The sequence below is a fragment of the Arvicanthis niloticus genome, chromosome 9 (assembly GCF_011762505.2).
Source record: "Arvicanthis niloticus isolate mArvNil1 chromosome 9, mArvNil1.pat.X, whole genome shotgun sequence".
Lineage (NCBI taxonomy): Eukaryota > Metazoa > Chordata > Mammalia > Rodentia > Muridae > Arvicanthis > Arvicanthis niloticus.
Genome location: NC_047666.1, coordinates 55,852,316 through 55,923,522, shown reverse-complemented (window position 1 = coordinate 55,923,522; position 71,207 = coordinate 55,852,316). Strand labels below are relative to the sequence as shown.

Sequence of the window (71,207 nt, the reverse complement as noted above, 5' to 3'; positions counted from 1 at the left end):
CTGTGCATATATATGTAGGGGGGGGGCGGGGGGCGGTATTTGCATGTATGTATGTGTATCACATGTGTACCTAGTACCTTACCTAGCACCTGTGGAGGTAGGAAAAGGACATCAGATTCTCTGGAACTAGAGTTATGAATAGTTGTGTGCTACCATGTGAAGTGGAAACTTAAGGGTTCTTTGAAAAATCAGTTGGGTGGTGTTTTGCTGGGGCAAGCATGTGAAGGAACTTTTTGTTAAAGTGAACACGGGTATGACAGGCTGAGGAGAACTCATGAAGGACCGTTTCCACTGACGCAGAGACAGGAGAGAGGTTGTTCTGCTGAAGTAAACATGTGAAAGGACACGTGAAGAAGGAGTTTTTGCTGACAACACACATGTATTGGTCTGCTTTACACTGTGTAGTTGAGCTGCATTTGTCGGGACTCTGTGGACTCGGGCTGATTGGATACACGTGCTGAGGCAAGGACAAAATATTTGGAGGGTAGAAATAGGACTCCATGGAGTGATGGAAACTGGACTTGTCTTTCTGGTACAGCTAGCTGTGTAATGCTTTTAGGTCTTGAGTCTTTGCTGAACTTCGCTTCCTAGAAAGAGGCATTAGGTGAAAACTTCTCCTGGTGTTCCTGCTGGTTCCTCCCGCTGTCTCAAGCCGAGGCTGAGGCCTGGCTCTCTCTGCTAAGTCATGTGACCTCTATTGATAAACTGGACTGCTGGTGTATCCATGAAGTGTTTGCTAGTGGATGGAGCTGATGCTACTGACCTGTGAACTGAACTGATTTCCAGACAACACAGATGGCAGCTGATCCAAAGAACCTTTCTAAACAAGTCCACTTTTCCTATATCCTTTCTTTCCTACTACCTCTGGTGGGTTGTAGGCTACAAGGGAGGTTAAAGCATTTAAGAAACGTCATTAAAAATAAGTTTTGAAAAAAAATTAAAGTTACAACTATTGTGGGTGCTAGGAATTGTATTCAAGTGCTCTGCCTGGTTAAGTGCTCTTGTTTTGTTTGGTTGGTTTTTTTATTTTTTGTTTTTTGTTTTTTGTTTTTCAAGACAGGGTTTCTCTGTATAGCCATGGCTGTCCTGGAACTCACTCGAACTCAGAAATCCACCTGTCTCCGCCTCCCAAGTGCTGGGATTAAAGGCATGCGCCACCACTGCCCAGTCAGGAGCTACCTTTGATGACAGGAAAATTGGCTCAGTATGTTCCTGAAGCCAAAGCAAGCTACCTGCTCCGCCCCGGGTCAAGAGGGCAGGAATCGCACACCCTTTGCCCTGTGTGGTGGTTTGAATATGCTTGGCCCAAGGGAAGTGGCACTATTAGAAGGTATGACCTCGTTGGGCTAGATGAGGCCTTGGTGGAGGAAGTGTGTCACTGTGTAAGGGGGATTTGAGGACTCCTAATGTGCAAGCTCCACCCATTTTGGAAGAGAGCTTCCTCTGGGCTCCCTGGGGAAGCCACTCTCCTCCTGACTGCCTTCAGATCAAGATGTAGAACTCACAGCTCCTCCAGCACCATGCCTGCCTGCAGGCTGCCATGCTTCCCACCATGGTGATAATGGACTAAACCTCTGAAACTATAAGCCAGCCCCAATTAAATGTTTTCCTTTGTAAGCATTACCTTGGTCATGGTGTCTCTTTCACAGCAATGAAACCCCAAGACACCCTGATGCTGCCAGTGCCACGGAAGAGTGAAACATTTGCCGAAGTCATTCTGCCATCCCCATGAGAGGAATCTATTGCTTGCAAATCATTAGTAAGGCTCCCTTCCTGTGAAGTGTCTGTATAGGAACAACCAGAGATGGTGAAGGTTCTAAGGCAAGAATGGGCTTGTAACCTTTAGCATAAAGATCACTTCAGGCAGAGCAAAGAAGGAGATAAGATAGGGCAGGGTGGGGGGTGGGGAGGATTGTGTAGAGACAGGGTCACAATGACCATACTCAGAATGCTTTTAAAATGGGCAGAGTTAGCACCGCCGGGCAGTGATGGCGCACACCTTTAATCCCAGCACTTGGGAGGCAGAGGCAAAAAATCCTTGGCCTCCATACATTTATTTTAAAAGGACAAAAGGATTAAAAAGAAGAAAGTCTCAAAGGCTGGGCCGGGGCTGCTGTGTTCAAGATGGAGGTGAGGCTCAGGACATCCCATGGAGGACGGACGAATGAAAACCAGAGAATGTTGCCTCAAGCCAAGACGGGGAAGGTGGAGATGGCTGAGGAGCTGGAGGATGTGACGTCAGGTGGCTGACCTGATTGGCGGGTTCAGAAAGGTGGGACACAAGAAGGGGAAGGACCCCTCACCCCAGTGTCTGATGCAAGAGCCTCCCCCAACACAATCAGCAGCATTTGCTACAAAGGTTGCTGCCATAGCCAGTGCTGCTTTCATACATGGATATTTTATGTAAAAGTAACAGTGAACCAGGCTCATGACCTCATTCCTTTGCTGTGACATTGCCCAGACTCTTGAGCAAGGAATAAGGGTTATCAATGGAGATTCAGCCCTGTTTTACATAACCCAACCTCACCTGCCCGTAAGGAGTCTGTGTGAATCTCTCTGAGGCAAGGCAAAGGGGCATAGCTATGGCTGGCCAGATGTTCACCACACCACAGGAACAAGGCATCCAGAAGACCCTGGGTGCATCTGGGAGATGCCAGAGTGAGCTTCTTACTGACAGGGCAAGGGCAGGACTGATCCCACAAAGAGGAGAGGGAGGGGCTAAGAGACCTCTAGTGTGGGAAGAAAGACAATCACTTTAAACATTCTGCTTGCCTGTGTACAGATAATGTTACTGACAGCCCAAGATCTGAGCTCCTACATCCCCCAAGACACAATCTATAAAAAGAAAGAAAGGAAGGAATGAGAGAGAAAGAGAGAGAGAGAGAGAGAGAGAGAGAGAGAGAGAGAGACTGGAGAGATGGCTTAGTGGTTAAGAACACGAACTGCTCTTCCAGAGGTCTTGAGTTCTATTCCCAGCAACCACATGGTGGCTCACAACCATCTGTAAAGGAATCCAATGCCCTCTTCTGGTGTGTCTAAAAGATCCCAATGACTCAGGAGACTGAAGATTTTCTTCTGGGGCAGTTAATGGCTGAACCACAGATGAAACAAAAGATATTAAACAAAAACAAAGCCAAACTGTTATATATATATATATATATATGGCAGAAGACAGTAAAGGTCATGCCCAGCCACTGACCTGGAGTCTAGTCCATGCATCGAGACAGAAAGGCCCAGAGGGGCTCCAGCAGGATGGATGCTGCCCACCAGCCCACCAGGCACTTACTGGGCTCAAGCCTGGCCCTGCTCAGTTCTCTACACGATGTCACACAGGGCTTCAAGAAACCCTTCTGCCTGGAAGTCTGAAACTTGCCTCTGTTAGAATCTGGAATGTATTACTTTGGGGAGCCATTTTTTGGTTTTAAAATTAGTTGTTACTAGTTCTCTGGGATTTTATAGAGTATATTTTGATCTTATTCACTACCTTCCCCAAACTCTCCCCAGATCTGCACCCCCTCATCCCCCAACACCTTCTCCCTGACCCTCCAAACCACCCCCCTTCCCTACTCACCCATCTTTGTATCCTTTGAGGTTTTGGTTGGTTTTTTTTAACCCATTAAGTCCACTTTGTGCTGACCATATGCTGTCGGGTATGTGACCTTCCACTGGATCATGGGTGACCCACCAGGAACCCCACCCCTATTGGACTCAGTGGGTTAGAAAAAGAAAAGAGTTCAGAAATCTGGAAGTGAAATGTGTTGAGGTGGAGGGAGGGAGATGGATATGATTAGGATGCACTGAGTATATCTATAAAATGTTCTTTTTAATCTTTTATTACATTTACTTATTTGTAGTTAGCATGTGGGGAGGTCAGAGAACAGCTTGCGAGGGCCAGTTCTCTCCTTCTGCCATCTGGGGTACTGGGGATTGAACTCAGGTCCTCAGGCTTAAAGTCAAGTGCCTTAAAGAAAAAAAGAACTTTGCCTAACATGTAGAAGGTTCTGGGTTCAATCATTACACACACACACACACACACACACACACACACACACACACACACACACACTGTAGAGGTTTGAGCGAGAATGGCCCCTACAGGCTCATATATTTGAATGCTGGTTCCCAATTAGTGGACTGTGAACTATTTAGGAAGGATGAGGAGACAAGGCCTAGTGTCTTCCTTCCTCTATCTTTCATATAAAAGTGTAAGCTCTCAGCGACTGCTCCAGCACCATGCCTGCCTGCCTGCCTGCTGCCAGGCTCCCCACCATGGTAACAATGGACTCACCCTCTGAAGCTGTAACAAGCCCTCAATTAAATGCTCCTTTTTTGTTTGGTTGTTTTTGGGTTTTTTTGTTTGTTTTGTTTTTTTAGACAGGGTTTCTCTGTGTAGCCCTGGCTATGCTGGAACTCACTCTGTAGACCAGGCTGGCCTTGAACTCAGAAATCCCCCTGCCTCTGCCTCCCAAGTGCTGGGATTAAAGGCCTGCGCCACCACCGCCCAGCTAAATGCTCCTTTTTATAAGTTGCCTTGGTCATGGTGTCTCTTCACAGCACTACAACAATGATTAAAATATACTTTTCAAAACACATACATACCATAGACAAATTTAGTGTGTATAAAGATATTGAAAAAGCAGGTGAACAAATAAACAAGCCAGGCAGTGGTAGCCTTTAATTCCAGCACTTGGTAAGCAAAGGCAGGCAGATCTCTGACTTTGAGGCCAGCCTGGTCTACAAGGTGAGTTCCAGGACAGCCAGGGCTACACAGAGAAGGCCTGTCTCAAAAAACAAAAATGAAACAAAGAAAAGAAAAATTAAAAAAAAACAAAGAAAACTATACATTAGTGATTAAATTAATTCTAAGTGGAAAAATTATAGAAATATGGAAATATACACACAGTATAATTAGAAAACTTATACTTTTCCAGGAATATAATACATATACATATGTATATATATAATATTCACATATATGCTCATATACATATTCATCTTTTAAACACAATGCTCAGGATGGAACCTAAGGTCCAGTCCACACTAGGCAAGGTGTACTGGCTAATCTTATGTCAACTTGCCACAGTTAGAGTTATCTGACAGGAAGGAACCTCAGTTGAGAAAATGCCTCCCTAAGATCCTACTGTAAGGCATTTTCTTAATTAGTGATTGATGGAAGAGGGACCAGCCCATTATGGGTGGTACAATCCCTAGGCTAGTGGTCCTGGGTTCTATAAGAAAGCAGACTAAACAAAGAAGCAAGCCAGTGAGCAGCACCCCCCACTCCATGGCCTCTGCATCAGCTCCTGCCTCCAGGTTCCTGCCCTGCTTGAGTTCCTGTCTTGACATCATTCAATGATGAACAGAAATATGGAAGTATAAGTAAGTTACATAAACCCTTTACTTCCCAACTTGCTTTTTGGCCATGGTGTTGCAACAAAAGAAACCCTAAGACACAAGGTCTCGACCACTGAGCTACATCGGGCCTCACCCATTTCTTTATAGACTTATTTTATGTGTCTGAGTGTTTATGAGTGTTTCACCTGAATGTATGTTTGTGCACCACATGTGTACATGACCCATAGAAGCCAGAAGAGGGCATCAGATTCCTTGGCACTGGTGTTACGGATAGTTGTGAGCCACTGTGTGGGTGCTAGGTATTGAACTCAGGTCCTCTAAAAGAGCAACTAGGGCTCCTAACTGCTGAGCCATCTTTCCAGTCCTCACATTTTTTTTAATACGAATGATTCAATGAATATATAACAAGATACCTTGTATTTGGTTATATTTAGTGGTTAAGGCACCTGGAGAGTGTGAAAACATGCCTGACTCACTAAAGACTTCAGCTGGATCAAGCTGTGAATGAACCTGTCGAGTCCTTTGGGAAAGCCTAGCCCATGCCAGTCTTCAGACAAGGGGGAGCAGCAACCAGGGGCGGGGGTTCAGGGAGAGAATAGATGGGAAATGCAAAGATGCAGCAGGGGAGTCTAAGGCCAGAAGTAAAGAAACTTAAGTCCAGCACTCAGGAGGCTGAGACCAGAGGATTGCCATGACTGATGTTGAGGCCAACCTGGGCTAAAAAGTGAGATTCAGACCATCCAGAGTTACATAGACCCTGTTTTAAAACAACAGGCTAGTCCTGACTTTAGACAGACTTTCAATTAAAGATGTTCAATAGCCAGGAAGGGGGCAGGGAAACGAGACTATGGCACTTCCTATGGGCTTGAAGAAATTTGTAAACACTGAATTGACTCCCCACTAACCTGGGAGTGGGTATTTCAGCTGTGAGAGAGCAGCAGTGGCTGGAACAAAGCTGAGTCTGTTCACTGTCCCCATTCTGGTTATCAGAAGTGGAACCACTTTCCTCAGAGACCAGGACCCGCCCACAGAGGGCAGTCCTGCACTCATCTCCAGGTTGGTACATGATAGAACTGTGAGTGGCCAGACAGAGTGTAGCTAAAACTAGCTTAGAGGATCAGGACATCTGCAGTCAGAAATTTCAAAAAAAAAAAAAAAAAAAAAAAATACAGGCAGGCACCATAAAACCTGGATATTACAGAGATAGGACGAAGATGGAAGTCACAAAGAGGCAAGAGAGGAAGGCAGAGACAAAAAGCAGACACACAAAGAGAGGCAGAGGAGCAGAGTCCCAGACATGAAGGCAGAGAGAGACACAGGACTTCAGGACCATAAGCCCCATGCTTCATTCCTGAGGTGAGATCCTGGCAGGGAGAGCCCCATCAGCTTTTCTCATAGGTCTCCAGCTGATCCTCACCCCCATCTGAACAGCCAGCTCCAGGAGAGACAGGCTCTGATGACAGGTTGTTATGAATGGGCTTGCAGGACCATCCCCAGACTGAGCAAGGCTGTCTACCTGCATGCTAAGTCCAGACATACATTTTCCCAGAGTCTGCACCAAGCCTCTGCTCTCTCCTTGCTACCACCTTACCTCTTCTCTGTACAGGAAATACAGATGTGCACTGCTTTACCTCTTCTCCATATAAGAAATACAAATGTTCACCACGTTAGTTATATGCAGGAGAAAACAGAGCTATGGACCTGGAAGAGTAACCTGCTTATCCTGTGTTGACCCCTGGCCTACAACTGGTTTCTAGCAAAAAAAAAAAAAAAAAAAAATTAGAAAAAATTTTTAAGGAGCTGAGCTTGCCGGGTGTGGTAGAACATAATTTTTATTAGTACACCACTTAGGAGATGGGGGCAGTTGGATCTCTGTGATTTTGAGGCCAGCCTGGCCCACATAGTAAGATCCTATCTCAAATGAAGGAGGCTGACTTGGTGTTGAACACCTACAGTTCCAATACCTAGAAGACAGAAGCAGAAGGTTCAGGAGTTCAAGATCAGTTTAAGTTAAAAATGAGCTTGAGGCTAGCCTGGGCTCCATGAGTCTGAGAGACAGAAGAAGTTGGAGGTGAGCTAGCAGTCCTTCCTGGGCTTGACTAAAGATCTCTGCAGGTCTGACATCCTGTAGGTCCTGTTCCAGCCTTCCTGGAGAGAGAGCCCTGTGTCCCCGCAGGGTGGTGACCCATGAGTACTTTCATGCCCCGACGCACACCAGGCGTATAGGAGAAATGACTTGGGGGCAGTAGCAACTGCAACTCCATGTAATTTCATGGGAGAAATTCCTGCATGAACCCCATTTGCCTCACTCCCCTGGCCCACATTCAGGCTCCCTCCACAAAGACTGCCACTATCAGCTTCTGGAACTGGCTACCCACGTTCCAACTCTGTTGTGTGACGACTTAGCAACAGGTGACTTTGCCACTCTGCACTTCTATTTTTTTTTTTTATAGCACCTGCTCCACTGCCGAGAGTTGGGGTTGTGGAGATGGATGAGCCTCACAAAGTCTATCCTGTCCAAATGTTAGGTTCTGTTCCGTAAAAGAACACAGGGATTCTAAGCCTTTGGGGTACATGCAGCTAATCAAATGTACCGAGAGCCCCTGGAAGATGTGACGCAGGGAGGCGACTGTTGGAGGCTTTCCAGAGTCCTCCTCACCCCTCTCCACATAGCCAGCTCTTTATGGTCCCCTTGGTCCTCCCAGTGTCTCCAGCCTGCCCAGTCTCCCACCCCTCCCCCAACAACCCCTCTACTCCTCTTAACATGCAGGCTTCCCAGGCCACAGGTTCTGCCAGCATGGAGAACAAATCTCCAAACACCAGCACTTCCCCTCTTCCCAACTGGCTGCGCCACCCCATCAACCACCTGTGCTTTTCTCAAATTAGTCATGCTGTTGCTTCTTCAAATGGTGAGTAAGTTGGAAGACTCTAAACTATGCCAACAGTGTCTTGGTACTGTTTCTCCTACATCCTAACCTGCAGTTAGGCAAAGAAGCTGCAGCGGTAGAAGAAAGACCCGCTGTTGCAGGTACCTGGAGGCGTGTAACTCCCATCGTTCACTCTAGTTCTTGCAGCTTGAGGTAAACCCGGTTTCGATTGTGCACTCATTTCAAAAATTGTGTCTATTCAGTCCTTCATGTAGTTTTACTATAGACAGTCTTGACTCCACATAGGTGGTACCTTAGCACCCTGCTTCCCATCCATGCTCTGCTGCCTACATTAACATTAACCCTCATAGATACAGAAGAGTTCAGATCCATTCAGTTTGTAAGTATATAGGGAAACAACCCATTTGCTTCATAGCTAAATAAGCTTCTAACTAAGAAATATTATGACTTTCTTTCTCTGGTCAGTGCGGACACTCTTTTAATGCACATTTACATTGTTTTAAATTGTTGGGTTTTTTAAAAATTTGTTTGTTTGTCTTTTTTTCCTATTCAAAATACCCCTTAGTAGGAACATTCCTATACTGATGAAATTTCTGAAGTTTAAACAAAGTGTGCCCCCACACTTACACACACCCATGCCCCGACCCTCCTCCATACCCAAGCCCAAGTCCTTGTCCAACAACCAGACCCTAACGCTTGGCCACTTTACAAAGCTAGACTACACCCAGGGACTGTTACTGAGGAAGAGGTTTGGGAATCCCATTCCATGAACTGCTTTTAGTACAGATCCTAAGTCGCCTCTGATGTTAGGCAGCATGTCAGAGGAGAATCACAGCCTTTTCTAGTCACCTTCTCCCTTCAAGTTCCTAAAGACAAACTTAAATATGCCTTCCAGGCTTACCAGCTCTTAGCTGGCCTAAAGATGACTTATTTTGTAAGTCACATGCTTGGCAGAGAATAGCACCTCTGCAGGGTGTTATGATGGTTACCTAAATTACTTTTCATGGTCTTGAAGGTCACTTCTGTGAAATACAGTGATTCTTGTTGTTGTTGTTGTTTTAGAAATTGGCTGGTTAGCCGGGCGGTGGTGGCACACGACTGTAATCCCAGCACTTGGGAGGCAAAGGCAGGCGGATTTCTGAGTTCAAGGCCAGCCTGGTCTACAGAGTGAGTTCCAGGACAGCCAGGGCTACACAGAGAAACCCTGTCTCGGGGAAAAAGAAAAAAGATACTGGTTGGTTGTTTTTGTTTTGTTAATTTATTTTTCTTTTCTGTGTATTGCTGTTTTGCCTGCATGTATGTCTGTGTGAGGGTGTCAGAAGCCCTGGAACTGGAGTATAGGCAGGTGTGAGCCACCATGTGGGTGCTGGAAATTGAACTGGGGTCCTCTGGAAGAGTAGCCAGGGCTCTTAACCACTGAACCATCTCCTCAGCCTTTGGTTTTTTTGTTTGAAGACAGGGTTGCCATGACTGGCCTAGAACTCCTAGAACACCAGGTTGGCCAGACTCTGTTCCCAGAATGCTGGCATTAAAGGCATATGCCATCACATGGGGCTCGCACTGACTCTTCAGTGGCCTTGCAGATATCCAGTGGGTGCCTGGGACAAGATATGAAGGCTGAACATCTTTTGTTTTCATAGTCTGTCCTATTTGCTGCCTTAACCTTTTTTTAACTATGCCTATTTCTGTGTGGGAGGTATGTGCATGTGAGTGTAGTTGCTAACAGAGGCCAGAAGAGGGCATCAGATCGCCTGGAGTTGTAGATATAGATGGTTATGAGCATCCCAGTGTGGATGCTAAAAATTGAACTCTGGACTTCCAGAAGAGCAGGAGGTGCTGTTAACTCTGACACCTCTCTAGCACTCAAAAACAAACAAACAAAGCCAAACAAACAAACAAACAAAAAACAGGCAACAAACAAACAAAACCAAACAAACAAACAAACAAAAAGGCTAGAAAGATAGTTCAGTTTTTAAGAACACTGGCTGCTCTTCCAGAGGACTTGAGTTCAAATCCCAGCAGCCACATGGTGGCTCACACCTACCTGTAACTCCAGATCCAAGGGATCTGACACCCTCTTCTGGTTTCCATGGACACCAAGCACAAAAGTGTTTCACAGATATACATGCAGGCAAAATACCCATATACATAAAATAATAAAATAAAAATTTAAGAAAAAACAAAATATATGTTTGTTCCATGTTCTAAAGTCATTTTATTGATCAATTGACTGATTGAGTGAGTGAGTGTGTGGAGTGTGGAGGGTTTGCACACCAAGATGTGCCTGTGGAGGCCAGAGGACAACTTAGGGGAGTCAGTCCTCTCCTATGTGGGATCCAGGGATCCAACTCGGGTCATCAGGCTTGAAGGCAAGTGCCTTTATCCACTGAGCCCATCACCAGTCCTGCCTTAACCTTTAAGTCAGCTATTTGGCTCTTATGTAGACTCTGATCACTAAGAACTACCTGTCTCGAACTGTAATACAGGGTTAACTTAACCTGGATTTGCCTACTCTTTAAGTACTACTCTCTCTCCCCTTTAAGACTGCAGACACCTACCAGCCACCATGACTAAAAACAGACCATGAAAGGAAAAGAAACAACACCCAATTCCTAGAAGATATCCACCTGGTCCCGGAAAAGACAGGAATATTCTTCTCTCCAAGCCCATTTCGCTCCCTCATTATTTCTGCTCTGTGTATGGAGCCTCCTAAACTCCTGAAATGCAGAAGGTGAGCTGTGCATAAAGCCCCCTCCACTCCATTCTTTAGCCATGGCATAAAGTCCTTCTTCCCCCCCACCCCCACTTAACTCCAAAACATCGGTTTTCTGGGGCATGAGCTTCTGGGTCACCATCCAGAAAGCTCTGCTCTCATTATGGCCCTTCCCCAGATTTGCTCACCCCTCATGAAGAGTTTTTCCCCAAAGCCATCTCCCAACTTCATGACCTGATCCCTCTCTAACCCCACCCCAACCCCATGCCTAGGGCCTTCACTGCCAGTCTCCAATGTCCTACCCTGTCTTCTAGGTCCCTAAGCCTCCAACCCAAGCCATTTCCTCTGACATCTCAGCTCCCCAGATATGACTTTCCCACACTCTGGCCACTCTCCAAGCTCTAGACCTACCCCTCAGCTGCCCTTTCCCCAGCTCAGGCATTGTCCTGGCTAGTTTGTTTTGTCAAAGTGGCATGATCTAGTCATCAGGGATGCCAACTGGTGCATTGCTTTCATAAGACCAGCCTGTAGGCAAATCTGTGTGGTGTTTTCTTAATTAATGATAGTTGTGGGAAGCCCCAGCCTACTGTCAGTGATCTACCCCCGGGGCAGGCAGATGTGCCCCGGTTTTATAAGAAAGCAAACTGAACAAACCAGAGTGATCCAGTACTCAGTGTTCCTCCACATCCCCCGCCTCAGTCCTACCTCCAGGTTCCTGCTGGAGCTCCTTTTCTGTCTTCTCTCAGCGATGGATTTTGATGAGGATGCCTAAGCAGGAGACTGTCGTAGGCACAGAAGGCAAATCAGGGACAAGTCCCCACCCAAGCCTCCACCTCCTCTGCAGTCTGGACCAGGTTCAAACTCCAGGACTCTTCTAAGGCCATTGTAGGGTTGATATAAACAATATTCTTAAAGACCATCACCTGCCCAAAGTGTATTTAAGGCCAGGCACTGCACAGACAAGTGTGAAGTACCCTGGAATCTTGCTTCCTATATTTCTACAGTATTTGGGCAGTTTTTCCAAATTTGACAATATTCAAATGTTTTACATATTAGTAATCATAAATGATAATCCAAAAGCACGTCTCCTAATCCACCAATTAACTTTTAAAAGAATCACACCGGAAGACCTCTTTATTTAATAATTTCTTGTAGTAATGACTCTCATGTTCTAAGTCACTACCCCACGAAGCAGTGAGCATACAGTGTTGTCCACAAAGTTAATAATGTGACAGGCAATTAATTTTAAAGTTTTTTTTTGACTGACTTAAGTTCAGTTCCCACTTCTGGGTATCACTGTGTTACTGAGGGACCCAGGGGACAAGGGCACAATGTCTATACAAGTCAAGTTTTCAGATGCAGTGCTGTTTTTTTTCCTCCAAGGCAGGTGCACCAACTTAAAAGTGGACCTGAGAGCCGGGTGGTGGTGCCGCACACCTTTAATCCCAGCACTTGAGAGGCAGAGGCAGGCGGATTTCTGAGTTCGAGGCCAGCCTGGTGTACAGAGGGAGTTCCAGGACAGCCAGGGCTACACAGAGAAACCCTGTCTTGAAAAACCAGAAAAAAAAAAAAAAAAAAGTGGACCTGAGGCTCGTGGACCCCGTGCTCAAACCAAAGAGCACAGCAAAGAAACAGAAAAAGATGACCTCATCCCATGTCTCTAGGAGAAACGGTTCTCCAGTCCTCTACTGAAGCTTCAGACCCTCAGCATGGAAAAGCCCAATGCTACTCAAGTTAATATATTGTCTGAGGCTAGCCTGGTCTACAGAGTGAGTTCCAGGATAGCCTGGGATACACAGAGAAACCCTGTCTCAAAAAACAAAACAACAAAGTTAATATATTAACGTTTGATTCTTTTGTTATAAACAACTAGTAGCTCTCGAGAATTTACGTGGCCGCTGGATGAGGTGGTGCACATACAAGCTTAACTAATCAGAAGGCTGAGGTAGAAGGAGAGTGAGCACAGGGTCTCAAGAACAGTTGAAACATAAGGGCCTGCTGTTGAGGCCCACATTCTGCCTCAACACTTTGCTTCAACACTTTTGGGGCTAAGTGCTCTGATCAAGAGAGAGTGTGGCTCTTGGGGCAGGAGACGCAAAGAATGGAGACAAGACAGGGTGTGATTCAGTCTCTTCTATTTTCTCAAGTCTCCCCTATTGAAGGGAATTCTGAGGTATTTATATACACAAGCAGGAGAACACAGGTGAAAACACTTTACCACGTGCACCATACAGCTGAGGTCACTAAACAGCAAAACAAGCTATGTGGGATAAACAATATATTTATCAGAGTGTGCTTCAGCTGTTATAGGCTTTTGACAACCAAGTCTTTCATCAGGGTATATGGTTCCAGATGGCTGCAAAGTTGATCTAGCCGCTTTCTGCTTAAGTCAGCTCCCAACAGGTCCCCCTTTTTAAATTTTTTTCAAAAGGGAAGGCTGGGAAAACTTATGGAAACCGTGCCTGTCCTAGGTTGGAGCAAAGGACCCCAGCCTCACTTAAGATGATGAGGCCTCCCTTATTTTAGGGGCAAGGGTCTCTGATATGCTCTCTTACCCGTCATTGGCTAACCGGCTTAGCACGCAAGTTAGGGGTTAATCCTCATCAGTCTTGATGACAGAGTTTTCAGAGTCCCCTACTTCCAGCCTGTAATAGCGGACCTGTATGGGTTTCATTTGTTATCTGTTGCTGTACCAAAGCCATCAGTTTGAACAGCATGAACCCGAGAGACAAGAGACTTAATATCTAAACTGTTGATATAAAAGCAACACTCTTTAAGGCAACACACAACTTCCCCTGTTGGAGAAGTAAAAGGTCTAAGCCTTGTACCCACAAATTTATACCAATGAAATCCTTGAATTTTGCATCAGCTTAGTAACAATTATACAGATAAAGACAGCCTAATATTAACCACCTCAGTCCCCAAGTCCAGGGAATTGGGGCGCCGACTCTTCATTAACTTCTTCAAGCTGAACATGGGCGTTGACTTTTAGAAGAGGAATGAGGGGAAGGGTAAATTGATAAGCATCTGAAGTCTGTCTTAACTGCATCCAGCTGGAAGTCCAGGGCATCAGTGAACATACAGGTGATAAGATTCATTCACCAAGGCTGTGTATTCTGTAATATACAAATCTCAAAACAAGTTTTAGTATCTAAATAATTATTTTGATTGATTCTCTGGAATCTAGTGTTCTGGAGGCCTACCTCTGTCATGTCTGATCCATATAATTCTGGAAGACATAACTACTACCTTAATGACCTCATCAGAAAACACATAGAAAAACCTTTTTTTCCAAATTAGCCTTTCCTTAAGCCAGTAACCAGAAAAACCTTTACATTGAGTTTTGATTCAGAAAAATATTATACAACTCAGAATCACACTCATTTTGAAAGTTAAATCAATTAACATTATCATTCTGCTCAGCTCTCTGTCTAGAGCAGCCTTCTATTTATTCCTCGCGTCTTTAAAGCCTTTTTCATCTGTTTTTACTCACTTATTTCTTGCCCCATTTTCGTTACTATAACCTTTATCTATTTATCTGTTTGGCTCTCTTGACTCAGAGCAGCCTGCAATTTACTTCTTGCATCTTTAAAACTTTTTTCATCTGTTTCTGCTTATTTTTTTCTTGCCCCGTTTTTGTTACTATAACCTTTATCTATCTGTTTGGCTCTCTTGACTCAGAGCAGCCTGCAATTTACTCCTTGCATCTTTAAATCCTTTTTCATCTGTTTCTATTTACTTATTTCTTGCCCCGTTTTTGTTACTATGCAATCACCTTTGTTTCACTTCCGAATTCAGCCAGCTCCGTCAGTCGACTGGTTCTCCAGTGCAGGGTGTCTTCCACTGTATCCCGCTTACTGGAGTCCCTGTTCAGGCGCCACTAATGTTGAGGCCCACATTCTGCCTCAACACTTTGCTTCAACACTTTTAGGGCTAAGTGCTCTGATCAAGAGAGAGTGTGGCTCTTGGGGCAGGAGACGCAAAGAATGGAGACAAGACAGAGTGTGATTCAGTCTCTTCTATTTTCTCAAGTCTCCCCTATTGAAGGGAATTCTGAGGTATTTATATACACAAGTAGGAGAACACAGGTGAAAACATTTTACCACGTGCACCATACAGCTGAGGTCACTAAACAGCAAAACAAGCTATGTGGGATAAACAATATATTTATCAGAGTGTGCTTCAGCTGTTATAGGCTTTTGACAACCAAGTCTTTCATCAGGGTATATGGTTCCAGATGGCTGCAAAGTTGATCTAGCCGCTTTCTGCTTAAGTCAGCTCCCAACAGCCTGCCAGGCAGTGGTGGTGCACACCTTTAATCCCAGCACTTGAGAGGCAGAGGCAGGCACCTCTATGAGTTCTAGGCCAGCCTCGTCTACAGATTGAGTTTCAGGACAGCCAGGGCTACACAGAGAAACCCTGTCTCAAAAAGACAAAACAAAGCAAAAAAAAAAAAAATTATAACCATTTCTCAAAAAAGTGCCACATATATTAAAAAGTACAAAATTGGCCAGGCAGTGGTGGCACATGTCTTTAATCCCAGCACTTGGGAGGCAGAGGCAGGTGGATTTCTGAGTTCGAGGCCAGCCTGGTCTACAGAGTTCCAGGACAGCCAGGACTACACAGAGAAACCCTGTCTCGAAAAAACAAAACAAAACAAAAACAAACAAACAAAAACTACAAAATCTTTTTTTAATTATTTTATCTTTCTAAAAAAGAGAAGTGTGTCAGTGGGTAAACTGTTAGCTGTACAAGCACTGGTGGCCCTGAGTTCAGATCCACAATACCCATGTAAAAGCCAGTAACACTTGCACTGGAGCTCTGGGGATGCAGAGGCAGGCTGGTCCTGAGGCCTGACCTTGGACCATTCAGTCAGTCTAACAGAATGACAAGCTTCAGCTTCGGGTTCAGTGAAAAGACTCTGTCTCAAGATAAGGTGATGGGGCTAGAGGGCTGGTTCTGGGGTCAAGCACACATAGTACTCTTGTAGAAGACCCATGTTCAATTCCCAGCATCCTCAGTAGGAGGCTCTCAGCAAGCTGCCTGTGATGCAGCTCCAAAGGATCTAATGCCCCTGGCCTGGGAGTGCACCTGCACTCATGGACACACAGGCATGCACACACACACACACACACACACACACGCTTCACTAAATTTCAACTCTTCAACAGGTCTTTTTAGATGGTAACCACAGTTCTGAGAAGCCTGTGGTTCACTTCGGTGATCTAATTAGAGAACATAACACTGCTCTCTTTGTTTACTGTAAAGCAGAATACAAGTGACCAAATATTCTTGAGTTTTGTTTGGGGTTTTCTTTTGTGCTTAAGAAAAAATGTTTAAAACGTTTGTAAATCAGATGCTGCAGGTCTGGGGCAGCTCATACTCCATATGCACAAGGCTCTGGGATTAATTGCAAGCACCAGACACAAAACTAAAGAAAACAGAAACCAAAACTAAAGAAAGAGAAGGCAGAGGAGGGAAGTAGAGCTTGGCTGTAGCCTGGCTATGCCCTCTGTCCCTCCCAGGGTGAGACAGTGCTTATGTTAATCAGGCCATTCCCCAGAGACTCCGGTTTTACAAGCCCCACATGTGATTCCATTCTGAATGCAAAATTCAGAGGCCCAAAGATCTGGTTGTGCAGATTGAAACCACAACCTATCTAGTACCAACCATGAGGCACAGACTGATAAATGTCTTACATCTGCATGGGAGAGGTACCACAGGTATGTGGCAGGGTGGTTTGCAATACAAACCTTAACATAAAAAGCAGGCCCAACACACCAGGCCAGTGAAGAGTGTAGTGCCCTCACATGGACCCACAAAAGGAGGGTTACCAAACACCTGCCAACCTGTTACCTGCTACTTGATGTGTGGAGGGAGTGACAGACAGAAACTCACCATTGTCTCTGGAGCGTTAGCTCACAGGCTTGACATGGCCTGAAGTTACTCCTCCCCACCCACCTGGCCCCAGTTCTTGCTTCTGAGACTTGGTCTGCCTCTGCTGCTCCCGGCAGCTTTCCAGGTGAGTGATTGGTCCCTTATCTAACCACCCGAAGTCCTTAGCTAGTTAGCTGTCAGCAAGCTCGGAAACCATTGAGAATGGATTCCCTCCCACATAGTCAGTGGTGGGGCCCAGCCCTGGTATCCCTGGTAACACACTCATTTTTGAGGAAGGAGGAAGTATCATAAGCGCACTGTCTTAGAACTTGAAATTCCATGGTCATTCATCAGTGACCCCTTTTTCAAATGGCTTGCTCAATGATAAGATAAATTCCTTTTGATAAAAAAAAAACAAAAACCCAGCCAAGGTTTTCCTTGGCTAGGCAAGGCCCAGGATCACCTGTGTTAAAAAGAAAGTGGTATTTCACAACCTCAAAAGGACAGTCTGAAGCCAGGGGAAAGAAGAAGCAGGAGGCATGAAGGAGCCAGGACCCATGGCCATCCCCTTTTAAAAAGCTATGGACTTGTACACCCCAGAAGCCCCTCCCGAAACGCAAGGCTGACACTTCCCCTGCTAAACCCGCAACAGCTTTTTCTTTCTACCCTGCTCCCCCCCCCAGCCAATATCTGCCTAAACACCGCCTTTCTCATTAAGAAACCCTCCCAATAAACCCTCCCCACAACCACACACACACACACACACACACACACACACACACACAAAGACACACCAAGACTTCCATTGCTGAGGTAGCCGGCTTCTTGACTCCTAACTCGAAAGCCATGACTTTTCTTTCCTTCTCTCTTTTTAGTTTTTGAGACAAGGGCATGTGTAGCCCAGGCTGGCCTTACCGTCCTTGTGCAGTCGTGGACGACAGCCCTGAACTTCTGATCTTCCTGCCTCCACCTCCTGAGTACTTCGTCACAGGCTCGACCCACTCCTTACAGACTTGTACACTGTGTACCAAAAAAGCCATGTTTGGCCATCCATCCTTAAGAAGCCCAATTAACAGTAAAAAGCAGAAAGGGGAGATCTGCTTGGTGAGGACACACTGGGCAAAGGGACAGGGCTCCAGTGACCCATGCCAGTCAGTCTGTCCTAACATGAGATTACAGTTTAAACAGAGGGCCCGGGATAGTCACACCTCAGCAATCCAGCTCAAGTTGCACCCACCATTAACACTTCATTGTCTGGGCTCCAGTCTCATTCTGCAAGGTGGTTGGACAAGCAGTTAGAACTGTGTGAAATCTCTTTCCAGTAAGGGAAGTTTCCCCTCTGGCTGGCACCTTGTCCTTTTTCCAACATGAGATTCCTGGAGGAAGTAGCATTGCGTGGAATGTCCTGCACAGAGGAGCATTCTACCAGCCAAGCTGTGTCCCCACCCAGTCCGATTTATTAATTTCTAAAACAGGGTCTCACTGTGTTGTCCCGGCTGACCAAGCGAGTGCTGTGGAGCCCAGGCTGGCCTCAGACTTGCAGCAATCCTCCTGCTGCAGTCTCCCAAGGATAAATACATGGCACCACTCCAGGCTGGATTGTAGACTTTACATGAGTGAATGTTATGCTGAGAGAATCAGACCTCTTTTTTTGTTTCTTTGGGGGTGTTTTTTGTTGAGACAAGTCTTGCTATGCACCGTGTACTAGCCTAGCACCAGCTATATACCGTGTGCCAGCCTAGTGCTTGCTATGTAGGTCACACCTTGACCTTTGGCACTCTTGCCTAGGCCATCTCAGTATTACAGAATGTTCGACCACACCCAACTAGAATCATATCTCAATAAAACTGTCTTTATGTCACATTAAAAATAAACTGGGGACAGCACAGGTGAGGAGAAAAGTCCGAGTCCTGCCTGCTACCACCCAGCATGGGCAGGCCAGTAGACTCACAGAGGACCTCTGCCACCAGGCAACTTTGGACATGGAAGAAATCCATAGACCCATCCATCACCATGCCACACAGGCAGTTTGTAGACACCTAGAGGCCCCCTGCCACCATGCCATGCTGCAAGGGTGGAGGAAGTCACCCAGAGACCCACCAGCCACATAGCCCACCTGCGCAGGAGCCACTACAATGTATAAGTGTGTAGTGGACAGATGGGAGAGAGAGAGAGAGGTGGAGCAGGTTGAGCATTATAAAGAGAGATGGAATTGGAGACTTGAGGGTGGAAAGGACTAGCCTGTTTTGAGTGGCCAGCCCAGGCACCTGAGGCCTTGGAGAAGTTCCAGCCTGGGCTGCCACTGAGGGCCATGCAGCAGGAGGGGTTGGTGTCAATATTACCACTGGAGATCATGGGAACGGCACTGGTCGGAGCAGCCACCTGGGACCACATAAACGGCCAAGGCCCCATTGGCCCCGCCCCTTACTGGCTTCAGCAAGCTGGAGAACTGATCCCACTTGGCCCTGCACCTTGCCGGGGCAGCACAGTGGAGCTGCTGGCCCTGGTGGCAGAGGCACACATGAGTCAGCCACAGAGCATGAATGTGAGAGACCTGACCCCACCACCTGTCTGCTGTGAGGTGGTGCAGATGGGGAGGCGAGGCTCCCTTCCCCCTCACCCCTCTCCACCTGAAGCAGTCAGGAGAGCTGACCCTGGGGTCATGAGAGCAGATGAGCTGGTTCCACCACTCATCTGACATGAAGTGGCTTGGGCACGAGGGTGATGCCCTCAGTTGCCTGGCTCCTCATGAGAACCGGTGAGCTGGCCCTGCTCCTCACTGACTGTGGCACTCAGGAAAATGGCCCTGTACCTTCTCCTGGACAGCACAATAGAGCTGTCCCTGGTGGAAGAGGCATGGGTAAGCGGACTCCAAAGGAGTGAGAGGGAAAGTTGACCCATCTGCAGCACTTGGGAGAGTGGGCCCCATGCCTTGACTGGGCAGCGCAGTGAGACTAGCTGAGGAGGCATGGGTGGAAGTGAGCCTGCCCTGGAGGCATGAGAGTGAGAGAGCTGACCCTGCCTCCTGCTGATGGCGGCCCTGGGGGGCCTAGCCAGAGCAGTGCTGGAGAGCTCACCCTGGTGGTGGGAAGGCAGGCGATCCAGCAGGCTGACCAGCTCAGCTACCACCCAGACCCAGATCCAGATCCAGAGCTTTGTGTTGGCCCACCCCAAAATCTACAACATCTGTGAACTGTTGGACAGAGTAAAAGGTCAGTCCTGCTGACCCAAAGCCGAAGGCTCTCCATGACACAGGGCAACAACAGGATAACCAAGAGTCCCGGTGAGGACCCAATATCGACAGTGTGACAGAAGCCAGAGACCTCAAACCGGTTCAATGATTCACGGCAATGAACATTTGCAAATGAAGATGTGTGGACAGAGGGGTCTACTGTGGGACACTGTGACACACTACGGTTTCCACGGTGAGATGTTTTCTATGCTTTGCTTTGTTGTGTTTATTTTTTTTGTTTGTTTGTGTGTTTCTACTTTCTTTGGGTGGGGTGGTTGTAAGGGCAGAAGGCAGATATGTGGGAACAGGAAGATGAGTGGGACTGGGGTGCATGATGTGAAACTCACAAGGAACCAATACAGAGTTTAAAAATAAATAAATAGTTAAACTGGGGACAAGGCTATTAGAGAGACTCTGTCTCAAAAAGATAAAATAAATTAAATTAGAGACAGTGAGATGGTTCAGCATGTTAAAGTACTTGTCATCAATCCTAATGACCTGAGTTCAATTCCTAGGACCCATATTGTAGACTCTCACAGGTTATCTTTCTGACCACCACACAAAAACCAACATACTCGAATGCATGCATGCACACACATGTAATAAATAAATGAATCAATAAATATTTTTAAAAGAGGAGCTGGAGAGATGATTCAGCATGAATAGTGTGGATTCGCTGGGCATAGTATTGCACACCTTTAATCCCAGAACTCGGGAGGCAGAGGCAGGCAGGTCTCTGAGTTCAAGACCAGCCTGGTCTACAGAGTGAGGTACAGGGCAGCTAGAGCTACACAATGAGACTCTGTCTCAAAAACAAACCAAAAGAAGCAAACAAAGGAGTGTGTGCTGCCCTTGTGGAGGACCCAAGTTCCAATGTCCACATCACGTAATTAATAACAACCTAGCAACCTGTAAGTCCAGCTCCAGAAGAATCTGATAACCTCAGGATGTGTACACACACACACACTCTTAAAATGAAATCTTTTTAAAGGAATAAAAACAAACTACATGCCGGGTGGTGGTGGCGCACGCCTTTAATCCCAATACTTGGGAGGCAGAGGCAGGCGGATTTCTGAGTTCGAGGCCAGCCTGGTCTACAGAGTGAGTTCCAGGACAGCCAGGGCTACACAGAGAAACCCTGTCTCGAAAAAACCAAAAAACAAAACAAACTACATGTGTAATTGTACAGGTACAATTGTGAAGCCACCTCTGGGGACAGGCAGTTATGTGACTTGGGCACAGCCACCTTTCCAACACATTTTCTTACCCTAAAATTGGGGTGATGGGTCTCTTTTTAGAAAGTTGTCTAAAATCTGGAAGCTGCCTTCACTTGCCCCTTCCTCTGGCCCAGCATTCTAAATTCTACAGGGAATGACTGCTCGCCCAAATGGTTAAGATGTACCAAAATGGTTAAGATGCTCGGCCTGGAGAGTTGGCCAGATGCTATGAGCACCTGTCTGCTCTTCGAAGAGGACCTGGATTCTATTCCCAGCACTCACATGGTGGCTCACAAGACATCTGTAACTCCAGTCCAGGTGTCTTCTGCCCTCTACTGGCTTCCTTAGGCAATGCACACATGTGGCCAAAACACCCCGACCCAGAAAATAAAAACAGATCTTTAAAAAAACAGAAGAGATGCATCTGCCAATTAATCTTTCTTTAAATGTAGCAATACAAACCCAGCACGGATAATGACTTTTGTAACACTATTTTAGCCTTTACTTCTTCTGTCTGAAGAGAACTATGGGAGGAGGCTAAAGAGGTCTGAGTTCCATTGCAAGGCCATTTCCTGACCCAATAAAGGGAAAAAACCACATGGCAGGATGACCGATAAAATGCTCACAGTAGCCTTCTCTCTTCTCTTTCCCTATGAAAATCTCTTGTGCCCCTAGGCCTCCAAGATGGAGTCTTGAGGGAGGAAAACCCTTCTCAAGATTGGCAGCATTGAAATAAACCCAGTTCCTTCCACACAACTCCCATCTCTCAGATGTTGGCCTTTGAGAGGTGGGCTGCCCTGAATTATAGTATCAGCTGTAAAGATGACATGCGATCACTCATGGAAAGTGCTGGAAATAGCCAACAGAGATAAACAGGAGAATATCCTCCTGTGCTAAGAGACACACAGATGCTGTGATGATTATGACTGGTGTCAGGTGGTGGTGCACGCCTTTAACCCCAGCACTATGGAGGCAGAGGCAGGTGGATCTCTATGTGTTGGGGGCCAGCCTGGGCATATCCAGTTCCAGGGCAGCCAAGGCTACAATATAAGAGAAACTGTTTGAGAGTGGAGAGAGGCAGAAGAGGGAAGGAGGAAGAGAGAAGAAAGGACAGAGAATTATGAGTGGTAGCTAATAAGAGACTTTCAAGAATAAAAAAACCAAAATAACTGGGCATGGCGATAAACACCTGCCACCGTACATCTCAGAGCCTAAGTACAAAAATGGAGAATCTGGAACCAGCTTGGAATACACAGTAAGTCTCTATGTAGGGAAGGGGAGAAAGGAAAAGCAAATCAGGAAGCTGGAGAGATGGCTCAGTGGTTAAGAGCAATTGTTGCTTTGGCAGAGGAGCAGAGTTCAGTTCCCAGCATCCGTATACTGCCTCTCAGCTGTCTGTAGGATCAGTTCCAGAGGCTCTAATACCCTCTTCTGGCCCCTGCGGCCACTGCAGGTTTGTGGTGCATAGACATCCAGGAAGGGGAAACATTAATATACATTAAAGTAAAGATAAATATTATTCTAAAAAGAAAAGAAAACTGTTAAGCACAGCATATGCCTGTAATTCCTGCACTCAGGAAGCTGTAACAAACAAGATTTCTGTGAGTTCAAAGCCAGTCTGTGCTACACAGTGAATTCCAGGATTGTTGGAGGTTGGTCTTGTGCCCTGTATATTCAGTTGCTGACTTCTCTGCCCAGAGATCTGGTTACAGTCTGCATACTAGCATTGTTGTGATTATGAACCATCTCCTGGATCAGAGTAGTGTAAGGAATGCTCCCTGATTGTCTCTGATTGGATAATAAAGAGCTGACCAGCAGAGATGAGAGAAGACAGGACTTCTGATCCTGGGCCAAGAGGGAGAAAGAAGGGGGATGGAGAGAAGGACCACGAGAAAGAAGGTAGAGGTGGCCATGAGGAAGAGGGTCCAGGAGGAGTCTTAATGAGCAGGGTCCCAAGGGATTCGCCGTGAGTCCACACATGGAGCGGAGCAAGGCAAGGCGAGGCTCAGATTGAAGGTAAAGAACCATGTGGCTGGGAAGGAGGTAGCTTAGAGGGTTAGAATAGATGAATATCTGCCCAGTCATAGTGCTTGCAGCTTGTTAATCAAAATACCAGATCTCTGTGTCAGTTGTTAGGGAGAAAAAAAAAAAAAAAAAAAAAAAGGCTAGAGCAGGTATTCAGGTACAAAGGGGGCAGAGGAAAACCCCAAAGAATTAGTTACACAGCATAACCTGGGCTAAGTTTGAGAACCTGTCCCCTATTCCCCCCCAAAAGGGGTGTGTGTGTGTGTGTGTGTGTGTGTGTGCACTCTGTAGATAAATATATATAGTCTGAGACCCAAAAAACTATGAAACAAACTAATGTTGTTTTTGTAAACTTCAAATGGATTATATAGTACAAAATAGAATGGACATTCATATGATTTTATATATATATATATAATACATTCTATATATACATTCTATATATAATACATTCTTTACAGCCATTTAAGCTCATACTAAAAGTTTTAAATAGCAAAGTCAAGTACATTGGTATATACTTGTAATTGCAGCATTTGGGGGGTGAAGACAGACAGGTCAGGAGTTCAAAGGCATCCTAAGTTAAATAGCTGAGCCAGCCCAAGCTACATGAGACCCTACTTCAAACAAACAGAACAGAAACTTTAAATAGCAGCATAAAATAGGCAGAATGGTATCATTTTTCAAAAAAGAGCAAATACCTATTTTAGAATATATATGGGCAGCAGGAAGTGCCAGAGGAAACAGCACTTGCCAAAAAAAAAAAAAAAAAAAAAAAAAAAAAAAAAAAAAAGCGCTTGGTCTTTGGGACAGGGCTTCTGTGTAGCTCTGGCTGTCCTGGAATTCCCATGTAAATCAGGCTGGCCTTGAACTCAGAGATCCACCAGGCTCTGCCTCCAAAAAACTGGGATTAAAAGGCTGGGCTGGGAATGTAGTTCTGCTGCTATAAATGAATGAATTCCTGAATCCTGTTTCCTGTATCTCATTCACAGGGCATGTTGAGACTCCGGCTGTTGTAATCCCAGTACCCTGAAGGTGAATGTAGATGTATCCAAGACTCAAGGTCACTCCCAGTTACATAGGGTTACAGTAGCCTAGGACACTCGAGACCTTGTCATCCCCAGTTACATACAGAGTTACAGACAGCCTGGGATACTTGAGACCTTGTCATTTAAAAACAAACAAACAAACTTTTGGAAATCATCCTATAGCAATGCAGATGCATAGGATGGCTCGGTGGGCAGGAGCACCTGCTATACAAACGTGAGGACCTGAATTTGAATCTCCATGTAAAAGATCTGGAGCATGGTGGGTGCCTGCAACCCCTGGTGCTGGTGTAACCTGTGGTTGGGATCTGGGTCTGTGTATTTCCAGGTTCTTGGCTGTAGCTGCCTGCGGCCACGAATCAACTGGGTTCACCTGAAAGGGGGGCTGGGAATGAAAGGGGACAGAGGGCAAGAGATGAAGCCAAGACAAAGTTCTCTGATCAAGACTCAAAGCTTTAATGTTCAGGTCTCAATTTAAAGGGGAAGGCCCAACCCGAAACCCCTCCAGGTTTCAGCGGGAGATGGGTGGGATAATCCATAATCCGTTCTAGGTCATGGCCGGAGCTATCTCACGGCAAGTCCAGAGGCAATTCTGCCTTTGTGTTCTGTGCAGCTACAGTGGGTAACTCCACCTAGATCCTATCACTTGGTCTGTTGTGGTAAGCAAGGTCTCTCAGGCTGCTCATGGCTGGGGGAAGGGCACACTTGGCATCTGAGTCAAAGAATTAAATAGGAGCTCACAGAGATCCCAATGTAGCAAGCATCCTTTATTCAGAGCAAAGCAATAGAACAGTCAGATGGACTGTCGAGAGTGACGGATGACCGAACGACTGACCACACAAGTCAAGGTGCCTGATTATTGTCTGAGGCTTCTTTTTACAAGCTCAAGAAAAAGAAGACTTTGGTTAAACCAGGTAGTTTGGGTGGTTCTCTATTTTGATTGACAGATTCGGTTATCTAACCATTCTCTATTGTACAGGTCCCTTCTCATAATGCATTTGATTTTAATCATAATCACACCCAATTATGTAAGGACATAAGATGGTAAATACAGAATTTTCCCCGTAAAAGCCTACTCAAGGAAACAGTTTGCCTTATTGCACATACACCCCAAACTAGTTCAGGCCAAATCATCGGTCCTACCTTTGTATCTGGATATAACTGGAATATGACTGAGTAGAATCTAAGTTTGATGGTTGCCATGGAGAGGAGAAACATCCCACTGTTGGAGTAGGGTGTGCATGCAGCTTGGTGCAGGTGGGAGGTCCTAGGTCACTGGCAGGTTGGGAGGTGCATTGTTTAGATAGGACTGTGTGTTCATAATAGGTGCAAGAAAAGGCCTTGGATTGCCAACGGGCATTGTTAAGAGAGGCATGTGCTGTTCCCCAGGCTTGCCCAATAATATGAGTGTACAGGAGTTAGGGGGTAGGGTGGAAAAAAAGAGGACTTGCAAGCCAGCCAGCCCAGCCAAAACTTTTGTGCTCCATATGCAAAGAGACCCTTTGTCAAGGAAATAAGCCAGAAAGTAAGAGAGCAGATCCCCCATGAAAACACACACACACACCATGTAAAAAAAGGTCTCGAGGCTGGGCTAAGTAACATGCACCTGTAATTTCAACACTCAGGCAGTTGAAGCAGGAGGATCACTAGCCCCACCTGGGGAGATGGCTCAGCAGTTAGGAGCAGTGTCTGCTCTTCTAAAAGACCTGGTTTCCAGACTGGGCATGCACATGGCAAACCACAATTGTCTATCACTACAATTCCAAGGGATCTGACACACCCTCTTCTGGCCTCCACAGGCACTACATACATATAACACACAAACATGCAGGCAAAACATCCATAGGCATAAATTAAGTCTTTTTAAAAAATAAGACTAGCCCCATATTAAAAAAGAGAAAGCCTGGAGTTTCAAAGGTTTCTAAGGTTGTTAGGCAGAGCGAGCACAGAAAAGAGATGAGCAAATTCAGAGGTGTGGGGTCTCAGGAGCCAAACGATGTATCTGTGTGACTAGCAGAGCAAGGGGGATGACTTACAGATACAGGCGGCACTTGGGATCCTCTTGCTGTTGAATGAAGAGAACATGGTAACACAGGCCTTTAACACTAGCATTTGTGAGGCAGCAGCAGACAAGCCTTTGTTAGTTCAAGGCCAGCCTGGTCTACACAGTGAGCTTCAGGCCAATCAGGGCTACATAGTTGAAAGGACAACATAAACCCCATTTGTCTTCACTTAAGGACCAGGCCTGATTTCAAAAAGAAGGCCATAAAGGCACCAGCTCCAGGAACAAACTATAAGTCCAAGGAACTAGGCCATAAGGCATTAGCTCCAGGAACAGACCATAAAATCCAGAAACAAGGTCATAAAACCCCCTCCCAAAGAACAGCCTTAGGATAACCACAAAAATGGGGAAATATCTTATCTCAAGATGGGTCGACTGTGCTGGGCAGCTCTATCTCATCCTGTGGTTAAACGTTCAAGACACAGGAATGCAAACCACTGACCACCTGGCACAAGCCAATCAGAAGCCGAACCCTGTGACTCCCTAGCACCCACCAATGAAGTTTTAGATTACCTAATCCCTCTAGAGAATTCTCCTAATTCCCTTTAATAAGGGTCACCATTTCAAAGAATGGTTGACCCCTGCATGCTGGTGTTTCTGCAGAATAAATGGTCTTTTGTCTTTACATACTGAGTCTTTCTTCAGCAATTTTAGACCCTTACATAGTGAGTCCTGGTCCAAAGGAAGGAAGAGAGGGTGGAAGGAAGGAAGGAAGGAAGGAAGGAAGGAAGGAAGGAAGGAAAGAAGGAAGGAGAGAGAGAGAGAGAGAGAGAGAGAGAGAGAGAGAGAGAGAGAGACATTTAATGTATAGATTCAAGGACAGTAAAGACCTAGGATGACAGTCAGGTTTCCTGTTTTACCACTGTGTAGGTGACAGAGAGTAGGCAGGAGGGTTTAAGGAGAAAATCAAGCATTTGTTTTGAGAAGTGTTTATTTTAGCAGTTGTGGCCTGTAAGATGCTGGTAGGAAATGACAGCAGTATCCAGAGCTGAGAAGTCATGTGAGAAACATGCACAGTACACAGACACTGCCCAGACAGTGATCTAAGAAGAACACGCTTGTGAAGAGGATGGAGTCTCAGGACAACATTTGACTGTTTGCGGTGGTTCTGTGGATTCTTTCAGGGTCTCTCTTCTCTCAGTTGCCCAAAGACCCTCATAAAATACAAATCAGAGGCTGTGGGAGGGGTCAGTTGGTAAACTACTTGTGACCTTAGCTGACTCCTCTAGCATCCACATTAAAAAAAAAAAAAAAAAAAAAAAAAGCCGGTTGTGGCATGGTGGTGCATGCTCACAACCCCAGCACCATGGGAGAGGGAAAGGTAGAGACATAGAAAAAAGATCTCCGAGACTCACAGGCAGCCTAGACTACTCAGCAAGTTCCAGGTCAATGAAGAGACTGTCTGCAAAACAAGATGGATAGCATCTGAAGATCAACAGCTAAGGTGTATACATACACAGATGCATGCACACACACACACACACACACACACACACACACACACACACACTGCAAACCAATGTCTCTCCTTGAAAGACATTCTCCCTGATCCCACAGAGGTGGACCTTCTATAGCACCATAAGGCTCTGATCACCAAGTCCATTCACACAAGCAGGCAGGCAGGCAGGCAGGCAGGCAGGCGGGCGGGCAGGCGGGCGGGCAGAGTCAGCTGCTTTGCTCTCAGGCTTCTCAGGAGGGAGAGAACTCCATGTTTGTGCCTGGACAGCCATATAGAACTGAGAGAGAGGACACAAGGAGAGCTTCATCCCCTTGAGACAACCTAAAGAGTCTTCAGAGGGTGGGCACCCCTCTGACCTTCCTCTGTTCACATGGGAAAGAGTAATTTTTTTTTTCCTCTGTGAGATCTCCCAAATACATGCTCCCCGCTTTCTGCTGATAACTGACCATGTGCCAGGCATCTATGGTCAGCACTCAATAGATAATTTCAGAACGGACACCTTCTAAGCCAGAACAGGAAAAGCAAAGTTCCTTTACCTCTGGATTCAGAAGCACCACCATTATCACACACTCTGAACCCAAACCCAGGGCTGAGATAGTCGCTGTGCACTGTGCAGCAGCCAACATGTCTTCTTGCTGCCTGTTTGTGCATCCAGGAGTCGGGAGCCACGGCAAAAACTAATCTGAATGTTCACCGAGACAGCATTTGGGGACAGCAGGGGATCATGTTGCTAGTACGCTGTGCAGAGGACAGGCGGTGCAGAGCTGTTCTTGTAGTTGGCTCTAATACACCCATGGCAGATCTGCAATCTGCAACCTGGGAGAGTGACTGAAGAGGAACCTCCCAGGAAAACTGTCCATAGAAGAAAGGTCCGCCCCTCCCCTGCCCCCCTCCCCAGTCTCATCTTTTTTGTTCCAGTTTCTTGTAGCCCACACTTGTCTCAAGTTTGCTATGTAGAAAATGACCTAAGACTCCCAACTTCCTGCCCTAGACTCTGGCACTGCTCCAAGCTTAAAAAAAAAAAAAAAAAAAAAAAAAGTCCTCTAGAGGTTACATTGTTCTCCAGCAGCCAAGTAAGGCCTCAGCCCCAAATTCCTTCTCCTCAGATGAGTTCTATCCCCTAGGCTATAGAGGGTAATAACCACAACACAGCAGTTACCTGCAGGCAGGAAGACTTTCCTTAGAAGGTGTCCAGGAAGGTACCTTGGATCTATGCCAACAGAAGAACCTAGTGCTTTTGCAAAATTTCTGCCCTCCTCAAAGACCCAATCTAATTTCTACTTCCAAGATCTTTAATAAATAGAAAGAAAACCTGTCCCCACTGAAGGTGGAGGACCAGTGGGAACTGGACAGAAGCAGGAACTAGGAACCTAGTTCCCTGAGTGTAACTTTGCCAAGCACAAAGGTGAGAAACCACCTCATCAGTGTTATCACCATTCTTGGACACTGCGTGACTCCTCTCAGGGCGGCCCCTGACTGACCACATACTCAGTGGCCGACACTCAGGCCTTCTGTGTTCTACGCCAAGGCCAGCTCCTATGCTTATGTACCTATCTGGTTTAGATGTTATGCCTAGTGCTAGTCAGGTGTGGGGAGGCAGAGGGAGGCGGATCTCTACAAAGACTACAAAGTGAGTTCCAGGACAGCCAGGGCTACACACACACACACCAAAAAAAAAAAAAAAACCAACAAACAAACAAACAAACAAAAAAAAAAAAAAAAAAAAAAAAAAAAACATTCTTTAAAAAACAATGAAGTATTGGGAGTGGGACTGGAGAGATGGCTCAGTGGCTAGGAGTTATTGCTCTTCCAGAGGATCCAGGTCCAGCACTTACAATGGGTAGCTGACAACCGCCTACAACTTCACTTCTAGGAAATCCAGTGCCCTCTGACCTTGGACACCTTCACCTAGGTGATATACATAAACTCATGCTGGCATACACACATAATTTATTAATATGCACATAAACCCATTAAGGAACACATGCATTCACATAACTTATAAACATGCACATAAACTCACACGGGCACACATACATACACATAAAAATAATAAAATCTCTTTTTTAAGGAGCCGTTAAGGAAATACTGAGACGGCTCAGTGGGTATAAGTGGTATGTTAGGTGTCTCCCAGAGTCTGTGATATTGGAATACTTGGCCCTGGTTGGTGGCACTGCTTGGGTCTGGCTTTGTTAGAGGATGTCACTGGAGGTGGGCTTTGAGAGTTTGAGACTTGTGCCATTTCAGGTTGGCTCTCACTGTTGAAGATGTGAATGTTCAACTGTTCCTGCCATCATGGCTGCCTGATACCATGTTTCCCTGCTGGGATGGTGATGGACTCTCATCCCTATGGGCGGATTTCTGAGTTCTAGCCCAAACTGCCTTGTCCTGATGTCTTATCACAGCAACAGGAAAGTAGCTGATAAAGTGGGTGGAGGCACTTGCTGCACAAGCCTGACAAACTGAATTGGATTCCTGGAACCCATGTAATAAGATGGAGAGAACTCTGCCAAATTGTCCTTTGACTTCCACAGGTGTCTGTCTGTCTGTCTGTCTCCGTCTCTGTCTCTGTCTCTCTCTCTCTCTCTGACACACACACACATGATGATGATGGTGGTAATGATGAAGATTAGTCATTCATATAAAGTGCTGGGACTGAGGAGATGGCTCAGCTGGTGAAGTGTTTGTCAATCATGCATTAGGACCCGAGTCACAACCCCCAACACTCACATGAAAAAGCTTGGTATAGCAGTTTCCATCTGTAATCTTAGTGCTGACATTAGAGAGGTGGAGACTTGCTAGACAGTGGCACTTGCTAGACAGCCAAAACCAAGATGTTTGCCAGGCATGATGGCACACGCCTCCAGTCCTAATTCCCATTAGCAGAAACAGGTGGAATCTCTGTGAGTTCAGAACCAACCAGGGCTACAGAGAGATGCCATGTCGCATAGAAAAGATAAACCAGGATGGCTCAGTAGGAAAAGGTGCCTGCCCTCCAAGTCTGGCAACCTGAGTTCCATCATCTGGAACCACATACAGAAGGAAGGAGAAAATTAGCCCCCCGAAATGGTCCTCTGACTTCCATACACACATCATGGCACACACCATGCACCCATCCCACACACACGCACACCAGGCACATACACAAACATATACACTAGATATACACCAGAACTGCAGGACTGAAGAGGCGCTGGTAACATGGAAGGGCTCAAGGGGACCACCTTAAACCTCTTCCCCACAACACTCCAGAACCCCAAGAACACACAACACCACAGCTCCTCCTAGAGCCAGAGGGACCTGAGAGTTTCACCTTTATCTCAGCACAGATGTGCCAGTAATTAACTCAATGATAATAATCTCCCTCATCTGAGTCAGTGTGTGCGAGCGGGGGAGTAGAGAGCGCACTTCAAGATGTGGGCACAGGCAAGCACTTTCTGAAAAGGACTCTCATGATTCCTCAGAAATAAGGCCAATAATAAACAAATGGAATCTTGTAATATAAAAAGACATTTGTGCAACGAAGGAAACATTCAGTCAAATGAAGAAACTGCCTACTGAATGGGAGAAAATTTTAGGCAGTTATAAATCTCACAGAAAATCTAGAATATATAAAAAAATTTCAAAAAACTAAACATCAAGAAAATTAACGCCACCGGGCGGTGGTGGCGCATGCCTTTAATCCCAGCACTTGGGAGGCAGAGGCAGGTGGATTTCTGAGTTCGAGGCCAGCCTGGTCTACAGAATGAGTTCCAGGACAGCCAGGGCTACACAGAGAAACCCTGTCTCAAAAAAAATAAATAAAAGAAAGAAAGAAAGAGCCGGGCGGTGGTGGCACACGCCTTTAATCCCAGCACTTGGGAGGCAGAGGCAGGCGGATTTCTGAGTTCGAGGCCAGCCTGGTCTACAGAATGAGTTCCAGGACAGCCCGGGCTATACAGAGAAACCCTGTCTCGAAAAAAACAAAAAAAAAAAAAAAAAAAGAAAGAAAGAAAGAAAAGAAAGTTAACGCCCAATAAAAAATGAGCAATGGAACTGAACAAAGTTCTCAAAAGAAGAACTACAAATAGCTAACAAGATTTCCAAAAGTGTGGAACATCAGGCTTATTGGTGCATGAATTTCATCCCAGGAGAAGCAGGTAGAGCTTCGTGATTTTTTTCAGGCCAGCCTGATCTATACAGTTGAGTTCGAGGACAACCTCAGCCACACAGTGAGAGCCTGCCTCAAAATCATCGAAAGGAAGGAAGGAAGGAAGGAAAGAAAGTAGGACAGAAGGGGAACATAGTTGGTCATTAGGGAAATGCAAATTAAGACTACTTAGCGATTCCATCTTAACCCAGTCAGAATGTCTATCATTAAGAAAGTACATGACTGGCTGGAGAGAACTTGCTGCAGAAGATCCAGGTTCAGTTCCCAGCCCCCATGTGGTGGCTCGCAACATCCGTAGCTCCATGGGACCTAATGCTCTCATCTGACCTCTATGAGCTCCCATGGGGACACGTACATACATGGAGACAAATCGTTTGCACACAAAAATGAATAAAATCTTCAAAATCAATAGATCTTCAAAACAAATGACAACAAATATTGGCAAGGATGTGGAAAGCGGGGAAATGTCACTCACTCTTGGTGGGGGTGGAATTCAGTACAGCCACTATGGAAGTCACTGTGGAACTTTCTCAAAATGCTGAAAATAAGCCTACCACATGGTCTGTTATACCGTTCCTCAGAATGTAGCCAAAGCAGCCCACATCTACAGAAAAACCTGCACAGACATGTTTGTTGCCGCTGTATTCACAATAGTTAGGGAATAAAACCTGCCTGGAAGGCCAGCAAGATCAGTGGTCGGTGCAGAGGGGGGACACATACACAATGAAATTTTATTCAGCTTTAAGAAAAGGTGAAATTTGAGGGGAAATGGATGTGACTGGAAAATATACTAATTAAGACAAGTGTGCTGATTGCTTTTTGTCAATTTGACATAAACCTACACATATCCGAGAAGAGGGGGTCTTTATTGAGAACATATCTGAGGAGAAATGGAGAAAATGCCTCCATAAGATTGACTTCTAGACAAACTGACATCACTCCTGGCCAGGTGGTCCTGGGCAATATAAGAAAACAGCCTGAGTGCTGGGTGTCACACATCTTTAATCCCAGCATTCAGGAAGCAAAGGCAGGCGAATCTCTGTGAATTTGAGGCCAGCCTGATCTACATCTACATAGTGAGTTCCAGGATACCCAGGGCTACATAGAAAAACCCTGTATTAAAAAAAAAAAAAAAAAAAAAAGGCTGGGTGAGGCAGTGGTTGCACACACCTTTAATCCCAATACTTGGGGGCAGAGGCAGGCAAATCTCTGAGTTCAAGGCCAGCCTGGTCTACAGAGCAAGTTCTAGGGCTACAGAGGGAAACTCTGTCTCAAAAAACAGAAAAGAAAAGGAGGAGGAAGAGGAAGGAGAGAGGAAGAGAAACAGGATGAATTGATACAGGATGAGTAAGCCAGGAGGAATAAGCCAATAAGCACTTCTCCATGGCCTTTGCTTCAGTTCCCACATCCAGGTTCCTGCCCTAACTTCCCTCAGGAACAGACTCTTACTTGCAAGTGTAAGCTGAACCCTCCTCACTGAGTTGTTTTGGTCATGATCTTTATCATAGCAACAGAAACAAAAAGACAACCTAAAAAGGGAACTGCTGAGCAGTGGCGGTGGCGCACGCCTTTAATTCCAGCAGAGGCAGAGGCAGGTGGATCTCAAATTCGAGGCCAGCCTGGTCTACAGAGCAAGTTCCAGGACAGCCAGGGCCACACAGAGAAACCCTGTCTGGAAACAGGAATAATAATAATAATACAAATAAAGGATAAACTGTAATGAAATAATAAAATGTAAATGTGTGAAGTGTTCCATGATTTTTATAAAAAAGTACTTGGGGGAGGAAGGGTAACTGAGAGACGGCTCAGCAGTTAAGAGCACTGACTACTCTTCCAGAGGACCTGAGTTCGATTCCCAGCACCCACATGCCTGCTCACAACTGTAACTCAAGTTCCAGGGGATGTGACACTCTCTTCTGGCTTCTGCTGGTGCCAGGCACTCAGACAGTACATGCAGCGTGCAGTACATGCAGGCAGAACACCACATTTACAAAATTCAAAAGAAAAGAACTGTAGGATCCTTTAACAGCCCTTTCCCACAGACCCAATGGACAGACAACCTCCACTCTTCTGCAGTGACTTCCTGGACAGGGACAAGTCCCTCATCTGAAAAGGAACAGAGAGGCCGAGTATCACCCAAGGCATGGTAAGATGATTCTGGCCGCATCAGACAAAGCGGGCTATCTTCTGCCTGGCAATGTCCCTCCCTCTGTGTAAGGCAGGCAATAGTCTACCTGGGGCAGGAAGCCTCTTATTCCAGGCTGAAGTAGGGTCCCCAAGTCACAGGGTACCCAGGTCTAGCAAGAAGGTGGTAAATGAACCAATGGGTCCCCATCAGGCCCAGCCCCCACTCCTCTGAACACCAGGTTCAAATAAAAATAGTGCAGCTGCTGCCAGTATCTATGATCTACTTCACTGTCCCCAAGGTATTCCACACAGCACAAGAAAGCCAGAACCCTGAACCCCTGCAGCGTGTGTGTGTGTGTATGTGAGAAAGAGAGAGAGAGAGAGAGAGAGAGAGAGAGAGAGAGAGAGAGAGAGAGAGATCAGAGATAACTTCTGAATCAGCTTTCGTTCTACCCTGTGGTTTCTGGGCTCAAATTCAGGTTGTCAGTCTTGGTAACAAGCATTTTTTACCTTCTAAGCCATTTTACCAAGCCTGGAGTTTTCTTTTAAGACCTAGGTAGACTAAGGAAGCCCCTTTTTCCTCCAGAGCAGGGACTGAAATCCAGTGGTCACAATTCTCCCTTTTTTCCCTCATTCCTTAGCTCTAAGTAGCCAGGACCCAGCACCGGCTCTACCCTGGGTGTGGTGAGTGAGCTAAGGCCTGAAGAGCAGGTGGGGAGGGCTGCCTACGGGAGCATAAGAGGTAGGACCAGTTCCCTCCAGACTGCTGGTGTGTGGCTCAGGGCGGAGCCCCTGGGTTTAAAGAGCAGAACCCACCCAGGCTGTCCTCAGAAGTCCTCTCCACACCATTCACCTGGCTCTGGTCATCTCCAGGGTGAGTAGGGGTTCTCTAGGACTTAAGTGCTCCTTAGAAGGGTGACCTCGAGACTTTCTGGGGAAGGGGCGGTGGGTGCTGACTCCAGGACTTTGAGAAGTGAGCGACTATTTGGGGATTGTGAGAACAGAGATGGCCTCTCCGGGCCTTGACGGTTCTGACTTTTTGACTGTGTTCAGGACTCAGTTCAAGACTAGGGGAAGTAAGAGCCAACCTTTAGCAGAAGCAAAATGAAAATGCGACATAATCCAGGAGCTGTGGCTTTGTGGGAAGGAGTAGGAGAGACAGAGGACGGGCAAAGGAAAACCAGCTTCAGAGACTGGCTAGACCATAAATACAGGAGATTTTTTAATCCAGTTTTCCATCTTAGGGCAAAAGGCCCATGTGGTTTATATATACTGTAGCAGGCTTTCAAGGCTAGGTATATTTTTTAGGATTGGCTTCTCATAGCTCCTTTAATTTTGTCTCCATAATTTACAAGGTTGCTATTATTTACAGGACACTGAAACACAGAGATATTACCAAGTCACACACCTGGTAAGTGGATGTGAGAGGGCTGAACCCAGCCAGTAGGTGCTGGGTCTGTGATCTCATTAGTAGGCCACAGTTAAGTACAGTAGACAGTAACTGCGACTTCAGAACTGAACCCTTGACACTAGCCTGTAGCCACCATTACACAAAAAGAAGGGATGGGGCTTTTTCTTTCTAAAACTCAACTGCACAAGGAGTATCACATACAACGTAAATGGGGCCCTGGGTCGGACCTACTCACAGGAGAAAGGGGCTGTGTCTCTCATACCAGCAGCCCTTTCTAGCAGGTACCTATGCTCTCAGTAGATCTGGGGCTGCTTGGAGCAGAATTCCTGGCTCTAGAAGAGGAGGCTGGAACAGCACCCTCCAGCCCTGTTCTTGAATTCTGAGATAATCTAGAACTCAACCGGACTACTCCAGGCCCAGATCTTTTCAAGTGGGAGAGTCTGGGCCTGACACCCGGTTAGGAAAGCCTAGCTCCTACGGAGAACAGAATCTTACTTTGAGCGTTTGATTTTATCTTTGTGAATTCCTACTTCCTGTGGAAGAAATGATAGTTTCTTTATAAAGCTCTTCCCAAAGCCCAGTGTGGTCACTACAGGGTGTTCTGTCCTGAACACGTAACTGGAATTAAGCAATCTACATACCCGTGTAATCACTAGTGCCATCTGTAGATGTGAAAGCAGAAAGCAATCATCTTCTTACGGTCATCGCTTGCCTATGTAGGATTCATATGCCTAATTTTCACACCAGTTCTGCCTCTTACTAATGGGGTGAGCTGTGGCAGGTCACAGAGCACAGACCCAAGCAAGCCACCACCTCTATTCTGCTTCTCAACCAGCAGCCTGCAGCCTCGACCTGGGTTCTGATATGGAGGGGATAACCTGTGCTTTTCTCCTGGTGCTAGCAGGTGAGTTCTCCATACACTCCATAGTGGAGACCAGACAGCCTCTCCCCAGAGTAGGACTGCTACCCAATAAATGTGTTTACCTTTAAACTGTCAGCTGCATGGAATGAGGACACTGAAAAGTTGCTTAACGGCTACTGAGTCAGTGGACTGTGAAAAACAGACAATGCGTATCAAAGTCGGCTTGTTTCTTTAAGAGGCAAAGAGCCTGGCTCTGTCCAACACTTTTCAGACAAGGTTAAAAATGAGTCAACCATCCTGCTCAGAGCACAAGAATAGCAGGACAAGAATACAAAGGGCTATGAATGGGAAGCCATGGGCCTCAGGATGAGTTGAAAAAGCCAAGGCCTACTTGGGATCTGGTAGGACTAGGGCCAGGGTCACTTCACAGATCCCTCTAGACAGCTGGGTTTTTAGACATCAGTGTGATGAACACCCATTTCTGCTTCTCTCACCCAGGTCTGCCCACCTTGGAAGCCAATGATGCAGTTGGTGAGTACCCACCATTGTACATTCACAGGTGATACCTGCCACCTGCCTGCATTTCCCTTCTAAGACCCCCATATCCTGTCTCCTAGTTTTGGTATTTATTTACTTTTCATTTACTGCAGATAAAGACAGTCCCTTCTACTATGGTAAGAGACCACACCAACCCCCATCCCTTCCCACCCCATCACATTCAATCCTTGTCTGCTTTACACCTCTTCACCAAGCCAAATGATGCAGATGGTACATAACCCAGGAGTCAAGGTGGGGTGGGGTGCCAAACCTGTTCTTCATTAAGAGCTAAAAAAAAAAAAGGAAAGGAAAGGAAAAAGGGTGCCTTGGGGGCATGGAGCTGGGGTTGGTCCAGTGAACCTTGTCCTCCTTTCTCTAGGTTTATCTACTTTGTCTCTCGTGGCACTTGTCCCCATGAGATACATGATGTACCTATTAACCCACTTGGTCTTCTTTTTACTGCCTGGGATTTAAGTGCCATGTGGGCAAGCACTTATTTATAGGACAAGGGGGTGCTTGTAAAGGTGTCCCACAAAGCCACACCCCAAGCCCCATAAATACCTTTTGAATGAATGTGTGAGGGTACTGTGAGGCGATGTCTTCTCTTTGCCCCCACCCCCAGACTGGGAGAGCCTGCAACTGGGAGGAATGATCTTTGCGGGGCTCCTGTGCATCGCTGGAATCGCCATGGCCCTGAGTGAGTCGAGGGATTGGTAGTGTGGGGAGAGGAAGGCTCCGACTCAGGCTGGATCCATGTTCTTTCCCTCCTAGGTGGCAAGTGCAAATGTAGGCGCAATCATATGGCCAGGTAAGCCAGTGGCCAAGTTGTATGTATCTTTGCCTGAGCACACCTATGTGGTGAGAACCTTCTAGGACCAGCAGAACCACTACACCCTGTCTATTCTTTGGGCTAAAAGTGGGATTTATTTAAAGATTAAATAAAACTCTCAAAGGCCTCAAATCAGGAAAAACCCTGTCCTTTGATATTAAAAGTCACTATGGATGGAGATTATTCAGGTTTGTGCCCCGCCTGGCAGTATGTACCTGCAATCCCAGCATTTGGTAGAGGTAGCGAGATCAGCAGGCCATCCTTGGTTACATACCAAGCTCAGAACTAGCCTCAGCTACTACATGAGACCATGTCTCAAAAGCTCAAATACATATATATATATAATATGCCCTTGGAGAGGGACATGGGAAACCCTGAGGAAACAGAAGATCTTGATGCTTGTCTGCATGTCTCCTCTCTAGTTCCTTGCCTGGGAAAGGCACTCCACTCATCACTCCAGGTGAGCTGGGCCTCTGGTGGGATGCAGGAAGGGAGAGTGATAGGGTACCAAAGGTCACTAAGAACTGACCCAACTCTCCACAGGCTCTGCCAGTACCTGCTGATCTGAACACAGAACCAAGTTGGAAGGCAGCTTTTTGACAGTGTCCTGTTGTTATCTCCCCTCTGGAGACCTTCCTCTCCAGGATGGCTTCCCTAGAGCACACTGTTAAGTCCTCAGAGACAGGGAAGGAAAGGTGTTCCAAAGCTGACTTAATATTAAACTGGTCTTGCTGTTCTGTTCTGTGGTCCTGTGACCCCTCTGTGATGTGTGGGGAGAGTAAAGATGTGGGGATGCCTGACGAGCTGTCTGTCCCTATGACTTTTTATATGGAAGCGCATTCTCAACTACATCCTATCTTGAGAACCTTCTAATTCACTGTGTGCCTCCAATGCTCTCCCATGGGTCAAAAAGTCCAGCAACAGGAATGAACTTGCCATAAAAGATACCACAATGTTTTATCCAAAGACTAGAATGTGTGCCCAGAGACCCTAGCAGTTCTGATGGATCGCCTTTGCATGATATAACCTAGAATGATGGCTTAAGTCACTCTGGAATCCCATCTCACCGAGACTTCGATGACCCATCCGCCCTCAGATCAAAACATAGAAAACCTTCTCCAATGTCCTGGGATGCAAGTGCATCCAGCAGTCTCAAAACCGTAATAAAGGCAGAGCAACAAAAGCCAGAACTCAGAACTCTTGGGTACAGCTTCCGCTAGGTGTTTGGAGAAGTCAGGCAGCTAGAGGCAGTGGCCCAAAATCGGACCCAGAGGCAACTGAATTTCATTTTGGGTTCAGAAAAGTATGAAAAATGTGGTACAGAATTGCCCTGGATAAGGGAACCGGGCATGCAAATGTCAAGGGCACAAAAATGGCCTGAGCTGTGCCACTGTAAGAAATGTGACTGCCATGCCTGTGAGAAGATCCCAGCATGACAGCCGTTTTGCAGTAGCACCCCCTTGAGGTGCTTCGTGGTGCTCTTCACCCTGTGGAAGCCTGCTCAAAGCAGGTTTCAGTCTCAAGTGACAGGCGACAGGTCTTTAAGAGCTGCCTCTCTCTCTCTGCTATGCACAATTCTATTTAAGTGTAACAGGCTCTTGACCCTTTGACTGGAGATGCAAGCTTTCTGGCCACACATCCAGCTTGGAGAAGCTACCATAGATCCCACATCTGAAGTGCTTTTCCTGTATTTGCTTTGTGGTAGCAGAAAACACATAACTGTTGTTTTTAGGCTACCAAACACTGCACATGGCCCAGGCTAACCTTGACTTTAAAGCTCTATTCCTCTTGCCTTCACCTCCCAAGAGCCATCACATTGGCTTATGTGATGCTGAAGCACAAACCCAGGGCCTCATGAATGCTAAGTGCTCTACCAATTGAGCAATATACACAGCCTTAAAATGTTTCTTAAAGGCTAGATCCAGTCACCCACGCCTGAAGTGCAAAGCCATCCTGTTAAATGGTACCAAATCACAAGCCTATGGTGTAGTGTATGAAAGAACATACGGAAGCCTATGGTGTAGTGTATGAAAGAACATACGGAACATAAATATGGAACCCTGCCTTTGTAACGGGGCAGAAGCAGGGACAAGTAGAGAGCTGCTGTTAGCTCCAGAGAGATGATTAAGTTCTACAGGGGCTTGGACAGCAAGATGTCTAGCGAACAAACAACTTTTTTCTCCTCCTCTGAAGTGTTCCGGTTGAGAACTGCTTCTCCCCAAGCTTTTGCGTGAGGTCACTGGAAGTTCTCACTAGACTATTGCCCCCTGGCAAGAGGCAACTTCACAGCTCCTACCCCTCTCCATCCTCTTCCTAACAATTCACTTTCTTTGCTTTTTTGTGTCAGGGGTTCTCTGTATAGCCCTGACTGTCCTGGAACTCACTCTGTAGACCAGGCTGGCCTCAAACTCAGAAATCCACCTGCCTCTGCCTCCCAAGTGCCTGGATTAAAGGCGTGCGCCACCACTGCTGGGCCCAATTCAGTTTCTTAACAGCCTAGGAAATAGGGGTTCTACCATCCCAGTCATTCTTAAACTTGTTGGTTTCAACCCCCAAACTACTGACCCTATCACAGGAGTTGCCTAAGACTATCAGGAAGATATTTGCATTATGATTCTTCATAACAGCAAGATTACAGTTGTGAAAGAGCATCAAAAAATGATTTCATGGTTAGGAGTCATTACATGAGGAACTGCACTGATAGGTCAGCATCAGGAAGGTTGAGAACCACTACACTATCCTGATTTACACAAAAGCCATGCTAACAAGTACAGAAGCTCAAACCCAGGAAGTCCTGTTCCTAACCGTTTCTAAAGTGCTCTTTTTGCTTCTGACATTTAGGACTATTCCAGAGACAGCCCAGTGACTCTGCTTGTTTTGTAATTATGTCCCTTCTACTTGTGATGTTGCAGATTATATTTCCTTGGGGCAGGGTCTCCTGTAACCTAGCTAGACCTTGAATTCTTGATCTTTTGAGTGCTGAAGTTACAGTCAAGTGCCACTACATCTGGTTTCACTGTTCTGGGTATGAAACGCAGGGCCATGTACATGCTAGAGAGATACTGAGATATACCAGAAGCCATTGAGCATGCTATGATGGTCCCTGCCCCAGACTAGCACTAAAACTGAAGTACTTAATATACAACAAATGAATAGTAGTGTGATGGGCAAGCACCTACGACTTCTGCACCCATATGCAAGAGGATCATACCAAGTTTGAGGCCAGCCTGGCCTAGTGAATATCAGACCAGTCAAAGCTACAAAGTAAGATTCTCTCAAAATCGAGAGGCTGGGGAAAATGGCTCTTTTGGTAAAGACCTGAGCACTGACCACCAGCTCTTATTTAAAAGCCAGGCACTGCAATGTAGAACTATAACCCTAAGAATAAAGGTGGGATTGAGCAGGTGAATCCGTAAGAAATCTGGTTAGCCTAGCTGAATTGATGAGCTCCAGTTTGTGAGATATTCTTCCAAAAAACTAGGTGAAAAGTGGTCAAGACACTAACTTCTGACATGCTTGAGTATGTACAAATCTACATTCATATGACCACCACACACACAACAGGAGAAATGGGGTGGGCTGCATTGAGCCATCCCTATTCCTATGAGTAACCCCTTACCTATACCTGTAAGCTGAAAACATCTGATCCAACAACTTGGACTTTGGCTCTATAACTTTGGTCTGCTGTGGGATCCCTGTCTGGGGTGAGCAGAGATTTTTGTGAAGTCTTTCACACAACCTAGTAGAGGCAGAACCAACTCTGAACATGTTTTCTGACCAGGTCTGGTAAAGTTCTTTTTTAGCAGCCACTAATCCTCAGCCTGAGTTCTGGTCACAAGTTGACAAGCCTACTCTCGGGTACAAAGGAACAATCAGCTGGCTTAATCAAACCTATAAGCTTCATTATTTGTAGATGAGTCAAAAAATGTACCTTCTGCCTGATATCTTTCTCTAATGTCCAAGTTTTGTATTGTGTGATGTTGTGATGGTTTTTATATGCTCAGTCCAGGGAGTGGCACTATTAGGTTGTGACCCTGTTGGAGTAGGTGTGTCACTGCGGGTGTGGGATTTAGGACCCTCATCCTAGCTGCCTGGAACTCAAGTCTTCTAGCAGCCTTCAGATGACGTATAACTCTCAGCTCCAACTGCACCATGCCTGCCTGGATGCTGCTGTGCTCCCCCCTTAATAATAGACTGAACCTCTGAACCTGTAAGCCAGTCCCAATTGAATGTTGTACTTTATAAAAGTTGTCTTGGTCATGGTATCTGTTCACAGTAGTAAAACCCTAAGACAGAAGTTGAAGATTTTCTGACATCTATTTTTATTTTTTTTAGAGTCAAGGTTTCATGTAGCCTAGGCCAACTTTGAATCCAAGGAAAATAGGTAATAAAAATAATCTGAAATACCATTTGTCCAATTAAAAAAGAATTTTAAAAAGCAAACTGGCTACAATCTCAGAGTCTAAGGATGAGGAAGAACTAGTCTGGGTTCCAGGCTAGATTATAGTTGAAATCCTGTGTCAAAAAACAAACAAACAAAAATAGGCAAGTACTGAAAGACACTAAGAGCCTAAGAAATTTTCTACAAAGGTATTTTCAAATGAAAACAAAAACAAGGCCAGGCGGTGGTGGTGCATGCTTTTAATCCCAGCACTTGGGAGGCAGAGGCAGGTGGATTTCTGAGTTCGAGGCCAGCCTGGTCTACAGAGTGAGTTCCAGGATAGCCAGGGCTACACAGAGAAACCCTGTCTCAAAACCCCAACCCCCACTCCCCCACCCCAACCCCCCCCAAAAAAAAAAAAAAAGAGAGAGAGAGAGAAGCAGAGGCAAGTGAGAATTCAAGGCTAGTGTGGTCTGCAGACAGCCAGGGATATACAGTGAGGCAAAGTGTCTAAAAACTGAAAACAAACTGGGACCTCTCTGTAATTGGCAGATTGGAGAAATTACTTTATACCTTCTCCCCACATGCTGTGTGCCAGCGTCTCCACCACTAGCCACTAATTGTTCTTCCTAGCTCTAGGCAACAATCAGTGAAAATTGTGAAAACATAGACCAAGTCTTTGTAAGCAGCACTGAAGCCTTAGTATTTAGGGTTCACACTTTTGACACTTCCTGAGTTTGGGAAGACTGTTCAGGAGGCACAGGCACTTGTTGCCAAGTTCAGTCCTTCAAACACATCCAGAATCAACTTCCACACTTTATTAATAACTGGCATGCATAAGCTGTCAAGTAGAAATATATAGCAGAGTTGGCTCCATGTTTAAGAGAACTTCTTACAAAGAATGAGTCCGACTCCCAACATCCATATGGAGGCTCACAAGTACCAGACAGGCAGTATACACGATGTGGATGAAATAGTTTAAAAAAAAAAAAAAACACCCCAACCCTATTGTTATTTTTAAGATGGGCCAATCACTTGGAGCTAATTCAAGTGTCTCTACAGGGTACATGGCTTCCTCAATAAACAAACATGAAGACTGGCTGCCTGACCAATACATGCAGGGTTAAAGGTGTTACGTTTTGCTAGGACCATTCTTTCCCATAGCACAGACTGCTTTTTACTACTACAGATTATCTTAAGTGCAACCCGACTGGTCCTGAAGGAGCGGGTGGGGGAAATGGGACAGTGGGCTACGTTAGTGGGTTTGCATGCACTGCAGTTCTTAGGCCAATACTTTTTGGTTTTTCAAGACAGGGTTTCTGTGTAGCCCTGGTTGTCCTGGAACTCAATCTGTAGACAAGGCTGGCCTAGAACTCACAGAGGTGCCTGTCTCTGCCTCCCAAGTGCTGGGATTAAAGGCGTGTGCCACCACTGCCTCGGCTCCAATACTTTTTTTAAGCCCTGGGTTATTGTCTGTTTCCAGACACTAAGGAAATATACTATTAAGACTTCCACGTTTCAGGCAGAGACAGGCGGATTTCTGAGTTTGAGGCCAACCTGGTCTACAGAGTGAGTGCCAGGCCAGCCAGAGAAACCCTATCTCTGGAAAAAACAAAAAGACTTCCAGGTTTCCTTCACAATTTATGGCTTCTAAGTTTTCTTTCTTTCTTTTTTTGGCCTCTAAAATGCAGCCTGGACACCTGGTTCAGTGGCAGGTTTGTTCAGAACACCCAAAAAAGGCTAATACAGTTTCAAATCTATTCCTCTATGCTGGTTTGTTGGTAACAATAAACTTGCGCTTTTGTCACTTACTGGTTACCAATGCCCACTCCACAATAATTTGTGACTCCAGCAGAAACTCACTTAAAAATTTAAGGTGCGAGACCTCTTAGTGTCTTAATTTCTAGGACTCAAGTAGGGTTTCCAGTAACTATATGGCACTCCAGTTACTGGGGAATCCAACACCCTCTTCTGGTCACCTCAAGGCACCAGGCAGGAATGTAGTAAACTTCTGAATTGTTAATATTTTCAATATATAGTCTATGTGATTATAGTACTATGTGCTTCCTTGTGTATACTAGGCTATTCATAGTCACTGTCTCTACAAAACACTTATTTTTAAAGCCAAATTGGCTGGCCTAGAATTCACTATGTACACCAAGATGGCCACCTTGAGCTCATGTTATCTTCAGCTTCCCAAGTGCTAGGATTACATGCCTAAGACTCACCACCCGGTTACCACTACTTTCAAATCCCCTCTAGAAGATAAGTGTTTACAAGTCTTTCTCAACCACCCAGTTTGCTTCCTTTCGCTGAGTAGATAAGCTGTGCCAGTCATTGTGAAAAAGTCTTTATTTTAAGAAAAAAATTTAGTTAACAAAAAATTTAACAAGTTTCACTTAGCAAAATACACCCAAAAGGAAATCACAGTACAAAGAAAGCTTTAAGTCAAGGCCTCACCAATTCCTACAGTATTAGTATTGTGTCTCAATTCTCAAAACTAACTTTTAAAAAGCTTAAACTTAACCTAAAGATTTTAAATGAAAATATAAACTAGAATGAACATGAGAAATGCTTCTCTTTGCATCAGGGATCTAGCACCTTTGAGTTCTCCAGAAAAGTACATGTCCCCAGTGTGTTCACTGTGGTGTGCTTAAAGATCCACTCAACATACTTATAAACTACTTAACTCAGATAACATCACTCTTATGTATACTACCAAAAATGTTAATTGAGAAAAGCGGAAGAAAATAGTTTTAGTTTACTCAATATTACATGCTAGAAGAAAAGTTTGCATGAGAAACACTGAAGAGGTAATTTTTTAATCCAGATTTCACAAACTCATGGTGCAAAGTGGGTCCCCCAGCTTCCTCTAGTTATAAACTGCTCTTGACTGCTTATTGGCTGCCTGTGAAATTTTGATTGAAATAACTCATGTTCCTACAATACTAATCATATCCACCCATGCTGTTCTGACCGCTGTAGCCGGCCCCGTAACAGCCACTCACTGACTGGCTCTCCAGGCCACTGTAAGTTGCCTGGGCAGCTGACACACCCATGCCCTGCATCACCTGGCTGCTATAAGCCCCATTGCTAGCCCCAGTTGTTGAATTCAGGAAGAGTTCTATGTATCTGTGCTGCATGTTGGCCCTGTCCTTGGACATAGCTGCCACTGCTTCTTCATGAGTAGCAAACTCAACATCAGCTTCTCCGGTCACTCTTCCATCAGGACCAATCTCAATATGAACTCTCACAGGGTTGAGTGGAGAGAAGAAGTTGTAAATGTCGTTCTCCGTTGCTTTGTAGGGCAGCCCTCTCATGTGGACGCAGTGGCCGGTGGTGCTCTGCACTGTGAACTCGCTGTCTCCGTATCTGTGGTCATACATTCCTGAGAGACAATAGCTGAGGTCTCTCCCAAACAGGTCAGTGGTGAAGCCATAGCCATCACTGAGGCTACTGTATTCTTCATAGCCCCCATAGCCTGCACTATAGGCACCAGACCTCATCCTATCCAGGCCTGCCTGTTTCACAATGCCAATGTACCTCCGGGCTGTGCCAGGCCTGTCATAAGGCCCAGGCCGCTGCACAGACATAAACTTCAGAGGTGGATCTGAGTATGACCTAACTTCCTCCTGGCTGCTCTTGAACACTTCAATGTACCTGTGCCCTATTCTCTCCTTGTGCTTCCCTAAAGCTTTCTCGGCTAACTCTTGTGAGGCAAACTGAACGAAGGCCTCCCCTGTAATCTTGCCTTCCGGGTCCACAGGTAGTGTGATCCCGTTTGGCACAATTTCCAACCCTGAGAAGAACTGAACGATTTCTTCCTTTGTGCATCCAAATGGGAGTCCCCGAAGCCTCACAAAGCCATCATTGGCACTGTCGGCGCTGTTTGGACCACTGTGCTTCAACACCCAATCCATCTCGGTTCTGTGTGACTTGAACACCTCAATATATCGGTGTCCCATGCTTTCCCTGTCTTTTTTCAGAGCCAATTTTACATCATCTTCTGACTCAAGTTCAACAAAAGCCTCACCACTCTGCCTGCCTTCTCTAGTATAAATGAAATGAACACCTGCGACCCCATCATGAATGGTGCAGTCGGAGAGGAAGTTTTGTACGTCCTCAATTGAGCAGGACCAGGGTAGGCCACGGAGTTTGACCACATAGCCTTCACCTCCCTCAGGGCCCAGCATCATGGACACTTGACAGGGCTGTTGTCACACAAGCCTGGGCAATTTTTTGTAGCTGAAAGAAAGAAAAAAAAACCTACTTTATACAATGTTCATTTAATATACATAATAAGGATATTTATTAAATTATGTTTTACTCATTTCAGTCAGAAAATAAGAATGAGTAAAAATAAAACATTACAAATAGCTAGTTGATAACCATATTCCTTTCAGATAGCTGGTTTTCTGTGAGTTCCAAGCCAGTCAGTCTAGTTTATAAAGTGAGATCCCCATCTAAAGAAAGTTAGCAAAGCCCTACTTTCAAGTGGACCAAGTTCTAGACCAGACTGGGCTGAATTCCGATCTTTAAAAAACAATAAACAGGGCTGGAGAGATGGCTTAGCCGTTAAGAGCTCTAACTGCTCTTCCAAAGGTCTTGAGTTCAATACCCAGCAACCACATGGTGGCTCACAACCATCTGTAATGGGATCGGATGCCCTCTTCTGGTGTGTCTGAAGATGACAACAGTGTACTCACATACATTAAATAAATAAATATTTAAAAAAGCAATAAACAACCCCCCCCAAACAAAAGCCCCCAACTGGTGGCCTTTTAAAGAAATGCTACTAAAAATATTGTAGCAAAAAGAATGACAAAAAGACAAGGGTGGGTCAGTTCTGTGGGAAAGCCCTTGCCTAATATAGCCAGGTTTGATTCAGCATCAAAACAAAGGCCCATTAAGAGAAAAGGCCAAAATAATCAGGGCCTTTAAAGCATGGATACTTGGCAGGTAGAAATTACAAGTACTAGGTAAGTAGTTCCGGGTCATCTTCAACTATTAACACATTAGTACCCTCCATGGGACTCTCTCAAAAATTAAACTGGGGGGGGAGGGTGTTAAATAAAATTCCTTGTCACCAAATCTGATTACCCAAGTTTCCTGGACCCCTAACACCCATTCTCTCCCTGCCCTCCACATGCACACTCACCTACACACTTATAAATAAAATACATTTTGGGGGAAAAAGATAAAAAGAGCTAGGTTCAGAGGGTGGTAGCACACACCTTTAGTCCCAGCACTCAGGAAAAGAAGAGGCAAGTTTATCTATATAACAAGCCCCAGGCCAGGCAGAGCTACATAGTCATACCCTGTCTCTTAAGATTAGATAGACAATGTGAGCCAGGCAAAGCAATACACACCTGCAACCAACATAAATGTCATGGTCTGCTCTGGATACCTAGTTAAACTAACCATGACAACAGGAACCTCTCAAACTTTAAGATTTAAGAAAAACTTCACCCTCACATTTAACCACGAGGAAAAAAACATGTTATCATTTTGACCCGCTTTCATTAACTTTAAAATGCTGACAAAACTTCTACTTACCTGTGTCTACATGAGATCGGAGATGACAAGAATGCCATCCTATCCCAATAATATATAATGGTTCTAATGTAATGACACCACAGCAGATACCAACTTGCCTTTAAATATATTGCAGTTTATAAGTTACCTTGCCTATGGCCCAAAGATAAAAATACAGGGCAAGCTCTTAGAGCTGAGTGAAGAATAGCCTACATAGTCTTAATAAACATAAATATGTAAATTGAACTGTAAGTTGCAAGCACCTAGTAGTTGCCCAATCCTAAGCTTTTTTAGCTGAAGTCCACTGCATCAACATATAACTTTTCTCAGTATAGTGTTGCTATAAAAGTTCTAGTAATTTTCCTTACTCATTAAGAATCACAGCACATGTGTGCCTGCTGGAATAATGGTTTTATGATTATAATCAAAGAGTCAGGTAGGAGCTTGTGTAGCTCTATTTTCAAAACCCTGTCCTGTCATTGGTGACCGAGGCTTGGTCACACTTTTATGGAAGGATGATTCTGGTCCCAGATTTGTATCTACCACCCTGTTGAAGACATATATACCTACTATTTGCTACTGGACTCTGCCCTCAATAACTCCCTAGACATTGCTACTAGTAACTTACAAATATCTAGGTAAAAAAAAAAAAAATCTCACAGTGGAAATCCAAATTATATCCTTTGTTTTCCTAATAGCCTTGATCATTCAGCCTCCTTTTCATTGCACATAACCCAGCTCGGACTCCCTTCAAATAAACAATCTACATGTAGTTTTTAACTGTACAGCTACGTTGGTTTTACTGGACAAGTTCCTTGGCTTTACTGAGCAGTTCAGCTGTACCCAAAGGGAAGGTGCCTTTAGACTAGAGTTTCTCATCCATGTGACTTCAGACATTTTGAACTAGTCCAGGCTGACCTGTGCCCTGTTTATTGGCTGCAACCCTAGACTCTACCCACTAGAGGGCAGGAGCCCTCTACTAAAGTGAACTGCTCTCAAGTTACTAATAAGGCCTCAAATACTACCTACCTACATAGTTTGAATGGTGGCAGTGCCTCTATTATCAGATACTCTAGAGACCAGGACAAGAAGACCCAAATCCAAAGTAAGCTCTATTTTGAGATAACATAACTTAGTGAAACTCTGCTTCTAAAAGGGGAAGGAGACAATCTAGGTAGGATCAGGATGAGTAGCTCCAAGGCCAGCTTCTGCCAATCTACAGTACCACAGCTGTCTCAAAAAAAAAAAAAAAAAAAGTACATATGAGCAATCACACCTACTCTTGGGCTACACCTTCAGATGCCCTGGCAGCTTCAGGTAGTTATTCCAAAGGGACTAGGAATTCACCGAAGCCAGAAAATCTGTATGTTTTATGAACTTATAAACCCATCCCTCCCAAGAGATTATTTACAGCTCTACTTAGGGACCCAACTTACAGGAAGCCCTTTGTAGTCACTGACCACTGTCTTCTTGCACTGAATGTGTATAGTACTAACCAGTCATTGTTTAATAAGGCCTTCTTTGGCCAGCTTTGCCTCTAGCTACTTACTGATTTCCCTCTTTGTAATGTAGACTCAAGGGGCCCCTCTATTGTCTTTTCTACTCACTGTCAATAAAAGTTCTTAATAATGTCCTATCTTCATTTGTGTCTCCACAGAATTTAACCATTCCTTCTTGGAAATCCTCTTTAGGTATTCCAATCAGCTCCCCACATAGGATCCCAGTACTCATCCTTTACTTTGAGACCAGAACTGTCTCTGCCTTGAGGCTCCCATGTGGTGATGCGTGGTGGTTCAGTGTGTTTTAACCCTGTATTTGTTCAATTATACAAATGATCTTATAAAAATGTTACATTCCAATCAACTCACCATAAACTGAATCCACCTTAAACAAAATAAGCACTTGATGTGCCCAATTAAAATTAAAACCTAAACTAGCCCACCTTTATGTGATCAGAAAATTTTCCTTAGCTACAGTGCCTTACACACGATAGGCAAATAAAATCCTCCACAACTCAACTATATATACCCCCAGCAACTTTTAAACCATTCAATTTTGTGTCTAAGTTACCTTGGCGGACCATAAAAAAACTTTTGGCTCACCACCTCCTGGTAGCTGGAATTACAGCCCTGTATAGCCACAGGCCTTATTCAAAATCCTTCCTCTTATATTCCTCTCAGATTCCCATATTCCTAGTATTTCTTTAAGTCTAATAAAGAACTTACTCCCTGCTACTCCATCAGAATCTTAAGGTTTCTCTAACAACTGTAACCCAATTATCTCAATGCCCCACTTCTAAGCCCTATTTCCCACTGGTTATTAGAACAAAGACTGAACTAATGGAATCCTTGGACAGACAGACAGACATTCTTACTTATTATATCCCATCATTTCCTTTTCTTCTTTGTTTCTGTAATTTCCCCACTCTTTGTTCCCTGGAGGATTTGACACATAGTAATTCTCCATTCAAATATCCTCTGCCCAACCTTGTCCAGCTAAACCTTGATAATCCTCCAGGTCTAAGCTCCAATGCCTCTTCAAAACATCTCATACCCCACAGCATATCTGAGCTCCCACTTTCGAAACACCCTTTTCTGCAGTTTTAAAAGGTGCCTTCAAAACTACACTGGGACCCTACATAGGACAGTTTTGTTGTCCAATATTTTCCTCATCCTTAGCAGAGGGGACAGACCACAGCAGGATGAGGATTAGCAAGGGATTTACTGGCCACTTGGGGTCAACACCTTCAGAGTATAGCAGCTTATTCAAAGCTAAAACCATGCAAGAAACATAAAGAAACAAGTACTTTATAAGCAATTTCAGCAACCGGGCAAGAAAGCATTCTTTTCTGTAACATGTCAACACTACAGTTTTCTTTTACTAAAAAAAAAAAAAAAATCTTCTCCACAGCTCTTTAGTAAATTTTTCCAGTAAACTCACTAGGCATTTAAAACCAATGACAAAGTTTTAGCCTCCAAAGAAAACTAAACATAGCTTAACAAATTAATCCATCTTTAATAGCTTACCTTAAAGAACCACCACAGATGCCTTCTGTAGGAAACACTTAATGGAAGATAGTAAGTTTTCCTTTAAAAAACAAAACACAAAACCAGAGATTGGTCTCATGGCCTCAGATTCCATGCATTATTATACAGAAGGGCACCTCCTGGGAGCTGAGCTCAGAGCAAGCTGTTTCTCAAATCCAGAAATACATTTATTATATAGCCCTTAGGACCAACATATTTAGGTCTCCATGTTATTTGCTTTATCTTATTGTGGGTAGAGGACATCAGCAAATAACTCATTTACTTAGCAGAGAACTAATTAGAGCTTAGTTTAAATGCATGAGAAACTTAAATGGAGGAAGAGCAGGAATCTAGGGGGCACTTTCTGAAATTCCTCTGGAGGCAATGCAGAGTTCACTGAAAACCCTCCTGTGTTTTATTTTGTACCCCTAAGCAGACCCCCAACAATGCTTTTAGCTAATTATAATAACCAATATCCATGTGACAAAGCTATGCCCAAAAGAGGCCCTGAGCAAAATGCTATGAAAACTTATGCTGCATTCTTCATTTTGGAAATGTGGGTTTATTTTGCCTGGTGTCTTATAAAATAGGGATAATTGAAATTGCATTGTCTCATACTTTCCTAGATTATTATGTAAGGAATTAGGAGGATGCTAAAAATCTATTTTAAAACGAAATAGTTTCAATAACCATGAAACAGGGTTTCACTTCAAAGAATTTCATCCACATTCCTTCCCATAAAATTCTAATGACTAGATGATGCCCTTCTTCCAACTCTGATCCTCTACCCAGGGTGGTAGACAATACTTGTGGCCTCCCTGGAGATACCACAGGGCATACAGCTGGCAGCTAGACCTACATTAACCCACTGGCAGAAGACCTGTGAACATGTCAACTGTGGAGACATGCCCGGTAAAAAGAGCAGATGGAATGATGGGTCATTAGACGTACTGTCCAAGCACCCAGAGATTTGATTTTAATTCCAAGAAACGCTACCGGAACCATTTGCGCCATTCTGGGTGACTGGCTCCTAATGCTGTGGGCAGCCAAGGCCTACATTTGCTCTTAATTTCCACAACTTAAGCACTAAAGAAAATGCACTATTTAAAAAAAAAAAAAAAAAAAAAGGCAGGCTGAGAGTGCTTTTCTAGCAAGCCACCCAGTCAGTGATACTGGTTAAACTGGATTTTCACTGCCTTCAGGTAGATCAAGGTAAGACAAACGAGGAGCGCCCTTTGAATCCTGGACTAGTTTTAAGTTTATCGGCCGAACAAACAGGGCGGCTCAAGCACCACCCACCTAGTTCTTTTGTTCAGGCCCGCTTGGTGGGAGCCTTGCTGCACCCTCCTCTCTGCATCTTTGTGTTCCAGGAAGTCGCCGGGAGTTTTCACTCGGAGCCCGCCCTCGTCCTCCCTCCATTTTGTAAGTGAGTTTTAACCTCCCGAACGCCGGGAGCGCGTCCAGGCAGGTTTTCTTACTCAGAAAGTTCTACTCAAGACCACGAGAGCCGCGGCTTCAAAACTGCTGCCTTTCTCTGCTCTAAAACTTACCAGGGGAGGAAGGTAGAAGTGACTTCTATTTTCAATAATGAACGCAGCTTACGAACCCAAACTCCACCCGACGCCTTAAAAACGCAGAGGGCTCCGGGGAAAGTCCAGGTGCATCTTCTTTTTGTTCTCAACCTGAAATGGAAGTTTAAATGACCAGGGGCAAACGCTCTCTGGGGAAGCGGAGCCCCTAGAGACGAGCGTTTTGGCGGGAAGCAGGGCGGAGGGCAAGGTGACGCTGCTGCGAGGCCTTCGCCCGGTAGTCGACCGCGCCGCGCAGCGAGCGACGGCCGGGCAGGAAGGTCCGCCCCGGGGCCTGCGCGGGCTCGGGCGGGAGCTTCCGGGCGGGGGCGGGGGGATGGGAGGCTCCTGCGCCTCCGAGGGTGGGGGAGGGGAAGAGCCAGAGGGCGGGGAAGAGGGCTGGGTAAGAACTCCCGCAGGCCGAAGCGTGGAAAGGCTCCATGAGGGAAACTTCTAAGTGAGCAGGCCAAGCACGCGGCCCGAAGCCTGCCCGGGAAGCGGGGCTCACCACGCCGAGACAGGCGTTCGGGTCCGGAATCCGGGAAGCAGCAGCCGCGTGATCTACGGCGGCAGTCGGACTGGGGTCACGGGGTGCAGAGGAGGAAGTGCCCTGCCGGGCCCGCCAATATGTCACCAATGAGAAAAGCGTGCCTGCAGGTGTGGCCCGCGAACGGTGGGTTTGGCCGGCGCCGGAAGTGGGGGAAGGAGGGAAAGGAAAGGGGAAGACTTCTCGCTGAGTTCTGGGTAACCACCTGAACTGAGCAAAGTCCAGACTACCCGCTACAGTTGGAAAGGGGAACGCAATGAAGCGTTCAAGACTCAGCCAAGTAAAACCAAACCACCTCGAACTCGGACGCTACAGAATACGAACCTGCCGACACCCAATACTTGGGGTTTTTTTTTTTTTTTTTCATTTGACCGTGGACTGGAGGATATTTTCCATGTTAAACATAACTTTAAGAAACTCCTGCCATGCCGCGAAGCGGTGGCGCACACCTTTAATCCCAGCACTTGGGAGGCAGAGGCAGGCGGATTTCTGAGTTCTGGTCTACAGAGTAACCCTGTCTCCAAAAACCAAAGGAAAAACCAAGAAAGAAAAACTTCCATTCCATGTTGGCGGCACACCTTTAATCCCATCACTCAGGGGGCTTACGCAGTACAGGGCGCTCTAAAGTCGATGCCAGTGCACAAGTGAATTCCAACCTTGTCTGTCTGTCTGTCTGTCTGTCTCTCTCTCTTTTTTTTTTTTTTCGGAAATTAATGCCGGGTACGGTGGTGGGTACATTTAATTCCAGCACTAGGGAGGCAGAGGTAAGATGATTTCGAGGCTTGCCTGGGCTACCTTTCAAGTTCCCCCTCAGACCCAGTGCTCATAGGGGAAGGAGTGCCTGGCTTTTGAACCTAATTGGCCCACATGTATAAAAGTGAACCTTATAAAATCTGTACCCAACAGGCAATCACAAAATGCATTTTAATTCAAAGCAATTAGATGGCCTATTTTTTTTTAGGGGCCCAGAAAGCTGGGGAAAGGCACTAGCCACCCAACTCGACACCTGAGGGGAGTAATACCCACAAGACCCACATGAGAGAAGGGGCTAAAATTGTCTTCTGACCTAAGCATCCTTGTAAAGGAAACCCCTGCAAGCACTCCTATACACAGATAATACTTTAAAATGTCACTATCTTTTTTTTTTTTTTTTTTTGCAAAAACTGGAGGAAACATGAAAAGACAGCCCACTATTGACTAAAGCTGGTAATAGCTGCAAATGCTTTTTAAAAAACTCAACTTTTTTTTCCGAGTAAATTTGAATAGAATATTGTTTAGGACTAAAGGGACATGATATACTGAGAAGTGAACTAATAATCTTTCTGTTAAAGACAAGATGGGGCTTAACCACCAAGAGACTTGAAAAAGAAAGGAATCAAACCATGTAGAGGATACTGATCTGCAATTCCATATGGAGCTGTTAAGCTGAACTTCAACTCCCAATTTTTTGCTCCAACCTCTTGAATAGAATGTTGTACATAGACTCCAGCTCAGCTACTTCCTCCCACCCTCTTGACACGAATGGACACTGACCACAAATTTCTATTTGTACTATCTGTGGGTGTTCCAAAATAAAGGAACTGGAGCTGTTGATAGTGGCACTGCAGATACCTATTATCCCAACATTTAGGAATCTGGGGGGAAAGAATTTTAAAGGGTGGGGGAAGATTCAAAGAAAACCATATGCACACCTTCCTGTTCTTCCAGAATGCTGGGTGTTATTTGGCTCCTATACACATGTCAGGCAACTATTCTGGCTTCTGTGGGTACATTTCAGACATTGCTACACACGGGAAGGTATTAACTAACAAGGAGTTGGTTTTCAACAGACAAATCCTAAAATAGTTGTGAGACACTAAGACACTAAGGTTTGTCTGGAAATTATCTACAGTGTACTCAGGGACATGTCTACCACCAGAAATCTGTTGGAGTTAAATGACAGTTCATGTCATTTTTTTCTTGTATAAAAGTTCATTATAAGAATGCTGGCAGGGCAGTGGTGGTGCACACCTTTAATCCCATTCCTGCACTTGGCAGGCAGATTTCTGAGTTTGAGGCTAGCCTGGTCTACAGAGTGAGTTCCAGAAACCCTGTCTTGAAAAAACCAAAAAATAATGAAACAACAAAAAGAAAATGTTACCAATCTCAAAACCTTGCTTATAAAAAAAACCCTCAAATTTGAGTATGTTAGTTCAAGTAGTAGAATAGGCCTAGGATGACTCAAACCCTAGGTTCTATTTCTACCAAACAAACCTCAGTATGGTGACTGAGGAATACCTCTATGTACCAAGGCACTTGAAGGCAGAAGCTCAGAAACTCTAGTTTAGAGGTAAAGATGTCTGTGGCAAGGCCTGACCAAGTTATCCTGACTTCATAGAGGGGAAAAAAAAAATAGGGGTTGAGTAGTAGTCAACACTCAGTGGCAGTGTCCAGTCTGGTCTACATAGCCAAAGCTACATGGCAAGATGCTGTTCTCCATAAGCAGTTTAAGATTATCCCCTGGAATATTGAATTCCAGGCCAGCCAGTGGTTACATAAGGCCACACCTATTAAAAACCACCTAATCTTAGGATCCTGAACCCAGTCAAACTTAAACAATAATTCCTATCATAAGGTGAGACAGTATTAACAACTTTGAGGCCTGTTATGATAGCTCAGACATAACTTTTATGTGTATAAGGCCCTCTGTGAAGACCCCATGGCTGAGAAAGAGAAATATGGGTTGTTTCTATGAAGAATACAAGTCTCAAAACTGCATGTACGGCACTTAGGTAGTTGACTGTAATGCCCTCTTCAATTAACTGGTTTGTGACTTAGCAAGTATCACCACTGTTCAGTTTCTGTATTATAAAGGAATGGAGCAAGAAAAAAAAAAAAGGTGTTGCACACTGACAGAAAAGGAAAATGTTAAATATGAGGTGTTTGAGTGGTATCACTGTGGAAACTGAAAATGAAAATTGAGTTCAAGTCAGCCTCACCTAGTATGGTGTTTTACATTCTAAAGTCAATGGGGGCCATTAATGTTTTATGATTTGACTTGCTTCTCTTTTGGTGGATGTTTTGTTTGTTGAGACATGGTTTTGTAGCACAGGCTAGCCTTAAAACTCTTGATTCTTTGCCACCACCTCCCTAGTGGTACAGATCTATCATCTCAGCTTTCACAAGACTGATTATTCAGGAGATGTCAAGGCCAGCCTAGACTACACACAATAAGGTCCAAAACCAGCCTGAGCTACAGACTGTCACAATGCAATCAATAAAAATCACCTGGAAGTAAATATCATCATGAGGGCTACCTAGAAAATGGGAAAATGCAGGCACTAGCTCACACCTGTAAATATACCACTTCCAAGTAGAAGCACTGGGATCAGGAGATCCAGGTCATCCTCCACCACAAAACTGAGCCTGACTTAGTGAAACCGGGTTAAATCTTTTTTGAAAAGGTGGTATGGTGGTGTATTTTAATCCCCAAAATTGGAAGGCAGCTTTCTTTACAAGTTTCTGTCCTGTCCCTCCCCGCCTCCCCAAGATGCAGGCAATGATGCCAAGAGTTTACAAAATGGAAAAGACTGACACAGTTCTCCCTGGTGTGACTCAGGTCAAACAAAAATATGAAATGCATAAAAAGTGGTGACAAATGATCGAGGAGCTCTGATCAGAGTACTAACAAAGTGAAAGGGCCATAATGACACTGGTCCCAGCACTAGGAAGGCAGATAGACCTGTTGAATTCAAGGTTAGTTGGGGCTACATGTCAAAAAAAATGACATTTAGCCAAATAGAAAGATAGAAAGTGACAAAAATTTTATGTAGAAACAAAATGCTATTGCTTAAAAAAAAAAAAATCAAAAATTAACTGTGAAGCCCACATTCTTTTCTTCATGTTGCTATCATTTCTTCTCCCGGAACAATTTTTCAGATTTTTATTTTAACAGACTAAAGTATACCCTTGGCCAGGATATTTTAGTACTTTTTACAAATGTTTGTCATTTTATCATTTTCAATATTTTATTAATAAATACATAAAGAATTTAGGGTCCAGTTGTTTTTCTACCACTCAGACCTACTCTTCAGGAACTCTAAATAGGCCCAGGATGCCACTATATGTAAACACAATCTTAGATATCTCTTGGTTTCAAAATAAACTGGTGGCATGGCCTCAAATTTAAAAAAAAAAAAAAAAAAGGAAAAAAGGATTGTATGTAGCCAGGTTCACCTTAAAATTTACAGGTAACCTGAGCTAATCTACCCTTTTTGATTGGAGACTGGACCTTGAGGAGTCTAGGCTTACCTGGAAGTTGTGTTGTGGCAATCCTGGCTCTGCCTCCCAAATAATGGGACTACAGGCATTCGATCATAACAGACCCACCTTTTTTAGCTTTATTTTCTGGTGCTAGGGAATGGAGTGGGATCACATCCAAGGCCTTGTACATGCTAGGCAAGCATGCAAATCACTGAGAAAACTCAGTCCTATACCAGCTATTTTAGTTCAATTAAAGAACTCAAATCATTTCTTCCTGTCATGAACTCACCTAGAAATTAAGACATGCACCAACATATACATAATGCACTTAAGTTTCTCAGAGATGAATCTAAACTGAGGTCTGAACCAATGGGTACATTTCAAGTCCAATACACCAAACTACTCTGAGAGATAGTAAAGGACAAGAAGGTACTAACATTCAAGTGTTACTCCAGCACTGTTATTTACCAAAGGTAAGTCACAGCCTACAAAAAAATGAAGCTGTTTTTCCATCTTTCAACTACAAAGACTTTTAATTAATTTACTATACCTATTTTCCCTTAATGTTCATTTCAAAGGCTGTGCTACTATAAAAAAAAGTTCTTAATGTTAATATGGATCCATCTTTTAGACTTACATTAAAATAAACTGAATGAACAAATTGAACACAATCATTATACTGAAACTACAGACTGAATTTCTTCTTAGATCATGTCTTGGGTATCATAGGCTATCCCTCAAATTTGTTATATAGCTAATACTTACCTTGAAAGTCCTTATCCTCCAGCCTCCATCCCAAATGAAATTATAGGCATACACCAACTGGCCTATTGCTACCTTCGTAATTAAGATATCTATAGTAACAACAGAAAATAAGACAAATGTAGTCAAACTATGAAGTTAACTTATGTTTATGAAAAAGTATTATTATTAGACCTTCTGTCATCAATTGACTTGAAAATCCCATTATTTAGATTGGCTAGTTCCTCTACCCCCATAGTAGTGTAGGAAATACATGTGTTGTAGAAACTACAACTGAAAAGGTAGAACAGCCGGGCGGTGGTGGGGCACACCTTTAATCCCAGCACTTGGGAGGCAGAGGCAGGCGGATTTCTGAGTTCGAGGCCAGCCTGGTCTACAGAGTGAGTTCCAGGACAGCCAGGGCTACACAGAGAAACCCTGTCTCCAAAAACAAAACAAAACAAACAAACAAAAAAAAGGTAGAACAGAGACACAGATCATGAGCCCTGTTTCCCTGGAACTCTTTCCAAAATGGTCAGTCACAGGCTAGAACTATGTAGGTTCAGGTTACCTTTGGCTTGGCCCAGGTCTCTGAACAGGGCCCAAAAATCAAAATCACCCATACCATCTCAGAAAAGGATGGGTGATTTTGCAGGAGACCACAGAACATTTCACCAGGTCTCATGTAACTTTCTACAGCTCCAAAAACACTACTGTAAACTCTACAAGCTATAATATACTGTTCTGGGATGGAAATAAATTGCAGATGTAAGAAAATAGAGTTAAGAAACATAGGTATACAGAAGAGTAGCTCTAGCAGGGACAATTACCATACTTTAAAACCTAACACCACCATTAATATTTTAAGGGAAAATTACAAAACACACTTTAAAATGCACTACTATGGAATCAAAACTTCCTAAAATTTGAACATTTTCTTTTTATTTTTGAGATTTTTAAGTTTTATTTCATGTGTATTGCACAGGCTTGCTCACTCATACCACATACATTCCCTAAAGATGGTTTTTAGCCACCACATGAGTGCTAGGAATTGAACCAGGTTGTTCTCAACCTGTGCAATCTCTCCAGCCCCCTTTTCATATGTGAAAGTGAGTATTTTACCGGCAGGTATGTATATGCACTGCAGGCGCTACTTGATTCCTGTGGAGCTCAGTCAATCTCCTTGAAAAAAGAGGAGTTACAAAATATCATTTGGATGTTGAAAAAATGAAACCCAGGTTCTGGGTAAAAGAAACAAATGTTCTTCAGGGGCTATGCTATCTTTCCATTTCCAGTACCTGAATTTTTATTCTTCTATCAAAGGTATTATAGATTCTGGATTCACTATGGTATCATAGATGTTGAGGTTACAAACTACTCCTACCTCCATTCACTTTGACTTGATTGAGTTTATACCAAGAACAATGATCTTCCTAGAAAATTAAAGAAAAAACTTGAAAATGGCACAATTTCTGGAAGTATACTTTTTAAAGGGGGGAGGGTGTAAAGGGGTCTTGTTTTATTTTGTTTTCAAAATAGGGTTCGTTTCTCTGTGGAGCCTTGGCTGCCCTGGAACTTGTTTTGTAGGCCAGGCAAATTTCAAGCTCAAAAGAGTTGCCTGCCTCTGCCTTCCTAGTGCTAATATTAAAGGTCCTGCCTCTCTACCACCACGCCTGGCAATAAAACAAGGTTTTACTAAGAGCCTGGAACTTAACTTGCAGCTATCCTTTTTGCCTCTGCCTCAAGAATGGGATTTTTCACCCCCTGGTTTCTGTGTAGTCCTGGCTGTCAACACTGGAATCCACTTGCCTCTAACTCCCAAGTGCTGGGATTAAGCCCTTGTGCCACCATGCTTGGCAAATGTTGAGATTATGACTGGCTGAATTATCAAATTTGGAAGACATGCACTTTCTAAATTTCTCTTTTAATGTCTTACAAACATGTCTGCATTGTTATTATCCTGAAAACACCACAAAGATCAAATGTTAAGAAAATCCCCTTCCCTAGCCATTCTCTTGCCATGCTTGTGGTCTTTCCTCCTTCAAATTTTGATTTGACTGGTCTAAGACCTACCAACCCAGGTTATACCTTCATCTTAAAAAAAAAAAAATCTAGCCAGCACAAGACAAACTTCTGTTATGCCACCTGAATCTATATACTTTTCTTTATTTCCCCTGCACTCAAACTCAAGAGATTCACTGGCCTGCCTCCCATCTACAGAGATTAAAGGTGTGTACTCCCACACCTGCCTCTTAAGACTGGCTCAAGAGAATCTCTTGTAGCCTGAGCATACCTCAAAAACTCCAGTTCCTGCCCCCACCCTCCACACACAGTGATTAAATGTTAGGACCATGGCTGGACATGGGATTCTTCACATCTAGTAGTTTGTGTCTTTATGTTTAAAAAACCATCCTCTTAAACCAAGGCTATCCTGTAAGTTATAGTACATACTATAAAGGATAGCCTTCAATACTTAGATCTTTAATTAGATGAAACGGATTACACATCTTCAAAATTAGTTTCATAATTTCAGTTAGGAAAACAGATTTCAAAGTCCTACAAAACCAGTTCAAACCCAGCAACATACAAAGCAGTTGACACCTTGAACAAGTGGGCGTAATACCTTAAAATTCTAACCATTACTCTAATCCCACCACTCAGGAGGCAACCACAGGTAAATGAGTTCCTGGCAAGCCATGGCTACATAGTAAGGCCAGGTCTTTTAAGAAAAAAAAAATTAGCCATCGTGTCTGTGTGTGTGTGTGTATGTTAAAGATTTCTTAAATGTTTCATAAGAAATGCTATGTTGGTCCCTCACTCAGGTAGGACCCTGCAAACTATATGCTAACAAATGAGACGTAAGGTATATTAATGTTGAAGGTATATTAAGAAAGAACTAGACACAAGTCTATAGGCCTCCAATAACTCAAATAGAAATAATCTGAGAATCAGAACACCCAGACTGTAATGGTAATCTTACATTGGAGTCCTAGCACCTGACAGGCAGGAGTTCAAACCTGGGCTACAGAAGTCTTGTCTCTCCGGGTCCATGGGCACAGTGACTTTCTTAGCAGTGGAAGGAAAACTAAAGCATTCTCAATTTTTTAAAATTGAGCAGAGTTATTTATTCACCTTTTAATCCCATCATGTGGTGATGGGGCAGTCCAATCTCTAAGTTCAAGGATGGCCTGGTCTACAGAGTGAGTTCTAAGACAGCCAAGAAAAGCCCTGTTTTGGAAAAAACAGGGTGGGGGGTGGGGGCGGGGTGGAATAAGCCTCTGAGTGGTGACAGAGGCAGAAGAATCTGAGTTTAAAGACAGCCTGATTTGGAGAACCAGCCACAGGACAACCTGAGATACAACATAGAGACCCTGTTTCAAAAGCAAAAAATTACAAAATTGTGAGCGAAAGGGCTGACAGGCACCTGCTGAAAGCCTGAAGACCTCAGTTCTATCCCAGAACCCACCAGTAGCAAAAGTGAGCAAAAAGCTGGTCTCCTCTGAGCTCTGCATGCTACTGGTAGCATCTGCCCACACCTGTTCACTCATGGGTTACACACAAAGATCTAAAATTATGAAAAATGAGAACACCTATCTAGCATGTAAAAGGCCCCAGTTACAATCTCCAGCAATAAGCCTTTAAAGTTATGTTTTGCTGGTATAGTATGATTATCTTAAAGTGAGCTCAATTCTTCCTCTGAAGTCAACCCCTTAAGAGCCCTCAATTGCCTGGCGGTGGTGGTGCAAGCCTTTAATCCTAGCACTTGGGAGGATTTCTGAGTTCGAGGCCAGCCTGGTCTACAGAGTGAGTTCCAGGACAGCCAGGACTACACAGAGAAACCCTGTCTCGAAAAACCAAAAAAGAAAAAAAAAAAGAGCCCTCAAAATTAACAGTAGAGGGCTAGTGAGATGGCTCAGAGGTTAAGAGCACTGACTGCTCTTCCAGAGGTCCTGAGTTCAATTCCCAGCAACCACATGGTGGCTCACAACCATCTATAATGGGATCTGATGCCCTCTTCTGGCGAGTCTGGAGACAACTACAATGTACTCATATGTATAAAAAATTAATCTTAAAGTGCACATTTTAAAAAAAGACAGGAAAACAAACAAACAAACAAAAAAACCAGGAAAAGTAGAGGAAGGTTGCCCCTATTAAACCTAAGTCCTAGTTTTGAATGCATCCTGGCAAGTGAAGTCTTCCAGCCTCCATTTTCTCATCTATACCTTAAGGTTTATACAGCCTTGGCTTGTCTTCAAACTTGCTCTGTAAACCATGCTTAGCCAGGAACAGAGATCCATCTGCTTCTGCCTCTCTAGTGCTGGAGGTGGTAAAGGCCAGCAACTCCCGGGCTTAGTCAAAGGTTTTACTTAAAAGATTTGTTAAATAAGAGCCGGGCAGTGCGCGGGCAGTGGTGGCGCACGCCTTTAATCCCAGCACTTGGGAAGTAGAGGCAGGCGGATTTCTGAGTTTCAAGGCCAGCCTGGTCTACAGAGTGAGTTCCAGGACAGCCAGGACTGCACAGAGAAACCCTGTCTTGAAAGCCAAAAAAAAAAAAAAAAAAAAAAAAGTCAGTGTACCCAGGCTTTCCTTCAAATCAAATCATATTTAAAAAAAATTACTACAAAATGGACATGCTACAGACATGATGGGCTGACATACTGTCTGTCTGTCTTGCTCAGTAACTAAAGGGGTGTGGTCTAGTAATCCAAAAAATCTAGAGGTGGAGATGGATGCTCTGGAACTCAAGGTTGTCCTCCCGGGCTACCTGAGTTGCAACCTCAAAAAAAAAAAACCCTGAATGGTAAAATTTTTTTCCCAGTTTTTCGAGACAGGGTTTCTCTGTGTATCCCTGGCTGTCCTCGAACTCAGAAATCCGCCTACCTCTGCCTCCCAAGAGCTGGGATTAAAGGCATGCACCACCACTGCCCGGCCCTGTAAAAGATTTTAGTGCCTTTAATGGCAACATTTGGGAGATAGAAAAGGCAGAAAGATAAAGAATTTAAGCCAGGAATACTGTTAAAACCCTCTAAGGCTACAAAATAGTTCTAACATTTAAGAGGCAAAGAGGAAAGCAATGAGTTCCCAGGCGAGCCTGTAGCACATAGTTCCAGGAAAGAGGAGACAAGCTACAAATCTCTTAACATTTCGCCGGAGACTATTTTAAAAACAAAATGTCTAGAAATTAGTACTAAAAACTTCACCTTTTACTGGTTTGCCTACCTGAAAATCTGAGATATTTTTAACTAGAAATTCAACTATCTTTGGTGGGGAATGGAGTTTGAGTAACACAGGCTGTCCTGGAATTTGGTATGTAGAATAGGCTGTTCTCGAACTCATTGCCTCTGAGCTTTGAGCGCATGCATTCCCACCGAACGTCCCATCCTGAAAGTACTTTCACAGTTCCTAGCTAGCTACCTGAGCTCAGTCTGAACACATAGATGGAACTAAGCCACTTCCACTCAGCAGCACCAAGGAAAAAAAGACTAAGTATTAACCATTAAGATATCTTGTGACTTAATCCCCCGAAACTGAGAGATTATAATAAAGACCCTCAATTCAATCCACAGGACCCACTGCTGGAAGAATCCATTTCTCTAAGTTGTCCCCTATCACCACACAACCACTCACACAACACACAAACATTAAGGGAGACGGAGCAAAAAGGAAAAAATGAAAAAAGAAAAAGCCAAAAGTTCCGAGGACAAACAAAACCGCCCAGGGTCGGAGACTGATTCCGAACAGCCACATGGCGGCTCGCTCTGATCACTCGGCGGCCCCAGTTACAGGGTACAGCATTCAAGAAACTGGCAGGTAGGAAAGAGACCCATTTGTTTGTCCCCGGGCTGGCAGGGGCAAAAAAAAAAAAAAAAATGCCAAGGACGCCGCACAGGGGTCTTCGGCACGTGGGGCTGCCTGCGGGCTATCAGCAGGCGGCCTCGGGCCAGCGGCCGGGAACGCTCGGGCGAGCACGCGCCGAGGCGAGACGGAGCAGGCCCACCTCAACTTTTAGCAGAAACGCGGAGATCCACAAACACAGCAAAGAGTACGCGGAACTGGCGCGAACAGCGGGCTAACCTACCTAGGCGAGGAGTGCGCACCCCCAAGGGCAAACACGATCCCTCCAGCCGGCCGGGCCAACGCAGACCTGCGCCCAAACTCCCGGGCCGCCACGAGGAGGAAGCGAGGCCGTCGGCTCCGAGCGGCCGTGGGAGGAGGGCGGAGTCGCCCCGCCCAGTCTTGGGAAACTCTGGGCGCCTCGGGCCACGTGAGCGCCCGCTTGCCTTCCTCAAAACTGCAACTAGCGCCGAGGCCTGGCCGGGACCGACTGTAGACCGTGACCCGCGGTGGGAGAGAAACGCTCCACCCTCACCCCAAATATTTATCCCGCCGAGGCAGCCACGTGCGAGCGGCGCCCGGGGTGCGGCTACGGGCCTGAGGAAAAGCCGCGCTTCCTCCGGGCGTGTGCCTGTCGCGGTCTCCGCGGCTGCTCACCTCGGTCCCCGGCCCGCCCCTACCGAAGTGACTCCAGACTAAAGTCCCGGCTCCCCCGACCGCACACCTCAGCCGCGCGGCCCAATCCCTGTCAGAAATGCTCCAAACTTCGGATCCCGGCCCCCAAACCCCAGCCACGCGGCCCCAAGCTCCGTGGGCAGCCTTCGCACGGCTAGAGCTGTGCGGCTACGGCCTCGGACCCGTTCTTTCCGAGTCCGAATCCCATGCCCGCGGTCCAACGCCCGATGGGCCCAGTCGCCAGCACACCCGGTTGGCGGCCCTCACCTCGGGCTTCTTGTCTCCACGCTCCCCACTCACATCCGGAACCTCGCCGGCCCTCAGAGCACCTAGAGGGTGGAACCCCGGGGACTTGGCAGTTGTAGCTGAGGCAGTTGAGGCTTGTTTACTGTCACCATGGAAACCCCCACAGGCGCGCTCGCGGTGAGGCCTCCGCGGGGCGAGTCAACCGCGCGGCCGGCCTAGTCCTCAACTCCCGCCTGCCGAGCGCCCGCGGCGCTCCCGGAAACCCTCCTGATCCCCGGTCCGACCCCCGTTCGGCCCACGCCCCGAGCACCCGGAAACAGTAGCCCGGGGAGCCCACTTTCCCTTCCCACAGCCGGCGTGACCGCGGGCTGGCCTTCCCCGAACCCCACCTTCAGGAAGACGAGGCGCAGTCCTCCTTCCACGACGGAGCCGGAAGGATGCAAGACGGTGGTGGGGCGGAGTCTTAGGCAGCGGACATCCGGGCACAGAGCAGCCAAGGCGCCATTCTGACGAGCCCAGAACGGAGCCCAGGATTGGCCGGGGGGGGAGAGGGGCGGGACTAGGGGGGTGTGGACCCGCCTCTGAGCCCGGGAGAGGACAGTGACGGCGCAGGCGCAAACTTTCGGAGACCCCGAAGGGGGGAGGGGAGTAGTTGGGGGAGGGGCGGGCGAAGGCGGGTGGGGGGGTAGAGCGGCAAGGTGGAGGGTTGTTATCCATAGAGAGCCTCAAGACCTGTGGGCTCTGGAGGTCGCTGAGTGCTGCATGCGCGTCTCCGCACCCCGAAAGTGATCCCAAAGGATTCAAAGACCGCGTTGGAGCGGAAAACTAGAAGTGTGTCTTATGTAAAAGAAAGACCGCCTCTAAGGGCATCTCAGAGAGGCAGACTTGAGGGATTTGACTGAAGTTGCTCAAAGCCCGCGTGTCAGGGTTTTAAGTTTCTAACTGTCGGCACTATCTGAATGCTGAAACAGATTTTCTTGATGTGTAATAATTTGGGAGGACTTTCTGGGAGATCTCGAGATATAAGCTAAGTTGAAGATTATTTTTGAAACTTTCAGAACCGCCGAGGCGGGCGTAGGAACAGGAGCTGGTAATCTGCATGGAGGAGGCCAAGGCTTCCTTGCATGGTCGGTGGCAAGCTGCTGTCTCTGAACACTGGAGAAATTACAAGACTGTTCAGAATAGTCTCAGGTTATAAGTTACAATCATGACGTAAACGTTTGTAAAACAACAATCTGGTGATTGACTCCAGAGAAAGGAAAGAAAACTTCCAGAGGAAAACCTTTCCAAGAAAAAAGATATTTAGAGGCCAAATGATAGAAAACAGCAGCTACAAAAGTTAGATGAGTATTCTTGAGCACTAAACCCAGAACCTTTGCTTAGCACGAGTTTTACAAACTGTCCCCCACCTCTGGTTTTTTGTCCCCAGGGGGTGGGGCGTTAAAATTCTTAAATTTGTGTGAGTTATCGCCACACATTCAACGGAAGTCAGAGGACAATCCTGAGTATTCTGTTCTCTTCTTTCACCATGTGGGGGCCTGATCAAACTCAAGGTTGGAAGGCCATTGCAGCAAGTTCCTTTATCTGCTGAGACCTCTTCACTCTACCCCTTGGGTTGTTTTTATTTATTTTTAAAGTTTGCTACTATTGGCAGAGAAAGGTGCAAGTGGCTTCTAACTTTGTAGAGGCCAGAGGGCAACATTTCTTTTTGTTTGTTTGTTTGTTTTTGTTTTTTTGAGACAGTGTGTGCCACCACTACCCCGCTAAGGGCAACATTTCATAATTTGATTTTTTATTTCCTTTTAGATGAGTTCCAGAGATCAAATTTAGGTTACCAGACTTTTACAGGCAGAGATTTCATTTTTGGGCTCTCTCCCTCCTGTCTGACTGTAGCCCAGACTGTCTTCCAACTCTTTTTTGTTTGTTTGTTTTGTTTTGTTTTTTCTTTTGGTTTCCTCCCCCCTGACCCCCACCCCCATCCTAAGACAGGGTTTCTCTATAAAGCTGGCTATCCTAGAACTCACTATGGCTTCAACTCACAGAGATCCAGCCACCTCTGCTTCCTGAGGCATAAAGTGTTGGATTAAAGGTGTGTCCAGCCAGGCAGTCTTTAATCCCAGTACTTGGGAGGCAGAGGCAGGCAGATTTCTGAGTTCGAGGCCAGCCTGGTCTATAGAGTGACTTCCAGGACAGCCAGGGATACACAGAGAAACACTGTCTCGGAAAGAAATAAAGAAATAAAGAAAGATAGAAAGAATGAAAGAAAGAAAGAAAGAAAGAAAGAAAGAAACAAAAGGGGTTCCCAAAGAAAGAAAAAAAAAGGTGTGCCCAATCATACCTGTTTTTTATTATTATTATTATCATTATTATTATTATTTTAGAAAAAATAAAATGCAGAGAAGAAATGTCAAGGAAAAGAGTTACACTCTGTCCTGTTCCCTTAAATTTAAATTGAAACTTTAAAGTCTCCAGATTCAGCCAACATAGTGGCACAAGACTTTAATCCCAGCACTCCTGAGCAGAGGCCGGCAAATGTTTATAAATCTAGGCCAATCTGGTCTACTGTAATCGTCCCAGGGCACACAGTGCTACACAGCTCTTCCACATGTCTCAAAAATCAAATAAGAACTGAAGTGAAGGCTGGGCAGTGGTGGCGAACGCCTTTAATCCCAGCAGTTGGGAGGCAGAGGCAGGTGGATTTCTGAGTTCAAGGCCAGCCTGGTCTACAGAGTGAGTTCCAGGACAGCCAAAGCTACACAGAGAAACCCTGTCTCAAAAAACCAAAAAAAAAAAAAAAAAAAAAAAAAAAAACCTGAAGCGAATGCCCAAGCCTTTCATCATAGCACTGGAGAGACCAAGAGGCAGAGGGAGGAGAATCTCCTTGAGTTGGAGGCCAACCTGGTTTACATACTGTGTTCCAGGACAGACAATTACATGATGAATGATGAGACACTACCGGGAAAAAAAAAAAGTTACTGAATATTTTACTCAGGTGGATTTCTGTGAATTTCAGGATAGCCAGGGCCACACAGTGGGACCCTGTCTTTAAAAATAAAAATAAAATAAAAGCATAACAGATAAATGTAATTTAAAATTAAAGGCAAAGTTTGAACATAACAGAGAGAAAATGGGGGGTGGGGGGGAAGTTTTAGGCCCAGGTTGTTCAGATGGCTCAGGGAGTAAAGGCACTCAGCACACAACTCTGATGGCATGAGTTTCATCCCCAGAATTCACATTTTTAAAAAGCCAGATGTGGTAATTCACATCTGTATGCTGTATCAAGACAGGAAATGAAGAAGGTGTGCCTGGAAGCTCAGTGGCCTGGACTATGCATCCTGTTAGAAATGAGGGACCCTGCCTAAAAAAAGGTGGGAGGAGAACACCAACCCCTGATAGTTCTCCTCTACAGCCATGTAGGTGCAGTAGCACACAGACACACACCCACTATAGACACATCATAAAAGATAATAAAGTTTCAGGATCAGAAAGCTAACAAAATTGTTCTCTGTTTACATAAATTTCCCCAGAATGCTGCTCCCTGTTATAGTTTTCGTAGTTTGAGCACGGCTGTATGTAGCCTTGACCCAGTTTTCACGCCCTGGCTAGGTGCCACTCAGCTCCTCTTGTTGCCAGTGATGAATCCCCTGCAGCCCCAGCCAGCTCCTTTATCAGGGCTCTCATACTATCCCTCCCTGCTTATATGAGAGCCCAGGACCAAACAATTACAGACAGCCACAAAGCCTCTGGGATTTACTCAAATCGGCTAATCTTCAAGCTTAACCCCCCACCCCCACCCCCATAACAAGAGTGACAATGTGTGGGCAGTTCCCCTTGCTCCTCCTGCCTCTTTTTTGAGATAGTGTCTGGACTGTGTACCCAGGCAGCCCTTGGCCTAGACCTCTTCCTGCCCTCTGAGTGCTGGGATTATATACATATGTGCTGCCATGTCTGGCTTTCCCTGGACCTCTTGAATTATCCAAGTAGCCCTGCACCAGGGTGCTGTGTTCACCCCATGTAACCAAGTACATTAGTCTCTTTCCCTGAATACCTGATTTTGCTATATGTCATTTCAGTTACCTGTGACAAGCACTGGTCCAGAAATGGGAAATTCTAGAGATAACTAATTTTTGTATCGTGCCTTGTTCTGAGTAACTGACATCTCAAGTCATCCTTCTTCCCACTCAGGCCCTCAGTCATCCGTTTGTCCAGCATATTTGCTGTATATTCTAACTTCCTACTAGTGAGTACAGTGTAGTCAGATAGTTTAAGCTAGATGTGTTGGTTCACACTTGTAATCCCCAATACTTGGGACAAAAAGGATTGCTGCAAGTTCAAGGCTAGTTGGTCTACGTAGTGAGTTCCAGGCCAACCTGACTACAAAGAGAGAATGCCTGCTGTTCTTCAAGAGGACCTGAGTTTGATTCCCAGCACCTAGGTCTGTTGGCTCACAACTGCCTGCAATGCCAGCTGGTAGAGTGGAGGGTCAGGTGGTCCAACTCACTCTTCTGACCTACATCACCACACACACACACACACACACACACACGAATAATAAAAAAATTAAAGACTATATGTGTGTATATGATGTGCATGCACACACAGGGCTAATTTTCATTTTCTTTTTTTTTTTTTTTTTTTTTTTTTTTTGTTCTGTTTTGTTTTGTTTTTGTTTTTCGAGACAGGGTTTCTCTGTGTAGTCTTGGCTGTCCTGGAACTCACTCTGTAGACCAGGCTGGCCTCGAACTCAGGAATCCGCCTGCCTCTGCCTCCCAAGTGCTGGGATTAAAGGTGTGTGCCACCACTGCCCACTGCCCGGCTTTAATTTTCATTTTCAAGTGCTAAGCATGTTTAAGAATGTTTCCTCAGGCCGGGTGGTGGTGGTGGTGGCGGCGGCGGCGGCGGCGGCGGCGCACGCCTTTAATCCCAGCACTTGGAGGCAGAGGCAGGTGGATCTCTGAGTTTGAGGCCAGCCTAGTCTACAGAGTGAGTTCCAGGACAGCCAGGGCTATACAGAGAAACCCTGTCTCAAAAAACCAAAAAAAAAAAAAAAAAAAAAAAAGGTTTCCTCAGCTTCCTCAGCATGTCCTGAAAGGCAAAGGCTTGGCACCTAGACCTGACTTCGTGATCAATGGAACAAATAAAGAGCAAATACTACAGAATGACAGACTTATGTGCACACAGAAAAGCTGGGAATGACAGACTTATGTGCACACAGAAAAGCTGGGGGCAGGTGGGTTGTGCTTATTGATGGAGCCTCGGGAACTACTACCACTACCACCCCCAATCCCCAACATCCTGGAGGTTATCTATAGCACAGCAGGGTGGGGCTAGCTAGTCTCAGTAGAAGGTCTCAGTGGGAGCAGTTTCAGGTAAAAAGCATCCCATCCAGGAGGAGAGAGCTACCATTGCTAGTTTTTACATACACCCCCAACATTCCCACTCAGACTAAGGGGAGGTGTTCCCAATTCCCAGCCTGCCCCACATGGGAAAGGCTTTGCCAGTTTCCAATGGCCATGTCGACAGTACATAACCACTCAAAGCATGTTCTGCTGCTCACAGACGTTTAGCAGATGAAGAAGACCCACTATAAGCATTAATGGGACCATCCCATGGGCTAGAGTCCCAGGTTTAATAAATAGGGGCGGTGGGTGGGGGGTTACACAGACATGCAGGCAAAACAGTCATACACCTAAAAGCAATCTTTTTTAAATTTTAAAGGGACAGAAGAGAAAGCAAGCAAGTGGCAGCAATCATCGCTCTCTGATTCAGGGTTCCAGACTTAGTGTAACCACTTAGTGCATCCTGCCTTCTATTCCTGCTGCCAGAGTTCTCAGCCATTCTCGCCACAGGCCCAGGCCCAGAATGATAGACTGCAGCGGGCAACTGAGCCACAACAAACCCTTCATTAAATTGCTTCTTAAAGCTATTTGATCACAACAACAGGACAGTAGCACATTTGAGAGGACCACAGTCACATAACTTACATTGCCATACGTTATTTTCAGACAGGAGCTTTTTCTCTCTTGTTTTGGTTTTTGGCTTTGAGACAGAGTTTCCCTGTATAGTCCTGGGTGTCCTGGAACTTAATTTGCAGACCAGGCTGGCCTAAAATTCACAGAGATCTACCTGCCTCTGCCTTTGAGTACACTACCAAACCTGAAAGACAGGATTTTTTAATGCAGGTCCCAGATGGCCTTGAATTCCGTATTTAGCCAAGTCTAGCCTCAAATTCTGGATCTTCCTCCTCCTCTGTGAGCCTTCAGAGCATTGGGACTGTAAGAAGTACCACCACACCCTGCTAGTGTTCCCAGAGTTTGTCTGTGTAGCCCTGGTTGTCCTGGAATTTGCTCTGTAGACAGGCTGGCCTTGAACTCTTAGAGGTCTGCCTGCCTCTGCCTTTGGAGTGATGAGATTAAAGCAACTTGCCACCAACACCTGATCCAACTGCTAATCTTTATTGTGGCTAATTTATAAATTTTTCAGAGCTATGTATGTATAAGAAAACAAGCACATAGTTAGGCCTAGTGGCACAGCACAGACGATGAGTCTAGTTACTCTCAAGAAAGGCATAGGAAGGTTGAAAGGTTCAGACCTACCTGGACAACTACCTCAAGATAAAAACAG

At 45.3% G+C, this 71,207-nt stretch overlaps 2 protein-coding genes across 7 annotated transcripts; one reads left to right on the top strand and one right to left on the bottom strand.

The window, feature by feature from the left end:
* Window positions 1-34,872: 34,872 nt before the first annotated feature.
* Window positions 34,873-38,590, top strand: Fxyd4 (FXYD domain containing ion transport regulator 4). 3 transcript variants are annotated; one of them, XM_034511869.2, is made up of 9 exons: window positions 34,873-35,022; window positions 35,521-35,559; window positions 36,398-36,463; window positions 36,920-36,952; window positions 37,072-37,095; window positions 37,581-37,655; window positions 37,730-37,766; window positions 38,210-38,247; window positions 38,331-38,590. In XM_034511869.2, exons 3-9 carry the CDS (start codon window positions 36,424-36,426, stop codon window positions 38,348-38,350), a joined length of 267 nt encoding a protein of 88 aa, XP_034367760.1. In that variant the 5' UTR covers window positions 34,873-35,022; window positions 35,521-35,559; window positions 36,398-36,423; the 3' UTR covers window positions 38,351-38,590. The 3 variants fall into 3 exon arrangements, with proteins under 3 accessions (XP_034367760.1, XP_076796489.1, XP_034367759.1); XM_076940374.1 differs by having other exon boundaries at window positions 36,307-36,463; XM_034511868.2 differs by having other exon boundaries at window positions 34,875-35,022; window positions 36,395-36,463.
* Window positions 38,591-44,502: 5,912 nt separating this feature from the next.
* Window positions 44,503-65,216, bottom strand: Hnrnpf (heterogeneous nuclear ribonucleoprotein F). 4 transcript variants are annotated; one of them, XM_034511707.1, is made up of 4 exons: window positions 64,973-65,216; window positions 52,280-52,411; window positions 50,730-50,790; window positions 44,503-46,413 (listed from the first exon to the last, which is right to left on the bottom strand). In XM_034511707.1, exon 4 carries the CDS (start codon window positions 46,362-46,364, stop codon window positions 45,117-45,119), a length of 1,248 nt encoding a protein of 415 aa, XP_034367598.1. In that variant the 5' UTR covers window positions 46,365-46,413; window positions 50,730-50,790; window positions 52,280-52,411; window positions 64,973-65,216; the 3' UTR covers window positions 44,503-45,116. The 4 variants fall into 4 exon arrangements, with proteins under 4 accessions (XP_034367598.1, XP_034367597.1, XP_034367599.1 ...); XM_034511706.1 differs by having other exon boundaries at window positions 64,605-64,984; XM_034511708.2 differs by lacking the exon at window positions 64,973-65,216 and adding an exon at window positions 63,907-64,043.
* Window positions 65,217-71,207: the final 5,991 nt, after the last annotated feature.

Bases quoted from the DNA above. Each gene is read 5' to 3' on its own strand.
- Fxyd4 (XM_034511869.2), top strand. From the start codon at position 36,424: ATGGAGGGGATAACCTGTGCTTTTCTCCTGGTGCTAGCAG. The intron at 37,096-37,580 runs GTAAGAGACCAC...CCCCACCCCCAG, and splicing joins AGACAGTCCCTTCTACTATG to ACTGGGAGAGCCTGCAACTG. The intron at 37,656-37,729 runs GTGAGTCGAGGG...TTTCCCTCCTAG, and splicing joins TGGAATCGCCATGGCCCTGA to GTGGCAAGTGCAAATGTAGG.
- Hnrnpf (XM_034511707.1), bottom strand. From the start codon at position 46,364: ATGATGCTGGGCCCTGAGGGAGGTGAAGGCTATGTGGTCAAACTCCGT.